At 38.4% G+C, this 72,089-nt stretch overlaps 1 protein-coding gene across 1 annotated transcript; it reads left to right on the top strand.

Moving 5' to 3' along the window:
* The first annotated feature begins 30,756 nt into the window (after positions 1-30,756).
* LOC124135210 lies at positions 30,757-68,433 on the top strand. The gene is made up of 3 exons (XM_046500465.2): positions 30,757-30,902; positions 57,461-62,295; positions 62,752-68,433. The coding sequence occupies exons 1-3, from the start codon at positions 30,891-30,893 to the stop codon at positions 65,681-65,683; spliced, it is 7,779 nt and encodes a 2,592-aa protein (XP_046356421.2). The 5' UTR covers positions 30,757-30,890; the 3' UTR covers positions 65,684-68,433.
* Positions 68,434-72,089: the final 3,656 nt, after the last annotated feature.

Genomic DNA, 72,089 nt, shown 5'->3' with positions numbered 1-72,089 from the left:
TTGTGATGTAATATTGCACAAATACGTTCGGCCTCCAGTCTGCCCTTGACATGTGAGCCCTAACTGCGTGTTATCATTCAAGCAATCATAGCTAGCTGAAATAAGCTTCACACAAGAAGCCCCTGCCAAAAATACCTTACTGTAACCATCCACAAATTCCAACTTCGTTGTAATCATAGCTACATATAATCATTCGAGTAGCTACTTGTTATCTACCAAGTAACCATACACGTAGTTACCCATCCAAGCAGCAGGACCTGTTATTATGCTACTGACCTTACCTTCCTTTAACCCTGGCATTGTCCTGGCCCTGATATCTTAAGTTACTTTGCCTAGGAATCAAGTTTGGTGGGGATATGTTAACGTCACGAAATGAAGTTGTAAATGCATAGTTTGAAACGTGTCTGATAATGTTTGAAACATATTAAGAAAAACGAAATCATTTTGAGTACGCTTTGTTTTCAGCATACATTCTTTTGCATTTGCACGCTATACAATAGAGGAGTGTCGATGACGATATGACACATACGAGGTTGGAAGATAAACCGTACATTCGTCCTTGATGAAATAGCACCAGCAAGGCTAGAAGATGTACTTTTCCTTTGACGTTGATGACCTTGATGACGTTCCACAAGCCAGGCTGGAAATATCTTTACATTTGTCCTTGGTGAAATAGCACCAGCAAGACTAGAAGGTGTACTTATCTTTTGACGTTGATGACGTTACACCAGCCAGGCTGGAAATATCTCTACATTTGTCCTTGGTGAAATAGCACCAGCAAGACTAGAAGGTGTACTTATCTTTTGACGTTGATGACGTTACACCAGCTAGGCTGGAGATATATCTACATTTGTCCTTGGTGAAATAGCACCAGCAAAACTAGAAGATGTAAGTTTCTTTTGACCTTGATGACCTTGATGACGTTACACTAGCCAGGCTGGAAGATGTACTTTTCTTTGGACGTTGATGACGTTACACCAGCCAGGCTTGAGATATCTCTACAGGTAGATATACTGTACTGTGTTGACGTGACACCAGTTATAGTGGGGCAGTTATAGTGCACACTTGCTTGTCCTTCAACACACATGGTTGATGGCTAATATCACGCAGTTTAGAACAGCATACGTCTGACCTTCACCTGATAGGAATATCAGGACATATATACCTGAGTTTTGGAACGAACCCAAAGGCCAAATGATATGACTATCAGTCATGATAAGACATCTGGCATCACATGTACGTTAAACGCAAAGTCCATATCTCTCCTTTCTGACATGTTAGTTGAATGAATGATAACTCATAAGTTTCTTATAATGTACGACTTCGAACACATTTGAGTTCATAAATAAAAATATTAATGAAAAAAGGCCAGTCTATGAACCGTCGCAATACCGGAGTATATATTGAGTGAATCAAGAATCATTTTCGACGAGAATATGTGATTAGAATCCGTTATCAGAAGATCCTGGTGCTTCAGGAGTTGCAACAGCTGATGCCTCCTCGGCCGACCGTGCCCTGCAATAAATGTAAAGTGTTAAAAACACCAGGTAGGATTGTTAGCCATGGTCCTATCCTGTGTTTAATGTGAAGTATTGGGTACAGGGCACCTGATCAGCCAAACAATTCCCACCTAATTATGACTAAACAAAACAACAAACCCTTCCATAATCACAAAAAAATCTCTGCTAAAAACAGAGTTGATTGTACGATTCCGACTATATCATGAGCATGGGTTTATGAATCACTATCAAATAGTGATGATACCAGGTGTTCCCGAAAAGGTGAGCTTATCCTGCTCCTACGGTGGCACCAGTCACAAGAAGAATTAACAGGAAAGTCGCATCTGTTGCAGTACATGGCGTTTATTTAACACAGTTGCCATTTCATATCGCAAAACTAAATAAATTATTATAACATACATGAAATTATTCCCCAAACTATGAATTCATTTCAGATTAAAATATTTAGTTAGATCAATTTGAGTGTGCTTGGACTGTGGATGAATCTCACAATATAATCGGTAAGGCTTAAAAGTTTGCTAAAGGTTCTAACCGGATGTTTTCAAAGGATGGATTGAAAAATCTTTGTGTTCACACAGAAGTGACCCTCGTACTTGTAAACAGTTTCTGTCCTGTCACGTATGTGTCCATCTGTATGCAAATTGTTTTGAGAGTAAACAGAAAAAATCCTCGAAGTTGACTATTTGTTTGTTGCTTGCACATGTATATACCCAAGACACTTGTTTTGCGAACTCCTGGTGTCTTTAGCCATCGAGGGTCTTTACCATTGTCTTTTGTTTGGTAAGATAATTACTGACAAGTATTTATGAATATTTTCTTTACCATTGTTGCTGTTACCACAATCAAGCAAAGATGTATTAGTTGGTCGCGTCAAGAGATGAGGTTAGGTGAAATGGGGTTTAACGTCGCGTTCAAGATTTTTGCACTTACATAGTGACGTGCATGCACGTGTGTGTGTGTGGCTGCTTGTTCTAGTCCGGACTGATGCCGATTTATAGTGCAACCCCACAATCCCGCAGTTTGACATGAATACCTCACCCAGACACATTATACTGACTTCGAGCCGACCAGTCCTTGTTTTAGCCCCTTAACAGGGGTAACAGCAAGTACCATCTATTAACGTCTTTTGGTATGATGCGGGCGGGGATCGAACCCCGGACCTTCCGCTTTCCTCTCTACCACTAGACCACGGACTCGCGTCAAGAGGCATGTTCAGGGAGGGCTAAAGCGGTGTCAGCTGTTCTTAACAGTTTCAACAAGGAAGCGTTAACGCAAATCTAACCTGCTTACGTGAATGTCTGAAAACATTGAAACAAGAACTGTCGTTATTTTCCCTATCTATCCATGGAATATGCTGCTGATGAAACAATTTCCAGAATCTATTATTGCATGAACATTATGGAATCGTACAAAAAATCCCATGGCAGACTAACATGTTCTCGCAAAGTATTTCTAATAAATAGGTTCACTAACGGGTATGTGGACATGTGTACTTTGTAGTTTTCCCACATGCAAAATACTGTGCATTTTTTAGGAGCACCCTTTGTCTTGTATGTTGAAATAACGCTGTAAGAGTGGTTATTATACATGACGTATAAATGCTAAAATAATAATGTTTGATTCACAGGAATGCGGAAATGACAGCTATTGCTTTCATAAGAATGCCAAGTACACAACTGCCATTTTCCTCGTGTGAATAAAATATGTACAAAAGAATTTGAAACTGCAAATAGATGCCAACGTAAAAACGCCACTTTGTCAATAAACGATGCTAGCCAAACCTTAGTTTTGAAAAATACAATGCATGCGTAACACAGAGTACAAACTACGGGAGGGGGAGGGTTGGGTGATGGGGAGAACGGTGGGGGCACGGTTGACGCAATCGTTTAAGGCTCTCAGGTTCGAATCCCGGTTCTCCCTGATGTATAGGTTTTTGATAAACGTCTAACAATCGTATCATCTCTGGATGTTCTCCCACATCTACCTTAACTCTTATTTTACTGATGCACTGTTAAAGACGGCGTTAAACTTACTCCATCACTGACTTCCTGTAAGGGTAAAGATTCTATCCGATGGCGTTAGTAGAGGATCAAGCAAAGTCAGGTCGACTCGGAGTTAGTATCTATTGTTTGAGGGGTATGCATGTTTAACAGCGGCATGGTATCCCAGTTAGCTGGCACTTTAAAACCGGCATAAGTCCGGGCTAGTACAAGCAGCCACAAACACACGTATTGCACGTCGCTATGTAAGTGCAATAATCTTGAACGCGCCGTACAAAAACACCTCATCATCAACGTGAAAATATCTGTGGCATAACCGTCCAAATTGTCTGTATTACGAGAAGTCAATGACATCGGATGCCTTGATATGCGAAAACCGGCGCTTAAAGAACACGTTTCCTCAGCATGTAGTGTCAGACCTTTTGTCAGATATTAATATTAAATGTGAAATGGAAATTTAATATTTGAAGATACCACAGTTACATAAATCACAAGACCCGTGAAGATCCGGGTTAGAATAGGTCTTCAGCAACCCAGGCCTGCCGTAAAAGGCGACTATGCTTGTCGTAAGAGGCGACTAACGGGATCGGGAGGTCAGGTTCGCTGACTTGGTTGATGCATGTCATCAATCCCAATTGCGTGGATCGATGCTCATGATGTCAATCACTGGATTGTCTGGTCTGGTCCAGACTCGATCACATACAGACTGCCGTCATATAGCCGGAATATTGCTGAGTGCGGCGTTAAACAACAAACAAACAAAACATAAATCACAAAACGTCAACGTAAAAAAATAATCAGTCTCGATTGTCTGTCGAAACATATGGCGTAAATGGCAAAATAGGGATGAAAACTATATGAATGGATCATTGAAAATCAGTGATGACACAAAGAGTAAACATCCCTGCTCTACCGGTAGCCCCGCCATGTACAGAAAAAGTAAGTGTGTGTTTATTGCCTAACGCCTCACGGCAATACTCCCGCCAAACGACGTGACACCTCTTAGAGCGTATATTCAGTAATAACTGCACAAAAGCGTTTGAAAGATGAATCACTCTTGATAAGGGAACTCTATTTCAATACTCACATTATGTGGATCCATATCCGTGTTAACTACATCAAATTTACGAACAAAGCCTTAGATATGCAGTTCTCAACATCTTCCATCAGCAGCGATAATTGAAATGAATATATTTGTGAACCATTTGATGTTTCCTTATGTATTTTAAACATTAAATTCCCAGCTGCAAATCAATCAATCCCCACAAATATAGTCATGCAAGAAATGAATATACATGTAACTTAGACCCTTCAGCTGTAACTTAGACCCTTAAGATGTAACTTAGATCCGTAAGATGTAACTTAGATCATTACGATGCTGCTAAGACATTCAGCTGTCACTTGCACCCTTCAGATGCAACTTAGACCCGTAAGATGTAACTGAGACCCGTAAGATGTAACTTAGACCCTTCATATGTAACTTAGATCCTTAAGATATAACTTAGACCCTTGAGATATAACGTAGCCCCTAACAATGTAACTTAACTCCTTAAGATGCAGCTAAGACATTCAGCTGTCACTTGCACCCTTCAGATGTAACTTAGACCCTAAGAATGGAATTTAGACCTTTGAGATGTAGCTTACACCCTTAAACGCAACCATAACGCCCCTATAATGGAATATTGCCTCATATAAATTTGAACAGGCAAACGCCTCTAAAAAAAGACATGACATCATATGTTTGTCATCCGTTCGCCTGAATTTAGCGACATGTTTACCCTCACAATGGCAAAGAATGATAATATATGAGCTATAGATGGCTATAACCCTCTTCCTGTCATGTCGACTGTTAGCCTGACGTGAGTGGGCACAGTGCCAGGGCCTCGACCGGCGTGCTAGAGCCACATTTGGCTGTACATATAGGATTCCTCATCCGCTCACAGGCACGCCATACAGGGCTGCTCCACACTGACGCTAGGCCCCGCACAGATATTTACTCGATCAGATATCTTAAAATAGTCCCACGTTACGGCTAGGGTTGTGATGGGGAGCACGATCGGGTATGATGAACGAGACTTTGAAGTCGTTGCTCAGATAATCATGATTATAGGCTAGGCGAGAGTTCAATATGCAGCCAAAATGTATAAATATTCAACCCCGAGCCTGTATATTGTTAATATTGTCTCCTATGTATATATGAATTGTATACAAGGCTGACACGCTATCTTGGCAATACTGAAGCATTGGAATGATCTCGATATTGATTGTGTGCAAGGCTGACATTTAAGAAAGTCCCCAGTTACAGAAAGCCAATATGGTGTAGAAGGGGCCTCCTCAATGCTGCGAGCAATATGGTTCTCACAAGAAACCAATACAAACGAAAAAGTGGCGGTTTGGGCGTATCGTGCATCTTCAGCAAGGACCACGCGTGAAGAATTTGATTGGCAAACAGTCCTGTGTTGACCTGTACTGTGTCGGTCTCAGCCAAGTCGCTACATCCAAATAAGGTCATCTCATATATATCCAGAGGTCATGTTATAATACAGTAATGTGTGTATGAATGTCGAGAAGGTTGATGACGTCAATACCATTATATATACATATTCATGCATTAATATTTATACAACAGTTGATGACCAGTCTGGCAAGACAATAGCTGTAATTGGCTGAAGCATTGTTCACGGAGATTTACACAACGGCAGTCACAGTGTTTGACTGTGTAGGTCATTAATGGTGTTGGTGTCATTTAGGCATAGTCTACACCTAGTAATGGTCCGCAGTCATGACGTTATGGTGTAATAATTAACATATATATCAGTAACGTACATTGTATACATTCATGAGCAACTGTTATCATGACGTCATTGTATAATAATAAACATAACATTCATTGTATACATTCATAGTATATCATATATATTTATACTGTCTATGTAGGAACTACAGTTATAATGAATTATAGATTATGATACATTTCTGCCCATGAACAAAATAAATAATGATGTCACAATTTATCTTATAGACACGACGTGGCATAACAGTCTACGTTTGTCTATATGCTATATTTCATGCTACACAGTGACGTCATAGTATATGCTTGTATCAATGTATGTAAAACATATTATACTCGCAATCAACATGTTTTGTGACGTTGCAGTATACGTTCATGTATATGCTGTATTTACTGTATATGCTGTAATAACCGTGTGAAGTCCGCTTCTGGTGTTCCCCGCCGTGTTATTGCTGGAAATTGCTACAAGCGGCGTAAAACCATACTCACACACTATAAACAACCGATACACCTACTTAGTATTAGTTACTTGCACACAGAACACACCCCGTGGGTATTGCAGATAATAGATCCCCACAAGCCTATTCAAGGAGCTAAGAGGCGATATCATGGGTCGGTTGATTGCAGTCATAGTATTCCGACGACTGGATCGTTGCTCATAATATCTATTTTCTGGTCCAAATTCGAATGTTTACAGGACGCCTTCACGCTGCGTGAATTAACAAACAAACAAACAAACACAGATTACGCTGACATTGTAAATAAAGGGGCTGACCAGTTGATATAGAGCCGAAATTGTTTTTGCATCAATGTTATTTTGTGGCAGACGGTTTCTTTATTTTCAAAAGTCTGAAGCATTTTCAGGGACAATTCTTTTTTTTCGATAAACGCTGTGGTCAAATGACTCTCCCTAAAATGCTACAGGAACATGCACTGAGTGTCTGGACGAATTTATACACAAATTGCCTGTTCAAAGAAGGCACTTAACGATGCTTTGACACCTTCTAAAGTGAATAATCGTGACCTATTATGTAGGTCTAAGGTATTAAGTATTTGAAAAAAGCTCTCGAACACAAGTGTTGACTGAATAGTGACACCGATTGTACACAATGACTGCTCCCCCTGGTGTCATCGTTTGAGTATTGAATGGCTGCATCCTTCCCTGTTGCGGTATATTATTACAATAAATATTTTGAATCAAACCTTAAAAATGTATCCCTGGCGTTCCAGTGAGAAGATATAATATATGAAGTAAATTCAAAACGGTAACGTCAGAGAACACATGTCGAACATCTGCCGAAATAAGGCGCACGAGCGGCCCAGTCGTCTGAGGCGCCGCGATTCGCTGGGCAGAGTTGCGTCCCTTGGGCACGCAAGAAACCTATGATTGTGGATTCGAATCCCGGTTCGCCCCGATTATGTTTCTAGGTTTGTCAGCACCATACTCGTGCTCGTGGGTTTCGCCGAAGTGGTAAACGTCTGAGACCTGCATCACTTCGGACTTTCCTCCCACGCCGTGATAAAACTGGAATACTGTTAAAAGCGGCGTTAAACCCAACTCACTCACTCACTCACTCTGCCGAAATAGATTCGATATGGAGTAAAGGGGGAACTGGTGCCGATAATTATGAGACTGGATGACTGAAAATCAGTGATGACACCAGTTGTCCTTTAGCACACACTACAAAACATTCATTACAATATTTGACATTAAGTAAGGAGGTGTATAAATGTTAATTGGATCTGTCCAAAGGGTCTGCGTTCATATAGATAGGATAATCAGATCCTGATATCATACTTGTTAATGGCGTGAATTAGTCTTTTCCTTATGCAAACACTGAGTGATTAATCTTCATTTTTATGTACAGAGCTTTGAAGTCGCAGATACCTTCTGCATCACACCGAGATGCTTGTAGACGTAAAGAAAACACATTAAATATACGAGTTCTACTAGATTATATGAATACCAATGCATTAGACAAGTAAATAAGTATATATGCCTACCTTAGAATAGATCCAAAACACTCTATTCTTGCAGTAAGAGGTGACTGAATTGGATCGACTGGTCAGGTTGGTTGACTGCGTTGATTGGGTGTCATCGTGCCCCGACGGTGCGGATGTTCTTCATGATGTCGTCCTCTTGTTTGTCTGGCCCATTTAGGAGTGCTTATCGGTCATCGTGATATAGCTGGACAATTGGTGACAATTGGACACAAAGAAAAAAATATAATTTAGAATTGTATGTAACAATATATTACCAATTTGGAACTTTGGAACATTGAAACATAACGCCACATCAACGCTACATCTCCTGTTGAAATGTGTGTGTTTATTAACATTTCTTTATTCTGAAACCCGGCGTCTTCTCGCGGGAGTTGCTGTTATGATCAGAGAACAAAACATTCCTCTGCGTTGTGAAGATCGCCATCGGGTGACCTTTGACCTTTGATACTTTCCTTGCAGTCATCTTTCAACTGATCCCAGCCTATTGCCCGCTCCAGTGTTTCCAAGAATAGCACAGCCGACAGCCCAAGGATGCTCTGCCTATTTAGCCTATACACTCGCCACACTTTGTAGTCTTCCTCATGTAAGTTGGGACAAACATAATTCCTGGACGTTGACGGTCAACCAATCTTTTCAGAGAGCGAACAATAGTAATCTTGATCTTCTTTCCCGACCGGTGGTACGGGACATGCTGATCGTTACACCCGGTGGTTCCTGAGTGTAGATTTCTTGAGTAGAAATACCACACGTTCTTGCCATTTGACTCTCTTCTCATTTGAGTGTTATTTGTCTCCCTCAAACATATAAAAAATAGGTAATAGGTTGTCTTTTCATTTGTGAAAGAAAACACTCCGTGATATATTTATGTTTTAATGTTTGACGTTTGATGTTAATACCCTGCCAGAACACCTGATTTTTTAATAGGACGATAGATTATAACTGGTGGATATTGCAACACAGCCATCCATTTGTGAGTGTCCTTTAACTTGTTTTGAGTAGTATATGACCAACCGTGAGAGTAGGTTCACAGTACCCCTGATTGTAAATAGGGCGGCTAAATCTCTCTTTTAGCATCTGTGGTGTCATTTAGCAGAGCCATTGTCACGGTTGCTCCAGGCCACCTTTCATACAGGGCAGATATTCATATAGAATCTTCTTCCTGGGTATTCCGGGTCCCAAGTGGATATTCATGTGGTCTCATTCGTCACCACTCGCCCCTTTCCGTAACCTGAGAGTCGTCCCCCATCAATGAATGTTGATGCGAAAATACATCAAACCAATCAGAATGCGCGTATGACTTCAGGTCAAAGAGTCCCTCAGTAATAGCTTTTTTATTTTGGATTTGTCTTGGATCTAAAATATACCCAAGATACAGGAAAATATCTTCAATCATACTGTATAATGCCGTAAGTCCCGATGTGTTTTCAATAGGATCTGGAATATATGGGATATATTGGAATACACATGTACATGAATCATTACGTAACGAGTTGAAAATTCTTCTAGCTATGCCCGTTTGCGTTTAAAAGGAACCCAGGCGCAAAAATGGCCACGAGAGGGGGACGAGTCGCTATTCGGCTTGTGCCTGACTAACACGAGTTGGTCACGAATGATGTCGTATGAGGCGACGACATTCATCGGGTGGTCAGGCTTCGTGACTTGGTTAATTGCGCGTCTTCGTGCCCTGGCGTCGTAGGATGCTGCTCATAATATCAATCACTTGTCCAGGTATCCACCATAAAGCTGAAGTATTGCCGAAAGCGGCATTAAACAACAAACAAATAAATGAATAAAGATAAATAAATAAAAAAGCACAAAGTCGTTCTAGTTGATCGGGGTACACTTTACAGGCTACCCATAACACTCTGTGTCTCAACATTAATGTAGTCTCCAAGGTTAAACCACATGATTTTATTTGTCAACGAACAAGTAGCTTTTACCTCCAGTAAACAAAACGACAATTCCATCCAGGTAAAATAGAGGTAAAGTATCAGTCAGGGTGAAACAAGAAATTTAGTAATAAATGCTGACTAATGTAAGTGACCTGTCGAGTCAAAACGGTGAGATGACATTATTGTTTAGATAATGTATGGGGTTGAAGAAAAAATTGATGCCAAAATAATTGCAACGAATGACATTTAAATATATCCAGTGCTGTTTGAGTTAAGGATATAACAAGACAAATCCTATTCCGAAAGCTTCTTTTGACAAGGTACTCGACAATATTTACTTAAATCTCTCCGACGCTCGTTGCAATCGGCTCGTCTCAGTCCAAAAGGGCCTCGAACAGCATTAGTAGGAATCCATATTGGAACTTTCGTGCATGTGACTATCACATGACATGACACAAACCGGTCATGAACATAATATAATTAATTAAATTGTTATCCGTTAGCTTTTATCTTCAAATGAAATAGTCTGCTGTATTTATGGTTAGCACAAAATTATCTTGAAACATAGTCTTTATAGTGTCAGGATATATGCTGGACGGGATTTGGCGTAACGCTGCCAACATGTATTAGCACTTCTGCCCGTGGCGTTATGTACTTATACAGAATAAGGCCTCGAGTGAAGAACTCTGTGTCGTCCTCACATGGGTATCATTCATGAAGCCATTTATTCATTATCCATGTCAATTCTCGCATTACGTTTAACAACGTTATACCATCACGCATTGGTGTATGAGAGCAATAACAAATCTCTTATGACAATCGTTAATATGATTGGATAACTATGCCTGCACGCAAGAACATTAACAACAATTTCTGCTGGATCAGTTTTTCAAATCTGAACTGCACATCATCCACGTATGGTACGTCAGTTGTAGTCATAAAAAACGTTCCACATAGCTCACCAGCCCTAAATAAATAATCTGGCGTTCATGGGGCCTAATGTTCAGATTATTTCATTTCAACTACAACAAAATCACCGCAATTTTCTTCTAAATCGTTAATACACATTTTGTAGAGATAGTACTACAAAACACACACAGTGGTTTTCACTCACAAAAGAACTTACGTATATGCACACACACACACACACACACACACACACACACACACACACACACACACACACACACACACACACACACACACACACACACACACACACACACACACACACACAAAATTATGCCTGTGCCCAAATGACAGTGTTCTGCTGCACAATAACTTAACTGTTGGGCTAAAATTGCCATATTCATTTATATAATAAGTGCTTTGTAAGTACTCACGTGTAGGCACATTTGGCCATACATTTCTGCAAAATGACTTCCCTGGTAGCAATACCTCCCTAGGCTTATGCTTTTTAATATTCTAGCCAGGGGACACCAAATAATGTTGGTTTTACACATTGCACCCCTGGGAGAATGGAACACGGACTTTCGGCAAGACGAGCCAACGCGTTAACCGCTAAGCCATCACATGTTTTGCCGCTGCCAGATTTATAATGATGTTTCTGTATATAATAGCATCATCTTAGCCCTATCGTTGCGTGACATCCACACACAATTAATACCAAAAATGAATAGGTATTTTCCGCATGGATTCGGATTTATTTGTGTAGAAAGAATGAGGTCCCGCAGAAATTTGGTGAAAAGAGCCTGGCAAGAAACACTGTTGTTGGGCTATACAAAAATTGCATGCCATCTCAATCTTACAGCAAGTGAACGGCGAAAACATGACACGACTGACGGAAGCCCAACGCAACAACGGCCGACTGCAAACAGGAAAATCATCTTCCGCTGTAGCCAGATTTTTCCACGAGCACCAATATCCATTACAAGACTTTTAAACCGTTATCAGACACACGGGACAACACGGGACCTTCCCAGATCCTGTCGACCACGTATTACTACTTGAGCACAGTACAGATACACACGTCTACATCATTTACGTGAAAGAACCACCACGGCCACCTCTACAACTACGGCAACACCATAATTGCGTAGGATATTAGCCCAGACAGTGAGGAACCGTTTACGTGTTGAAAGTATTCGCGCTAGACGACCAGTTCGAGGTGTCACTTTTCACTGACCTGCATCGTCGGCTGCGACGTCAATGTTGCCAAGGCCACAGTGTATGGCCACAACTGCGATCGAGATAAGTTTGGTTTAGTGACAAGTCACGTTTTATGCTACACGTCGTGTTTACAGGCGTCGCGGGGAACGTTACGCAAGAAACTGCATAGAAGAAGTGGACAGATTTGGTGGTGGTAGTGTGATGACGTGGACAGCCATCTCCTTCACCTGTAGAACAGACTTGGTGCAAGTTCTGAGGAATGTAACGGCACAACGTTACACGGATGAGAATCTTCGGCCACACGTCCTTCCTATTATACAACAAGCTAACGTCATTTTCCAACAAGACAGCGCCCGACCGCACAAGGCAAGATTGACAAAAGCATTTTTCAGGAATCACAACATCCAGGTCCTACCATGGCTTCAGGGTCTCCAGATGTCAACCCAATGGAACATTTCTGGGACGCACTGGATTAACAACTGGGAGAATGTCAGCAACAACCACAGAACCTCCGACACTTGGCGCAAGCAGTGCAATCAGAGTGAGTAAACATTCCCCAGGCCACAATTCGTGATCTGATTGCGTTCATGGGACGATGATACCAGTCAGTTTTGGACTCTAATGGTGGCCATACAAGATATTGGGAACAGATGCCCTTCACCTTGAAAATGTTCTGTTCCATGTGTGCCAGATTGAACTTGGGTCAATGGCAATGATGTGTGCCAATTTTGAACAATCAATTACCACCTGTTATTATATATGATGTATAAATTATACATCTAAAATCACTTTTGGGTTTCTTTTTTTTGCAGAGTATATAACACACAAACATTATTTCCAAAGAAAGAACTATTTGTCATTTGAAATTAATATCTAATTTCCCTCCACCTTCACCCTATTTTCCAAACAACACTGAAAGAAGGAATCAATATATCATGATGGCCTTTGCAGATAGTTTATTGATTGTACATCCCGATGACTCTCATGTGTGAATTTCTTCAATGACAATCGTGTTCGTAATGAGGAGTTTATTATTATTTAATAATGAACTATTCTTTAAAACGTAATGAAACAACATAATATTCCCATCAGGAAGACCTATTATTAGATAAAAAGCAGTTTGAATTTGTAATAACAATACACGTAGACCGTGAAGATCCGGGTTAGAATCGGTCTTCAGGAAACCATGCTTGTCGTAAGAGGCGACTAACGAGATGCATGTCATTGTATCCCAATTGCGTAGATCGATGCCCATGGTATCAATCCCTTGATTGTGTGGTCAAGACTCGATTATTTACAAACCACCGTCATATTTTGTGAATATTCCTGAGTGCGGCGTTAAACAATAAACAAACAAACAAACAAACAAACAATGCAATGCCGTGAATAAATCCCGTCGGTCAGTGGACAAATGACGGATGTCATCGAGATGTGTCGATATGATCAAGTTACCAGAATGCTTTACCATAGGAATAATCCATGAATATTTGGTTCTGTTTGAATAATTCACAATTAATACCTGGAATATTTGAGTCTATTTATGCAGCACACGTCAGGAATTTCCGGGAATATGAATAAAATATTATCACTGTTTCGGGGAAAATGTATACTTTTTCAAAAGTTTAAGGATGATCTATATTCACCGAAAATACATATATTTCCTGTATCATATTTAAGCTGTGAGATATTTCATAGCTATCTTATTCTATCAGTTGAAACATGCATAGCTTTCAAATGTTCCACATAATTGCATAAATGCTTTATTGTCTCCATACTTCGACTCCTTTCTTCTGCCATGGTTTTATTAGGGATCGGACGATGTCAAAGACGTGATATTACCTCAGTATTCCGAGAAACAGCTTATGATATCACAAAGGCACTCACTCACAGTAAGAGAAATTAAGTGAGCCTAAATATATCATCTATGCTTCTCATTCACTCGCTTACGGTCCGATCATTTAATGATTGTGTGTCTTGAAACAGTGACGAAAACATATTTTGTCTCCAGTCCTCCAAGAAACTATTAAATGGTCAGACCCTCACTCATTGATACAGAAGATCATCACAGCAACATCGCTGTACTACATCCCCAACCAAACACGCACATGGTTAATACCATTTCAGCATGCAGATAGTTATTTCTACACTGAATCGATATAAACAAACAAACAAACAAACAAACAAACTCGAGACTCAAACTCTATTGTTAACGTGAAAATGACATGTTGTGGTTATAATGATAACATGTTGATTGCAAATGAGTGTAATGAAACGTGAAATTACGCACGTTTGAGTACATGTCTCTGTTATCATCTCCCGTTTTTGTGCAAGCATTATCTACCGAAAAGATACCTTCAATGTTGATATGATACGTCTCGCTCTGCTGGTCGTTAAATATTCACCTAAATAACAGTCCTGAAATAGTCATAGGCGAACAATAGGATGGCAATAGGATACATCGAGACATTGTGTATCCTGTGTGATAGCAGGGACCGTATCGTCCCCATGACCAAATGCGTGATATTTCTTATGTGCGGACTAGACGCCTGTTAGCAGTTTTAGCACGTTTAATCAACAAATCGGCTGTATCTACAAACGCAAGCTGTATTAAGTATTTACAAGCGATAAAATCCAATTCCATAAGCTTAATACATCTCAACTGAAAGAAGAGTCAATTGTACGATTCCGACTTTATTTAAAGCATGTGTTCACCATCAAATAGTGATAATACCAGGTTTTCTCGAAAAGACGAGCCTATCCTTGTTGCATCCGTCACAAACACTAGCAAGGGAAAGTCAGTTGTTCACCTAACGTAAAAAGACACGAGAACATCTGGTTCAAGGCAAAATAGGGAATTGTATCGATTACGTCACTGAAGCGTCAAATGTCCACGTGTCTACCATAACACATTTTGAAAGCTTCAGCGAGGCATTAAATTTTGTCACCCTGATCAAACAACATTTCAACATGATTAATATTATTATTATTATCTATATTTATTTATTCCAACATTAATATGTATTTATTCCAACATTAGTATATATTAATTCCAACATTAATATTTATTCCATCATTAATTATTGAATACCTTAATTACACTTAAACGAAGTATCGATTTGGTATAAGGGGCAGACCTATTGATATTCTTTGATGGAGGGGGGAACATGTTGTTTTTAAAGTTTTCACATGACGTCCCCTCCCATAACGGAGAATAGTACTACTTAATATCTTGATCGACACATACGCACATGATAATACTAGGATTGGCTAAATAGTAGTGAGTCAGTCGTTGGTTTAAGAAGCTAAAATTCTCATGTAACATCGCACGTGTCTGATATATCTCATATCACAACTGGCTGAAGAGATGGACTTTGATCAGCTGGGTTTACAAGATTATGACAACTACAACCGGCAGTGTCATGTGATCACATTTACTACGTCAGCGTCACGAGCCGAGACACTTAGCTGATATCAGCGCTCAATCGTTCACACAGCAGACCTGGTTTCCATTTCCATGCTGAACAGGAAATTCACGGTCTCTTTGTGAAATAAACATTCTGTGTTTTCAATTTTTAGTTCTCGAACGCAGTTTCAATACATGTTAATTTCATTTGAAACCGAACGTGGAAGCCATATATGTATATTAGGTGAGAGGTTTCACGACCAACAGTACAAAGATTGTCTGTGCAGGGGCATGCGGTACAAATATTATACCTTGTCACATTATATCTAAATAAAAGTGAGAAAATCCTTTCCATGATCATGAGAAATCTCTGTTGAAATGAGAGTCCACTTACGCTTCCGGCTATCTCATGAGTTAATGAATCACTATCAAATAGTGATGATATCAGGTGTTCGGTTGGTTGGTTTGTTGTTTTACGCCGCACCTTATGGCAAGCATGGGTTGCTGAAGACCTATTCTACCCCGGATCTTGACGGGACGATTTCTTTTAAGGAATGGTATACACCCTTTATGTATTTTGCATAGAGAGTTGATAGCAGTTGAATATGTTTTCCTTTTGAACTTTTATATTTTTATTTATTTATTTGTTTAATGTTAGAATAAGAGATTTAACTTCCAGTCAATTTTCACTGACATCACCAACAGCTCCTCTTCTGGCATGTATGCAGTTATAAATGAGTCTTATGAAATGGAACCTTACATAGTTAATATTAAATAAAAACGAATAAGCAGTAGAATTCCTCAGTTGAGTATGAATACTGGTCGAGGGGAAGGTATACCCGTCATCTGAGAATATGTACGTGTAACATCTGTAGACACAATGTTGTTGAAGATGAACATCACTTTTTGTATATTTGTCCTGTGTATGCAGATTTACGTAATAAATATCGTAAGCATTTAACATTCCATGTTAACAGGGGTTGTTTAATATAAATTTAAAAATCTGGTAATTCGGGTATTCTTTGTATTTACAGTAACTATATCAAGGATGCATTAGGTATGCGTTCCTTGTACTTCTCTGTGCTACACACATGTAATATAATGAACATTTGCCACGCTCATATAAATATATTTTTTGTAAACAACACTTTTATACAAGAGATCAAGGCCTCAAACTGAATAAAGCTGATTGATTGATTGATTGATTGATTATATTTCGTTCAGGGTGGATGCATTTGAACGTGAATGTGTTAGGTTGAAAATATGAAAGTTCATGTCCGGTCTACCTTGGCAAAATAGGTGACTTTATGAATGAGGATCAGATATTGACGACATTAAGAAAAGGTCACAGTACAAGATAGATTGTAAAACGAAGCGGACCGTATACTGCAAATTGACTTGTTGAATGGAACTGAATACTATTCTTGATAAATATCCTTACTTTCACAATCCCCGACCGCCGTTATAAAGCTGGAATATTGCTGAGTGCGGCGTTAACAACAAACAAACAAAACACAATCCTAAACTTGGTTCCGGCATTCCGGCTAAAGACAGATCCAGGTGAAATCTCCAGGAATCAAATACCCAATAATACCCGCACATCTGACATATGATATCTGTTTCCTAAACAGCTCCAAATATAAAAATAAAAGCGACAGAACCCTTTCCACATTCATACGAAATCTCAGCTAAAAGCAGAGTCGGATATATCACGAGCATGTGTTTATGAATCACTATCCAAACAGTAATGATACCAGGTGTTCGCGAAAAGATGACCGTATTCTGTCCCATCGTTGACACCCGTCAGAAACATATGTTAAGGCGAGTCAGTTGTTCACGTGAAGCTATGTCAATGTTACTGAATGTTACACATTCTTGTGGCCTTTATAGCTTTTTATAGTCTCGTTTTCTGTCAAACATCTTGCAACGGTAATCAAGATATCAGGAAACGCAACAAGCAATTCAACGTTCATGAACTGATTCGCTACTTAATAGGGTCTTCCGGTCGCGTATCAAAGAGAAGTGCTTACAGTTATACATGATTTTTCTCAGTGATGCGACCAATTAATCACACAATGCGGACAAATTCCATGGTAATTCAAATGGTACTATAGAACTACCTATGCATACTCAGCCAATGATTGGTATACATGTATAGCGATTCCCCAAGTACCCTTCCATTGCTTCAGATAAATCGTTTAACTTCCTTGAGTGGCATTTAGAAGTTGGTGTGATGAAGTAAGACGAGTTCTATGGATGAACAACCTCTTTATTACAATTAGTGCCTGGTTGGCTTCGGTTTGGATGCTTCTGAGGGTGGAGTAGGTGTCAGCATGTAGGAGATTCTGGATATGATCTTGTTGTTTGGTGATACTGTGGAGAGTCAGGGTCTTGGTCTTGCGGTGATGTCGGATCCTCTCTTTGACGAGTAGTTGAGATGCTTTCTGTAGGATGTTGCGGGCTGCCACCGAGTTGACTTGGCTCCTTAGTCTGAGGCCATTCGGGATGAGCTGCTGGTCCCTGCATCTCATAAGGAAGGTAAGATGGTTGGAGGACTGGATGTACTTCTTGTCTAGGTTACTGAGTTTGTTGATAGCTGAGAGTGCCACGTCTCCAATTGTAATAAAGAAGTTGTTCATCCATAGAACTCGTCTTTCTTTAGATAAATCGTTGTCTACTATCTACAGAATAATGACAATCAGACATGATTTTGACGATACCCTTGGTGCTTGAAAGATTTGAAATAGAGTATTTTAGCTTGATCTTGTGGACAGGAAACATTACTCTGTTTATATAGCAAGATAAAAGGTATTTATTTATGTTTGTCAGACCTGTTGATTTATGATTTTTCGTTGTGTGATCACGATGTATCTGCTTGATAGTAATGATATTATAATATAAATGCATTGGAAGTACTGAAAAATATATCATTTACACAAAATAGCATGTAAGACCGGCCTGAGGCCGGATGTCTTAACAAGTTGTTTGTATTAAACGGTTAGAGAGAAACAAGTGTTTTCGCCTTTCACTAAGAATGTTGATAAATTTTTAGTGGATGTCTCAGCCTATATACCTTCCAGAACAAAATCGTCGCTGCTATTTGAACTTCTCATAAGACAGTTCAACACGCGTGTACAAAGTGATGGCTTCAGTGTTACAATCAATGGCACAAAACCTTCAATCTTCACTACAACACGATAAGAATTGACACAAAGAAATAAGTAGGTTTCCAAGTCAAGTGTTGCAGTAAAATCCATTCCTTGCTTGCTCGGCCCACTCCCACAACACTATTTAGTTTTTTAATTATTACTGATTTCACTCAAACAAATGGATCAAATTGAAGCAATGAAGAATACGTATGGGGATACAGTGTCAACTGAAAATTGCTGACTGAGTATTTTAAAAAAGGCAGTATGATATATTCCCAAGTCTCATAATTATATTTGTCAGTTATGTTACAGCATCTGCGCCAAGAAGCAGTGAGGGCATGTCGTCGTCAAGCATATCTTTTTACACACAAACATCAAGTTTATCATTAAAAGATGAGAAGACATTATTTTTGTCTAGATGATATTTTAGACAGTACATTGAAGATTGCTGATTATGCTAACCATTCGGCTTATATTAACATTAGCGTGGGCAGTAACATAGGCACAGACATCGTTGTTACAATCGTTATTAAAAATCCTTCCTAATAATTAATATCTACATTTGTTTAAATAATCGTTCATTGTCGACATTCCTAGATTAATATTTGAGTCTGTTCGGTGTCTTTTATCACACCCTTGTATGTGACGAGTGAAGTAACATTGCTGGCATTCGGTTCAAATACTTTAACATAAAATTCACAATTGACAGCCATAAAAGCTTGAAGATGGAATTCTTATTTTCCATATCTTCACGACATTGCAGGGCGGAAGTAAGAATAATTGCAAGTGATCGTAATGACTTACATTTTCTTTCACGTCATAACTTTTTCTTTAAGGACAAATTTCGGTATATGATAATTCCACCATATTTGACAGAGTCAGAATTATCAATAGTTGCATCACCAAACGGGTAGCTAACTTTATTTAGAGGCTAGGGGTAATTATATTAAGGTGCTTACGAAGAAGTCAAACCTACGGTCTGGAGGAATATACGTCTGAAACTGTGATGGACGTATTCATTCAATAATGAACATCAGAAGTGTAACGTACGTAGCCTGTATTTTATGATGGATGTTTGGAGAACATTTCGAAAAGTGACAAAAATGGTATCCTATGCAATTTTCTATTTGAACATGCACTATGTAGTGTTTTCGCTTGTGTTTAGGACAAGTGCCACTGAAGGGGAGGACAAGCTCACCTTTTCATGAACACCCGGTATCATCACTGCATGGTCGTGTTTCATAAACACATGCTTGTGATATAGTGAAAATCATACAATGAACTTTATTTTTAGCAGAGTTCTTAAGCTTGCTTTTTTCGCGACCATCTGGTGTCACATTACTGATTTCCAGTTATCCATTCATACAATTTTCACTACTGGTTTGCCTTTTGGGCCCAGTGTAATCGGTTTCGGCAGATGGTCGAGACTGATTGTTCTCTTGCGTTGACGTTTTAAATTTATGATTATGAAAATGAGTTTTGGTCGCTTTGATTTATGTCCTGTGGTCGATATATACTGTCGGACATCTGCCTTCAGCCGAATGAACAGCCATATATTAACTCAATGCCTTGTTGTTCACATTCGTATTCTGTCACAAGAAAAGAACCGTGAATAAAACCTCGAAAATTCGTGTGGGTAAAGCATTGTGATCATCGTGGAAGCAGAGAACCTCATCCATTTTTTATGACGTTTCAGCGTGACGTCATTTCACTATAAATGATGTCAAATCCTCATGCTAAGACTTACCAATGATTATTATGTGAAATTATGTTTGCTATGAGTGTGGGACTGTGAAGTTGTTTAATCAGGGTTACAACATTCAAGGCCTCAGTCAAGCTTTCAAACAGTTTTATGGCAGACATGTGGAGGACATTTCCAATTTTGACGCATCAGTGACAAAAATGATGTCCGATGCAATTCCATATTTTGACTTGTGCCACATGTTCCTATATTTTTTTTCAGATGAACAATTGACTTGCCTTTGCATGTGTTTGTGACTTGTGCCACTGGTGGAGCAGGATACGCTCACCTTTTCGCGAACACCTGGTGTCATTACTTTTTGACAATGATTCAAAAGCACATGTTAATGATAAAGTGGGAATTGTACAATCGACTATGCTTGATGCAGAGGTTTCTATTGGATATAGAATTGTTTTGTCGCTAAAGTTATTTTTAAAAAATTGTTTAAGAAACTATTTTGATTCAGGATTCACAAGAAAGGGTTACTGATATCAGGACATGCATAATTTAAACTTGTGTCATAAACTAAACTCAATGGTTCGACACCTCATTTCACAAATTTGGTGTGAGTTTTACGCCGCTTTTAGCAATATTCCAGCAATATCACGGCGGGGGACACCAGAAATGGGCTTCACACATTGCTCATTACATTGTTTCTGCGGAAATCTCCTTCATAAGATTCTCCAAGAAACCAACCCCAATGAAGGATGCTGATGTCACAATGAGTGAGTGAGTGAGTTTGGTTCTACGCCGCTTTTAGCAATATTCCAGCAATATCACGGCGGGGAACACCAGAAATGGGCTTCACACATTGTACCCATGTCGGGAATCGAACCCGGGTCTTCGGCGTGACGAGCCAACGCTTTTACCACTAGGCTACCCGACCGCCCCCAAATTTGATGTGTGGAACAGGGGACATGGTCGGTCCGTTAGGGCAGCTGATAACTGTTATATTTATATGTATCACAAAGTTTGAGCAAACACGAAATACAATGTGAGTTTCATATGTTCCCCTAGATTATTTCATAGTCAAATCCTTATTGCTCTTAACCCGTCGTACACTGACATTATTCATTGGCTTGCTTTGAACTAGATGAATATCAGTAGGACGCCATCACGTTCTAGTCATTTTGACCGATATTTGTCATCAACTGATTCTTGAGGACATTAAACCCGGAACACCAAATAACTTTCCTTCATATTCGAATTTCTGAAAGGAACAGACAAAGTCGCAGAAATTATCACTCCTGAATCCGTGTAAAGCTGCAACAGTAACACGGGTTTTGTGATATAAGTGTTCATATCCTGTCCTAACGGTAGTAGCCATCGTTTGAGAAGGTCAAGGTCATACTCTGCTTGCTATTGGCGCTCGTCTCTATTTTACGATCTATGCCTATTTTGTCTATGTTCAATGGCTACCTTACGTACGAATTTCAAACAGTGAATCTGTAGTTTGACATGTCTGTTACTATATTTTGAACAATTTCCTGGTAAATGAATTTTACTAAACAGGAAAAACAGTTCAAACGAAACAGAAATATGCTAATCTATTTCCTTATAGCGACAAAACTAGGCCTAGTGAAACGCATGCCTTGTTGACAGAACTTTGTATGACTTTATACATAATCACCGGGGCGTGGTGCATTTAGTTATGACAGGTTAAAATTGAAGAGCTAGCTATGTGCAAATAAGTATGTATGTAAACAGTTTGCGTTTAGTCCACGAAACCACATCACCAGTTAATTATAGTGTAAATAAATAGTTAAATGTAGAATCTCTGTACAGAATACGTAATTCAAAATTAACATATCGTTGTAGGTTTTAACAAAATCAGTAAATGCGCGCTATCGTGTGACTGGGTTTTCTTGTCCATCATTTTAATTGTCTGGTTTGTTTACAAGGAGCACGGCAGGAGTACTGTTGGTCGGCTCCAGCAACAAACACTAACTTTAGTGTGCAAATTGTGTCAGCGGCGAGTACACCGGTAGGGCAGGACATGCTTACCCAATGCGCCAATATCTGGTGTCATCACATTTCCAGTGATCCCTTCATATAATGATCACCGCTATTTGGGATTTTAGGTTCAATGGAATCTATAATTGATATGTTGTTCATAAATGTTTGAGGCGGTATGAGGCCAATTTCTGGCATCCCCCACCGTGATATTGCTGGAATTTTGCAAAAGGTGACGTAAAACCATACTACCTCACTCATGTTTAGTTGTCACGAAGAAGAGCGGGTGCGCACCCATTCGCCTCCACTTCCTCTGGATCTGCGTATGCTCTTGGGTTACATATTACATACCTAATCATATTAATCAACTTATAATTACACATTGAGCATTTTGTTGTAAATCTTGGTTAGTATCTAGATTGATGTAGTGAATCCTGCCTGGGTATTGTGCAGGATGCTGTGGAAGTATAAGTCCATATCATCCCCAGTAAGTAGGCCAAGCTTCCGTTGCTGCTGGCTTACAGCCTGTGCTTTAATTACAATGTTTCATGCGATTGCTACGCTGCAACATGTTTGAAAAATTGCTGTGATATATAACTTTGTATATTGGTCACATGTAATTTGTCCTGTTGCTATGAGGCTGAAACATTGTTGATGTGACCTTGCATTTAAACTAACTCACTGAAGGATGGCCACTGTCCACAAGCCCATTTTTTTTATGGCACCTGGGAATTGTAGCGTATAAACACCTCTGTGAAAAGAAATAGATACAGTACTCCCTTGTTATAATGCCCCTGGTTATAATCTGTCACTCTGTTTATAATGCTTTTTTTTCTCTCTCAAAACGGATTCCGCAGCGCAAAATTCCCTCGAAATAATGCCAATGCCAACGTTTTTCAGAGGAAACGTTCCAATTCCCTTGCCAAAATGCCAATTTCTTTTTAATTTTGACAAAAAAAATGGCGATGTGGTTAATTTCTTTGAAGATAAATCCTTCTAAATCAACACACAGCTGATTCTCACTCAGGAAAGTTAATACCTGAGCAATTGTCACATGTTAAGATTCATTTCCTGCCACTACAACAAGACACTACAGCCCATGATACCGTCATCACCCAATCATTAAAGTCCCCAAACCGTAAACCTGATATTGACAATAAACTGCCCCCAATGAAGATGATGTAATGACACTGCACCATCAGCGTCTAGGTGCAAACACGACATCATGGAGGCGATGAGGAGTCTTGAGGCCCAAGCCGGTCCACAAACAAGGGCTTTGGAGAAGCGCCCATACTTGATTGCCACACTGACACAATTATCAGCTGGCTCTTGCCAGACTTGTGTCAAAGACTTTTTACAAAATAAATAAAATGGTCAACATTGACAATGTATATAATGCAGTAATATTTGAAAAAATTGCTTGGATTAAATCGGTGTGTCATGGTTCTAACTTAGTCTCCTGTACATTATGTCATGATCAATTAGGTTTGATTTCCACCTTCCTGGTTATAATGCGAACCTGGCTATGCCAAATTTTCTGCTGGGCATAAAGTGTCATTATAACGAGGGAGGAGTGTATGTATAGACTTTGTACTGAACATATAATGTTTCAAATGCATTCCTGCTGCTACAAACCAATTGAAAAGTACACGTAAACTGAATTAATGAAATACCCAATATAAACTTATCATCTATGGGAAGAACTGTATCCTAGAACCGTGGACTTGTTGGTATGTACAGAAACAATCTAGACTATGAAACCACAATATACCCTTCACCATCCATGTAGTTAATACTAATTTATACTATTAACCATTATTCTCACCACTGTTGCATAAACACTAATTTCATCAATGGTATATTCCAAAAGCCACTAATTAAAAAAACCAAAACCCAATAAATGAATAAATAAACACTAGTGGTCATTGGTGCTTGGCTCCTTGTGTTGTCTCCTATGTTTCGCAATGTGTACGTTCGTGAACCCTCAGTGCACCTGACAGGAGATTACTTGATATGTTGTGTTGCTACTGCTGCAGTTTTCCTTGTGGGGCAGCAGCTTTATTTGCCTTCGTATTAATACTACGGAAGTAGCATTGTGATAACGCTGTTTACATGAGCATTTCACATTTTTAAATCAGTAACAAGAAAGAGGGAGAAACTAAATGGACTTTCAATCCCCAAACAAAGAGTTGGGCACCTCCACTCCAGTTGTTTGTCTTAAGGCTGTGGCGGAATAGTGCATGGTCTTTCTCATGTACGACTGTCGTATATATCTGACGTTATGCCCTTGTTGACCTCTAAAACAGAATACTTGATATGCTGTGTTGCCACTGCTACGGTTTTCCTTGTGGAGCAGCAGCTTTATTTGCCTTCGTATTATTACTACAAGAGTAGCATTGTGATAACGCTGTTTACATGAGCATTTCACATTTTTAAATCAGTAACAAGAAAGAGGGAGCGACTGAATGAACTTTCAATCCCCGAACAAAGAGTTAATGATAATAAAATCCACTTAGTCCAACATCTTCTATATAGTTTCAGGCCTAGTACTTTCACTGTCTCATGACAGCTCTTCTACCGTTCAATTTTGGTTTCATCAATCGGATAAACATTTGTGCTTTTTCCAGTCTTTGCTTCTTACTACTGGTATACAATTTATAAAACGGAAAAATAATAAATTTCCCGTTTCCGCAATCATCAATGTGTTTCCGTTTTATAAATTTTATACCAGTAATAAGCAGCAGAGGCTGGAAAAAGAACAAATGATGAACCCCAAATTGAACTCTAGAATGCATTGATACATTTGACATTTCAATCGTAAATGTTACACTGCTACTTGACAAATGCTGTAGATTTTAATTCAAATGTCTCCCTACAATTGTTAACTTACGTGGTGTCGTCGCTGGATTGTGTAAATGCATTATACATTCATATGTCATTGTCAGTTACACTGAAGAGCTGTCATGAGACAGTGAAAGCACTATGTCTGAAACTAGTGACGTGGACTTTATTACTTTATTATATATTACACACACAAACACACACACACACACACACACACACACACACACACACACACACACACACACACACACACACACATATATAAGAAATATAAGAAATTACATGTTTTAAATTCCTCTTGCTCTCTGTTTCAAAATGTTAATTTTATGCCAGTTCCCCTCCTTCTGTAAACAATTCCATTAAACATCTACAGTACTGCAAATGCCCATGCAGTATGGCTATTTCCCATTCACACTGCCATACTACTGTAGTGGAGGACATATCATGCAAGATGGCCGAAATGTAGCAACAATATTTACGATCGTGTTTACAGCCATGGCCTTGCACGGCAAAGATTACGTTTACCACTAAATCAATAACTAGACTTTCAATCCCCAAACGTAAAAATAAAATTTGTTTTCCCAACTTCAGAATGTTTTGACAAGACCCTCAAGTGGGGTGATGATGAGAGATGATTTATGTTTGAAACCAGAATCTTACCATCTTTACGGTTCCCTTCAAGGACATGAAGCAGTACAACTGGCACTAGGATACCACTCATTGATAACATTACGAATGATTTAAAGTGAGCGATTTAGTATGGTTTTACGCCGCTTTTAGCAATTTTTTACCAATATCATATTTGGGGACATCAGAAATTGGCTTCACATATTGTACCCATGTGGGAAACCGAACCCGGTATTCGGCGTGACGAGCGAACGCTTTGAATGATTTAAAGAGGGTAATTAGCCAGTAAAGTGAGTGAGTGAGTTGTGTTTAACGCCGCTTTTAACATTATTCCAGTTATATCGCGGCGTGTCAGCTTAATGTGGGAGGAAAGCCCGAAGTGATGCAGGTCTAAGACGTTTACCACTTCGGTGAAACCCACGAGCACGGGTATGGTGCTGACAAACCTAGAAACATAATTGGGGCGAACCGGGATTCGAACCCACAATCATATTAGCCAGTAAAGACAGTCATGACATTTCTCTGTGCATGTTTCAATTCTCTTAAAACAGCGTCTGTAAAACAACTGAGAAAATCCCAATAAACCATAATTTACCTATTTTACATTTTGCATTCCAGTAAATATGTCATCGTTACTGTAACAAGATTTCTATTAAATTCTCATTGACCTTCAAAAGGCGTTTGCGTTTCTTCAAAATTCGAAATCAAGGCTGACGTCAGACTGTCTGCCCCTCTTTGATTTTCACCACACTATACTTTGATTCTGATGGGTATCAACTATTTTGATCAATGTAATGTGTTTGCAGATGTTAAAAAAACGTCATAAATGCATTTTACATCAAAATAACATCACCATAGAAAATACACCCATACATGTTTTGGTACATGATGAATGTATGACGCAGGTTGGTTGGTTGGCTGGTTTGTTGTTTTACGCCGCACTCAGCAATGTTCCAGCTATATGACGGTGGTCTGTAGATAATCGAGTCTGGACCAGACAATCCAGTGATTGATATCACGAGCATCGTTCTACGCAACTGGGATCGATGACATGCATCAACCAAGTCAGCGAGCCTGACCACCCGATCCAGTTAGTCGCCTCTTACGACAAGCATAGTCACCTTTTACGGCAAGCATGGGTTGCAGAAGAGCTATTCTACCCCGGATCTTCACGGGTCAAATGACGCAGGCGTTGGGTGTTTATTAAACAATTCAGTGGCAAGATTTATATTACATATATCCATGTTAAGTCCAAACCGCCAAAGCCATAGAATTATTATCAGTCTGAGATACCTGCTTAAATAGATATGTCGTTAAAATAGATAAAAATGTTACATTTTATATAATTATACACAGGTGACTTGAATTCAAAAGACTAATGATGAGCAAATTTCGAATTTCATCGTTCACATATTTTAGCTGAAAATGGTTCGTTCACCGGCATCATTGTATTAACCTCCTTTCTTACAAGAGTCCATACACACGTTTAAGTTGACCTAACTGTCAAATTAAGTCTTTGTAAAACCATTCATTTATTCACAAACAAATCGGTTATTGTGTACATTTTTTATTTATGTCTTGCTTTGAATCCACTACAGCGTTGATGAGAATCACTTTGGAAGCACTGCTCTTCATAGCTAAACAATACTTAGTTTCTGTAAATAAGAAATGACTCGTATAACCTTCAAATAATGTTTATCAACTAATCCACAGCCACATCCACGAAAGACAACTGTGAGCTACAGTACCTCTCTGGCGTCACTAAAGCATACGGTTAACAGTAGTTAACACAACGTTAATAGTATACGTTCTATTGCATGTTGAAATCAGTATACTGGGGAAACAACACTAATAACATATTGCCCAAGGTAAAATGTTGCATATTGTTCAAACAAACCCACAAGTCCCACAAACGTGAACAAAATACCCAGCAGTAAAAATGTGTTTCGATGTAAAAGGAAACATTGACTCGATCTTGTTATTACTCTAAATGGAGTATAGATTCCATTAATCCGGGATTTTTCCTCGGGAATCGGTCCAGTGAGAGGTAAAAAGAAAGCTTTCTCAAAGAAAAATGTTTTTTTCTTTATACATGTTCACATGCATTGTTTCTTTTGTTGGAAAGATGTCCGCCTTTGCATATATTACGTTCAACGTATACCGCAAGGAAATAGTCTGTTCACCGAGGAAGTGGAAACTATAAATTTCTCTTTATAAAAGTGTTACCACATTACGGATACGCACTCATTTCAAAGGAAAAGGTTAAAATCAAGCACACAAAGTGTGGTGTAGAAAAGTGGGCGTGTTTTTCACACGACCATGTGTTTCTCCCTGTTTCGAATCGCATCAATGAATTTGAGTAAATTTATTCCCGTCTAAACATAAAAGAGATAGAGAGAGAGAGAGAGACGCTGTGATTACGAAAACCCGTCAATCGATGACGTTTAAAGTTTGCAGTTTGTTTTCTGCTAAAGTGTTGGTATATTTTCTGAAGCATGACCGGCGGCCAACAACGGTGTAAGATATACGACTCAAAACATCCTATTGCCATTGGCGGGTTTTGAGCTCTGTCAGACATCAACTAGGCACTCCTTCACGTTCACGGGTGAGTATTAAGACAGCAAACACAGTAAGTATTTTATAATCCTGCTTAGTGTTGATCCAGGAAGCTAAGTTTTATTTTTCACTTCTCCTGGGTTTTCTGAATGCGGAATTGTTACAGGGTCCTTCCAAAGGAGACCATTCATTAACGTGACCCAAGTTTTACTTATACCATTAAGTGCGGATTTTGTATGATTGGTGCGGTTTAAATGTTAGTTGCTACAATAAATGGGCTAGTCACAGTTACGTCATCGTCAGATGCCGTTAAGGGACCGACCATTGGACATTTCTGTACCAAAAGTCCCAGTCACTTCCCCCCGGAATATTACATTTCGGATTCTAAAAGATCCGTGAAGATCCGGGGTAGAATAGGTCTTCAGCAACCCATGCTTGCCGTAAAAGGCGACTATGTTTGTCGTAAAAGGCGACTAACTGGGTCGGGTGGTCAGGCTCGCTGACTTGGTTGATGCATGTCATGATATTAATCACTGGACTGTCTGGTCCAGACTCAATTATTTACAGACCACTGTCATATAGCTGGAATATTGCTGAGTGCGGCGTAAAACAACAAACCAACCAATTCTAAAAGGGTTACGGTCGCCGGTTTCCTTCGCGAAGTGTTTTGAAGACCTATTATGTTATCAGTTCTGGCATGGGTTATATCGAGTGTGAACAGCAGGTCATCATCTGTTAGGTTCCTGCTTCTGCGATAATGACATGATATAACAACATTGGCACCTGCCATGCCAACCATCAACTCTATGGACAAAATAAATAGCGTATATTTGTTAGCTATTAATATTGTGATCTTGATGGTCTGTCATCAGGTTTCCCTAGCCTCTCAAAGCCATCCAACGACCATAATGCCAATGAAGTTACCTTCGGGTCGTTTATTCTGAGACCACAATGTAAGGATTGTTCGTTCACTGTAGGGTCCAGGGCCCACTTGCACAAAGCGATCTTAGCGCTAAGATGATCGTAACCCCCATACTTTAACATAGGCTTACAACAGTCGTAGCGCTAAGATCGCTTTATGGAAGTGGGCCCAGGTCGATTATGATCTGTTTTGAATGATATTATTGGCGGGCAGTAGATCTAATTTACATGCTGTGAAAAGCAAAGCTGTTGAAGCTGATACCGGAAATAGTTTCATGATCGTAAGTTAGTTGTGTTAATAGGAAAGACATCATGTTGCACGTGTCACAGTAGAATAGATTTCCTTCACAGTTACAGAACATGTTCTTGAAAATACTTCCTTGAAGCAATGCGTCTATGTGACAACCACCGAAATGCAACTGCAAGACGGCTTTGAAACACGGTATTTCTTTCATAATATATGAAGTAATTCATCATTTATGTATCAACAAATGCTAAAGTAAGGTTTGAGGGTCATGCAGTTCCTCTCTCGGGAATAAAAGTAACGCTATCACTAGTATAACATGTCTCATGCAAAATTATTTATACATTTGAAACTTATGGAAGGTGACACAACGCGCGTGTCCCGATCTCTCTATCGCCATTTTGAATTCTTTAATGCGTAATTTGCATATAGGCTTGTCTAAACATTCACAAACTCTGTAACACGCAACACGGGATTCTGAAATCCTAACGGCATAACTATTGAATTGCATGGAATGCATACAAAATCAACAGAGACCGATTGGGCAGAACGCCAACCGCTGGACGCGCTTTCACCAATCTACTAAAATTAAATATGACTAGCGAGGCGTAGCGCCTATATACACATTGAGAACATTCAAATGTTCACAGCCGTATGGAAGTAACCTTTCACAACACGCTAGTAAGAAGATCTGACCTACATCCGGGCTTTTCCCTTAAAGCACCGCCATCCCCTTGTCATTAGCTGAGTGGCCGCACGTACCCCTGCTAAAAATAAATATTCCACTAGCCTAAACCCAATTCATCGATTTAGCAAACAGTCGGTGAAAGGTGCGTTGTTACAGCGAGGTCACAACGCTTTCTTCAGTCACTTGGGGTAACACAAAAAGCAAGTAGATAAGATATAATATTGACATGTAATTTGCAATTTAGGCCACGCCCACAGATGTGCGGGTGCCAGAACGTATCTTTTCTTCGATATGTGACGTCACTTCCTACAGCGGAACTGTCAATATTACCGCCATGGCAGTGAGCGGAGTCGAAGCAGACGAGAACTTTGACATATTTTCATGCACTTTTGTATTGATGGACGAAGTAAACTGATAAAGCTACATAATGAGGGGATCGGTAAGTTCATTTGTGTGACTCCATGAATGTATTTCGAGACTTTAGCGAGCCAGTTAGCTGCGATCACTGGCTATCGCGAAACAATGCTCGGACCGAGTCCCACTGAATGTATACTCGGGGCGGTCGTTTTGCGGCAGACTTGTTTCAACGCTTGACGACCGGTGTACGATTCTGTTGAAACTACTTGGGGTTTGGCGAGCTGTTGTAATCTGTCGTGGGATAAGGGGCGCCCGGTTTTCGAGGCTGCCTCCGCTGTGTGTTCTCTGTATATGAATGCTATTTGCATGTTTGTGGTTCACAAAGCGTATGTGTAGGGTTGTGTATCATCGCTCGGTCACGTGGATCGGTACTCGTTCTCAGAGGTAATAAAACCGCTTATTCACCACATCTATTTATGTGATTCAGTGTAAGTTATCACGATGTTATTGTTGATTGACTTTGTTTATCCAGGTAGATCTAATTAACCTACTTCCTGTATATTACCTGTGTAATGAATTATTGAGTATTCTATATTTAAGTCACATTAATTCCAACTAAAATTATTTTTTCACAACCTGGATGAATGTATTTTTCCAACTTTTTTATTATTTTGATGGAGGTGCACAAAAACAATTGTCTTGCATAATTATGTTACAAATATCATGATATTAGCTATTAATAAGTTATTTGTTTTGATTAAAAAGTGCACAAATGAGAAGGTTGTTATTTTATGCATATCAAAGCAAAATTTATTGATCAAACATATTTAAAACATGTGAAAAGTTATTTTTCTGAAATTCGTTGACTTGTCGGCTCTTATTGTATTTGTGCATAGTATTGTGGGAATGTTGATATTGTGTGACAGTGCCCATTTTGTTGATATCTGAGTATTTGCAATGTTGACATGAGATGCATTGATTTTATATGTGATGTTTTTGTCAAGTAATATATAAAAGTTAATCATTTTAATTTGGGTATATGCTAACAAGTGTTTCAAAATGTTTAGGGAATCGGTTATTTTTTTGTTATGAATAAGATGAAGAATTTAAGAAAATGCTTTTGCATGGTGCCTGCGTTTTAATGTAGATTTCTTTGTTGTTTAACTCCACACACAGCAATTTTCCAGCTATATGACGGTGGTCTGTAAATAATGGAGTCTTGCCCAGACAATCCAGTGATTGACATCATGAGCATGGATCCATGCAATTGGGATACGATGACATGAATCAGCCAAGTCAGTGAGCCGACAACCAGATCCTGTTAGTCACGATTTATGGCAAGCATGAGTTGCTGAAGACCTATTCTAACCCAGATCTTCATTTGTGTTTTAATGTAGGTACCCATGAAGATCTGGGCTAGAATAGGTCTTTAGCAACCCATGCTTACGTATAAAGGTGACTATGCTTGTTGTAAGAGGTGACTAAATGGACTTATTTCAGGCACTTGATACACTTAATTTGGCATCGATTCACATTTAAGCCCATATCAATTGTCCACATTGATCTCTCATACATATCAATAAGCAAGTACAAACTATTCTTTTAATTCCTCATAACATTCTTGGTCTTCTTTCGGGTAAGAAACTGTACAGAAAACAAGACTTACCAGTTTTTCCTTGCTGCCTGTTGTCATAATACAGTATGTAAACTTTGTTTCTTATTCTTTTCTCATACAGAAAAGTTGACTAGACTCACTGACATGTTGATGGATATTAGTCAGTTGTCCTTCTTTCCTTTATGAGCGAGCCTACGGACTCTATTCTCAGTCTAATGGTTGGGTTTTCCATACAAAATGTTGTAGGCAGTATTGAGATACTTACCGTATCGTGGCGTCTGTGTCGGGATATGTTTCATGTCGAGTGATACCTGTATAGTGACATATCTACACCCAAGGCCTGGGTTTGATTCCCCACATTGTTGCAATGTGTAAAGCCCATTTCTGGTATCCCCTGCTGAGATTTGTTGCTTTGATCATGCTAAGAGTGGGGTCAAACCCACTCACTCACTCAGAGACTTTCATAATTCAGTCAAGATGTTTATGAATTTTAGGTTTTAAGTCCTACTGCCAGAGTTAGGAACAATAAGTTTGAATGAGCCCATGCGGATTCAAGGTCTGAATACCTTACAGTGCCCAAGTACTCTTGGTTTGTTTGTTCATTTCTTGTTTATAGCCGCACTCGGAAATATTCCAGCAAAATGACGGTAGTCAGGAAATCATCGAGTCTTGACCAGACAATCCAGTGATCATGGGGATTACAAGTCTTGGTTGGTTGGGTTGGGGATGCACTCTTGGTTTGTTTGTTGTTTTGTGCCGCACTCAGCAATATTCCAGCTGTGTGACTGTGGTCTGTAAATAATCGAGTCTGGACCAGACAATCCAATATCATGAGCATCGATCTACACAATTGGGATACAGTGACATACATGATCTCATGGTACTTGTCTTAACTGTGAATTAGGTGTTTTTTCTGTTTAATCAGACTGAATGTGTGTCATCATGACCATGCAGTTTTGATTGATGGTTATATATGCAGTCAGAAACTGGTTGCCTGGCCCATATTGTGTGTCCACAGTAACTTACTCCCTGGTCTGAAAAAGTGAGTTGGGGCTTTAGCAATATTACAGCTATACCTTGGCATGGGGACACCATAAATGGGCTTTACACATTGCACCCATGTCGGGAATTGAACCTAGGCCTTCGGTGTGACGTGCTAATGCTTTAACAACAAGGTGAACCCACAGCCCCAGTCTGAAAACGACACTTGCCATGTGACGGCACTGTGCCTACAATGGATCTGTTTAGTTGACAAATCATGAAATTTTGAACAGATGTTGATACATAAAGGCCAAATTTTATTCAAATTTTTGTGTTTATGTGTTCCCACACATGAAAAGACTTTCTGCCCTCCTGCTTGTCTACAGATGTCTCATCAATCCCAACATGTTCCAGAAAATGAACCGATCTCAAAACCGTGACTGATTGTCATCCATTTCTATCAAATTATGTAGAAGAATGTCCTTCCCAACGACAAAAGTTGACAGAATCATGAAAATTGTCTAACGCCATTTGTTTCTAGCTTAATCACTGTCTGTATAAACCATTGGAAAGGTCATGTGAAAATATGTCAAAATACAACTTCAGGCTTGGTGCACAATTTGAATGATCCCGGGATGGAAATTAATGCTTGCCTGTAGACCTGAGGCTAGTAGAAATTACTCAGGGCTAATAAATTATTCTTCTACTAGTCTCTCGGACCTGAAAGTTTGTTTGCACATGCTGTAAGTATCTATTGTCTTCTCTATTAGCGGTGTTATGACCGCTACAGGGTTAGAAACTAACAGTTTTAGTCCACTAGTCCTTATAATAACAACATATAGCAAAACCCTTAAAATGGGCCAATTTCTACTGGTCCTTAGGATACCTTAACTATTGGGCAGTTAAGTAAGGACTATAGGACTAGTGCCAATTTCTAACGCTGCGCTAATTCTCTTGAACTAGCTAAAATGAAGATTTTGTGTCAATGTAATTCATGTTGTCAACCTCTGGCCTGTATTATTTTAATGCTGCCCTGCCATTGTTCAATGTTGACGAGATGTACAAGCATTCTCTTCTGTCATCCTCTTTTGTTACATCTTTCACTCGATTCAAATGTCAAAGTTACTGTCAGTGCATCACTGCTATTCACATATGAATGTAAATAATTCAAGAAGTACTGAGAAGTGAGGGAGACTTGATACATGGAGGAAGTTTGGCATGAGGAATGAAATGTCAAATGTCGGTGATATGGTTGAGTATTAGAATTGAAGAGAAATGAAGGGGTATCGTTTGTTTTTGCATCAAATACAAATGCCTCTTTGACAGAGACTTAATGAAAATAAGATATTGCAACAGTCTGTGACTTACTTCAGCCGCCATGGCCACTAGCCCAAAACCTGAGTAGTAAAATTCTGTTCCGTCTAGTAACATCAACTAATAAAATTCAATGATGCAAAGAAGTTCGGGCTAGTATACTCAAAGGTCTTTGGAACAGGCTGTTGCTAATAATATAAATATTGTCCAGTTTTTAAGTCATCTGTCTCAATGGTTTTGCAGTGTTGAATCATGTTGGATTGTCTGGCCATACTTGATTATGTTTAGACTCCTAGGATATATCTGGAATATTGATCATCGCTGTGACGTAAGATACACAATTTGTTTTGTAGATAATTAAACAGGTTAAATATTCGTAACCCATCATCTGAGTCATCAGTCCTTAAACTACAGGACCACATGGTTGGACTCGATCTCATGTAAATGAGATCTTTTACTTTGATAAGATATACAAGCCTGCAAGCATGGGGAACACGAGCAAGGACCGTCTAGTGGATAGAGCGACTGCTCAGAACGGAGTGTCGGTGGTTAAATCCCTGTCTGCGTCATACCAAACAATGTTAAAAGATGGTACTTGTTGTTTGCCTGGCATTAAAGGGATTGGGTGTCCCTTGTTAAACTTTGGCATGGTATCTCAGCGGGTTTGCACTATAAAACCGGCATTAGTGTGGACAAGTGCATGCACACACACACACAGTGACACACATGCAACCCATTCTTGCCTTAAAAGGCGACTATGCTTGTCGTAAGTGGCGACTAACGGGACGGGGGGGTCAGGCTTGCTGACTTGGTTGATGCATGTCATCATATCCCAATTGTGTGGGTCAATGTTCATGATATCAATCACTGAACTGTCTGGACCAGACTTGATTATTTCCAGACCGCCATCATATAGCTGGAATATTGCTGAGTGTGGCGTAAACAACAAGCAAACACTGTGGTACATATGGTAGGGACTTAATACTTTATATGACTTCCATATTTCCTGGCTTGTGCGTAGCAGGTTTTCAGCAACCCGTTCTTGCCGTAAAAAGCAACTATGCTTGTCGTAAGAGGCGACTATCAGTTGGTCAGGTTCGCTGACTTGGTTGATGCATGTCATTGTATCCCAATTGTGTGGATTGATGCTCATGATATCAATCACTGAATTGTCAGGACCATACTCGATTATTTACAGACCTCTGTCATATAGCTGAGTGTGGCGTTAAACAAAACAAAGATATTTAAAAGTGAAAATCACTTATGACCAGGCATCAGAACATGAATTAAAAAGTATATATTATGGTATGTTTTTTGTTTCCGGTAAGCTATGAAGTGTGTGACTTTTTAGTGATGATCTACTTTCTGTCTCTTATATGAAGGTGTGTACACTGTTGACACATTTGCAACTAGTTTTTGCAAGTAGTTAAATAATATATAAAGAATCTTTGAAAGTTTAGTGAGCTTATGGGAGATGATAAGTATTTGCTCACTGTTTCCATCAAATAAATCATGGTATTGTTTTGGTACGCTTGTTTCTTACCTCCCCGATGACACAGGTTAGAATAGGTCTTCAGCAACCCATGCTTGCCGTAAAAGGCGACTGTTTGTCGTAAGAGGCAACTAACGGGATCGGGTGGTCAGGCCCACTGACTTGGTTGTTGCATGTCATTGTATCCCAATTACGTGGACCGATGCTCATGATGTCAATCACTGAATTGTCTGGTCCAGGCTTGACTATTTACAGACCGCCATCATATAGCTGGAATATTGCTAAGTGCGGCGCTAAACAACAGACAACAGACAGACCTTCCCGACATTGTTATGTCTGTCAGTTTGTGATAATTAGACTTGGATGTATTTGGAAGGATATTGGATTAATCATAGTAATCATGTATTAGCAATTTCCTGTATATATCAATAATGACTAATCCCCCATGACTTATCATCCAATTGACAAATGAAATAATGATTGTCTCCTTGTCTCCAAATTTACAAAATGAATATTGACTGATTAGAAAAAAACTGAGAAGGGTGTGGTTTCTTCATTTAGATACCAACACACATTAGGCGAATACTGCAAAGGTTTTAAGATATTTGGGTATGAGCATGATGAGTGGAACATTTCTTTTTGAATGATATTTTTAATATAGAAAGAATGATTTCAAAACATGTTAGAATATGCTTGATAAAAAATCTGCCAAAGTGGTCAAAAGTGTTCAGTTCAACATTTACAATCTCAATTGTGGTCCCGGGCACCAACTGGTCACACTACTCAGTGTAGCAACCAACAAGTTTTCTTAATAATTCACTTACTATGTGCTATGTCGTTCTAATTGTAACTGAAACAATTTTTTACATGTATCGCTATTGTAAGCTTTTGTGACATGTGGCACACTTTGGGCAGCACATGAGCAAAAGTAAATCAGAAGTCACCTGACACATCATTTTACATTTTTTAAGCAGAATTATTTTTTTAAAAGGTCATGTTTATCTATTGCACACCATTTCTGGTGTCCCCCGCCGTGATATTGCTGGAATATTGCTAAAAGCGGCGAAAACCATACTCACTCGCTGTTTTAAAAATATTCAATAAGCTAGACCCAACGAAGTACAAATATGTTGAATAGTACTGAAAACCTAAAGAAATCAATACCCAGCGTGAATAACATGTGACTCTTGTGAGTCAATACTCAGTGGCTAAAACACAACCATTTTTTCTTTAGTATAGTGCACACTTTTTAAAATAACTACAGATGTGTCGAGTAGACTGCACATTATGCATGCCATAATGAATTTTAACGCAAAGACATTACCGTAAGTGCATAACAAGGAAATACCATGTCAAAAAATCTGTCCTGAAATACACAAATTAATCATGTAATTCCATTGTCCTGGTTATAACAAGTGTTCATTGTATATCTGAACTTGCGTTGCAACCTATTTTATTAATTTAATTCAAATATCACTCAATATTATTTACATTTCGGCAAGATCGTGTTGGAAGTGATTGGTAGATCGCAAAAGTCACTGTTTTTTTCAGACAATTTGAAACACACTTTAGTTGACAGAGAATAGATACATATATCATAAATATGATACTTTGACTCGTCAAGGTAATATTTATTGTAGTTTGACTATTATGTGTCAGCATAAAGTTTTTGTGAGTGTGGGAGCCTGGACTGTGACTGGTTAAATTGTTCTATAGGTAAAAAGTTATCTGGCAGTAGCGATCAGCTGTACCAAAGTGGTAGACTTATGGTTTTTATTATTATTTTGAATCTGCAGAATAACACAACCCGTGAAGATCCGGGGTAGTATAGGTCTTCAGCAACCCATGCTTGACGTAAATGACAACTAAGCTTGTTGTAAGAGTCGACTAACGGGATCGGGTGGTCAGGCACATGGAAAATGACAACATGCATCAACCAAGCAAACCTGACCATCCGACCCCATTAGTCATCTCTCACAAAAAAGCAGATAGACACATATATATATATACTACTCAAAAGAAGTTAAGGATCACCTGATTCTTTCATAATACTATAGTTAATCTCTCATGTCATGACAGATTAACTTTACCATTATGAAAGAATCGGTTGATCCTTAACTTCTTTTGAGTAGTATATATAGCCGCCTCTTAAAGGAAGCATGAATTGCTGAAGACTTATTCCCTACCTGGATGTTCACGGATCTAAGTGCATTGTAACACTTAACACTATATACCATATTTTCTTGAGAATAGTGCGCACCCAAGTATAATGCGCACCCCCCTCTAGCGGATTCATTATTTTGGAAAATTCTTTTTGAATATTATTTGCAGAAAAAAATGACACAGTACCCCTTCAGGTGATAAGAAACTTGGTCAGTACAAATTTGAAATCACCAGACATGTTGATTTACTGTTTAAATTGTATTTGTTTTGTTTTGCTGGGCATTGTTTACATGCTGGGATAAAGATAACCTTGTGTATTTTCTCGTAAACTAAGGGGGCACGGGTGGCCCGGATGGTGCAGAGTTGCATCCCTTTGGCACGCCAGAAACTTATGATTGTGGGTTCGAATCCCGGTTCGCCCCGATTATGTTTCTGGGTTTGTCAATACCATACCCGTGCTTGTGGGTTTCACTGAAGCGGTAAATGTCTAAGACCTGCATCACTTGGGCTTTCCTCCCATTTTAAGCTGACACGCAGTGATATGACTGGAATACTGTTAATAGCGGCGTTAAGCACAACTCACTCACTCACTCACTCACTCTCGTAAACTAAGACAGAAACAGCAATCAGCTGTACACACGTTTTCTTGGAATCTACCGGTGATTCGGTTAAAACTTACCCAATGATATAACTTGAAAAGATTTTGATGCAAGGATCGGCAAAAATTGTATCTGAAACTATGTTTTTATCAGGAACAATATATTCCAATATCATGTTACTTTTGTTGCAGCTTTTGCTAAGTATATTTAAAATAATAATGACCCTAAGCGTAGCACTTTGGTAAGGCTGATCGCTATTGCCGATAATTTTTTTCACATGGAACAATTTGACCAGTCACTGTTGAAGCTCCAGCGCACGTGAGAACTACATGTTGACATAGAATTGTCAAACTACAACAAATATGACTTTTAAAGAATCAAAGTATCGCATTTATGATGTATGTATCCATTCTTTTTCAACTAAAGTTCATTTCAAGGTGTCAATAGCAGTAATCTGAGCGTGGTTGCTGTTAATAAGGGTGAGTTGTGCGATCTTCCAATTGCTTCACACACAATTTTTCGGAAATTAATTAAAACAATAATTAGAAGGAATTTTGAATAACATAAATGAAATAAGTTACACACATAAGTCCAGATATACAATGAACACTTTTTATAACCAGACAGTGTAATTACAAGATTACATTGTGTACTCCAGTACGGATTTGTTGACATGATATTTCCAGTTTTACGTGCTCATGGATGGGGAAAAAGCATCAAAACTCTAGAAAATACAGTAATTCTGATGTGGGGACCTAGTAGACTTGTGGATTTCAATTTCTTTCTTGATTCTGTACTGAAGTCATATGCCACTGAAAGATATGTTAGGATTCATTTTGTCAAGAAACTGAAAATATATTGTGTTACAGTAACTTATGCACCAATATGGCCCAATATGGATATGATCTTCTTTACTAATAAACTGTTTGTTTTGCCATTTTCACCACAATTACATCATGCATGTTGATATTTTGAATACTAAATACAGAGGAAACCTTTCAAAATGAACTGGCACGCTGACTATCACATAATGAAACAGCTCCAGATATACCTCATTTAATTAGTCCTTCCAGTCAGTGACGTTATGACATGTACCGGTAAGCATGGTAAATGTATTCTGTTAAGATTTACAACTGGAACGAAGTGAAGTGAGTGATTGTCTATGTTGACAACTTGAGCTCGGAAAATGTATCACATGTTTGTTAGATGACAAATTCACTTTTAGTGATGGTATGTAAGGCACTCCTTGATACAGTAAAATAGCATCTAAGTAAAACCTTCTAATAATGATGTGTTTGGATATGCAGGCTCCAAAGATTTTTGGCACCGACTGAGACTGTCTGGACAAATTAATATATTATCAGGGTTAGAAACTTAACAGTTTTTGTCCACTAGTCCTTATAATAATAACATATAGCAAAACCCTTAAAATAGGCCAATTTCTACTAGTCCTTGGGATACCTTTACTATTGGGCAGTTTGGTAAGGACTATAGGACTAGTGCCAATTTCTAACGCTGATAATCATATATGACTAGATTAATCAGACCTTTTGGCAATTGGTTGATGGATATAAAAGCCTCAAACATGTGACAATATCTGCTGAAAATTAACCGGACATTTTTCTGACATAAAAAATGCTAATTTTTATTATGGTATTGGTACAAGCAAACCATTTGAGGATTCGAACATGGTCTGAAATTGGTTTAGAACACCCTGGGACACTCCAGCACACGCCAATATGTGCTTGTCGTGAATAAGCAGATTGTACGCTACACGTAGTGTTGTTCCCAACATCATCCAGAAAGCAAGGTGTCCAGACTAGCAGGGTATTCTTGTTTAAAGATTGTATACCAGTTTGAAATACTGGATCAGGAATCAGAACATAAACTTGTGACATCAATCACAGGTTACCCAAGCCAAGACCACCCAAACCATATTGTCACCACTAACATTGGTTGCTGGGGACCTATTCTAACTCGGATTTTAATACATTACTTAGCCTCTGAAATAAGTCTTCTTGAGAATTTAAGTGGCTTGGCAAACAAGTTGTAAGAGTAAGGCGTATTTCATTTGTCCCTGTTTTTCAGGGGTGTTCAAATACCTAAATTTCCAACTTGTCCAAGGGCAAGTAAACTTAAAAATTCTGATTGGCCAGCCTGATTTTCAACTTACCCTGCTAAATCAGAGAAAAGAAGGAAACTTTATTTTTTATGACAATGCTTCATTAACTGAAGCAACATCTAATGGGAGATGTGCAGAATAGAAAAATGACGAGTCAGGTACTTCATCTCCAGTTGTCAAACACATGCATTTTCTAGGTTTCAAAGTTCATACTACCGATTTTCATACTTGCAGGAGGGCAACTAAATAAATTATTTTTTTCCACTTGCCCGGCTGGACAAGTCGGGCATACAAATTGAGGTGAGGTGAGGTGAAATGGGGTTTAACATCGCGTCCGTGCATGCGTGCGTGCTTGCTTGCTTGTACTAGTCCAGACTGATGCTGATTTATAGTGCTAGCCCACTGACGCAGTTTAACATGAATACCCTACTCAGACACAGTATACTGACTCCGAGCCGACAAGTCCTTGTTTTCAGCCCCTTAACGCCTAGCGGCAGACAGGGTAACAACAAGTACCATCTTTTGAAGTGTTTTGTATGACGTGGCCTGGAATCGAACCCCAAACCTTCCACACTCCGGGCAGATGCTCTACCACTAGACCACAAGGCGGTCCATACAAATTGAACAAATCTGCTGTTTTTCTTATAAAGAAGGGTAATTGTTGGATGGTTAGTTTAAAAAATTATCTGCTAGAGCGTGCAGTCCTAACAAATATCTACTATCCAAATATTATTTAAAGTCATTTAATCATTTGGTGCATCGTAGTTTTTCAATCAGTTCAGGAATAATTAATAGCAGCATTCTGTGCCCAAATCACATGAGTCTACATCCAAAGTCCCATGCCTTTCTGTTGGTGTAATTTTCTGTAGTTTTTCAAGTTAATATATGTACTATCAGATTACTTGACCATGAGACATGTTTTGAGACCAAGAGAAATGTTTCTGAACCATATAGACTTGGTATTTTTTGTGCTGAAAGATTCGTAGAACAGAGGTTATGATTGTGTTGTATTATGTATGACAGTATCTTAAGTTCTATAAATGCTAAATAGTTGTTCGTAAGTAATGAACATCATGAACGTTTGACTCGCTGTTTGGCTTACTGACATTCAGAAGCATGAATGACCCTCAACAAATTGTGCTTGAATTGCACTATCCTGAAGTTTGATTTGGGATGAAAATGAAAAGTGTCTAAAACCCCTTTCCATCCATACATATGTGGGTGCAGTGTTTAGAATTCGCGCCTGCCCGACAGTCAGAGATGGTCTATTTTGCTGACGGTTGGTCAGTTTTGAAAATTGCACGCGTGATGGTCTGGGGTTAAAGTTACTAAGTTGACAATCTACAAGTTTATTGTTATTTTCTGAGAACTAACATTAAACAGTACTATTCTTAAGTTTACCCTTTTGTTCGTTAGCCTAGAAAATTGTGGACTGGCAACATTTTATCTGGTCTGGTCACTTTGCAATGTTGCCCCGTCCGGTTGTCTTACTGAAATTTTGGGAAATTTTGTATACTGGTGTGTTGGCCAATCATTGCAACATCATATTTGATAAGAGCCAATCAAATGGACTGTTCCGTGAAGTACTGCAATCGGCACATCTTTGAAGCCCCCCACAGCAATATCTATTTCCCTGCACTCTCATTAGGAGGTTAATGAATGGGTCACACATTGTGATAGAGCTTGTTGGGTGGTCGGGTAGCCTAGTAGTTAAAGCGTTCGCTCATCACGCTGAAGACCCGGGTTTGATTCCCGACATGGGTACATTGTGTGAAGCTTATTTCTGATGTCCCCCGCCTTGATATTGCTGGAATATTGCTAAAAGCGGCGTAAAACCATACTCACTCACTCACTCACTCACTGATAGAGCTTGTTTCATAACATTTCATATGCACACTTCTCACTTCTGATTTAAATATAGCTTTAAGTGTATTATGTTGATAAATATTTATGGCAAACATGCATGTGATGCTGGCGATTTGAGATTTGCCCTATTCCCAAACATATGTGCTATTTTTTGCATCATAATTGAAATATATGTGGCAATGCCGTGTTGCCACACTTTAGAAGAAGCACTATGTATGGTCACACAAATCAAATATCCGCAATACTAAAAGAAATCTCAGAGTAACATGTCGTGCTAGTTCCTTATGCTAGGCCGACCCCTCCTTTGCCACTGTTGACACTTCTCAGACTGAATTCTTCTAGCACCACTCACTTGTGAGGACAGTTCAGCAAGTTTTGACGTTTACTTCTTTTTGAGATTTCACCTTCTTCCATTTGAATGGGGACTCGGGTAAGACTAGTTCGCCAGCTCTCTATAACTTGTCATGATTTGGGTCGGGTTGTCAGGCTTGATGACTTGGTTAAGTGCATGTCATAATACCCCGACATTGGGGTTGTTGCTCATGATATCAACCATTCATTTATCTGGCCTAGACTCAATTATTTACAGGATGCTGTGATATGGTTTAAAGATATAACTCCTCAAGACTTTAAAAATGTTTCGATTCCCCACATTGGTACAATGTGTGAAGCCCATTTCTGGTGTACCCACCGCTGTGATAGTGCTGGAATGTTGCTAAAAGCGACGTAAACCATACTCATACTCATACCCATCTCACTCATTTAAAAAAAGTTGTTTTCATGCTTTTTGAGAACTGTCAATATGACATTTGAATGTATACTTCATGTTCATGCTGATAAGTAAAGTGGCCCATGTGAGCAAAGTCAATGTTTTAAACTTTTGAAATTAAACATTATCTGAAATAGCATTTTAAACAGAATTGTTTAAACTGATGTTCATTCTGTGTTTTTTTAAGATGATATTAGACTGGATCTAAGGGAGTAAAAATGAATTAGATACCCAAAGTAAACTTTCAAAATACCCAAAGTTAATGAAAACATTGTAACTACTCAATTTCTTAAAGAATGATATGGAGCCCTGTATCAGTGGTATCAAACATGCTTACTTTTGCATCGAAATCCTTGAACCAACCTACTTTTGACTCACTGCTTGAAATGAACACTGACAATAAGAAATATATGCAGTCTCATCATCATATGCTTTCAGTAAAGCAGTTTTGTAGAAACTTATGAGCTGATACTGTAAGTTGTTTTACATTCTTGTGGAATTGTGGATGCTTTAACATGTTTAAAGTTTTGACTGCAACAGCTATATCCTCTTCAGCCATTTAAGAAATTTGGTGAAATTTCATGAGAAACTCTTCCATTAGTATTTTCTGATACATCAATCTCTTAAATCAATTACCGTATTCGATGTAATAAGCGCCCAGGGCGCTCTCAAAATTAGGGGGCTCTTATTAGAATATTATTTTGGTGAGAAAAAAAAAGAGTCGAAAGATAAATTTCGTGGTTTATACAGACAGCCTGAAATGTTTATATATGACAGATACATATTTTCGGAATTTAATTGCCCATAATTAAGGGTGCATATAACAAACGAGTTCGTATTATACACGAATAAATAAGTGTTGTGTACACTGATCTATCGGAAGGGGTGTTAATTGGTATTGTTCACTAGCCAATATATTAGCAAATATCGCCGTTGGCGCTTATTAGAGCGGGGCGCTTATTACGTCGAATACGGTAAGTTGTGTCTGTCAGAGAAGCATGACACTGATTGCTGCGGATTTCTTGATTGATAATTGGTTTCAATGAGCTCTCGTGAATCATGTCAATAGGAAGAAGAAAATCTTACAATAAAAACATTCTTTCTGAAGATACTTTATTTGAATAGCAATAAATAAAATTGAAAAAAACCTCTGCAAATCTGTTTATTTGCAATATATTTACTTGGAATGGTTCTGAAGGGTTTTACTGGACACTTAACACTGCATCCTATAATTTTATTAATTTAGAATAGACATATATGTACTGTCACTGCTGTGTATCCTGTGTGATGCAATAAAAGCATGTTTATATGAATCATTACAATTTGTTCAGTAAGCATACACATTAAATTAACGTAATAACTCCATTCATAAATATATTGCCTCTTCATTCCAGTTTCTTCACTCTGTCACTTAGTTTTGTTTCAACCCAAGACGCCTGTTTAGGGAAAGGTTTCAGATCATGCTTAGTGGTGGTACATAAATAACTCTTGGAAGTCAAGTGTAGAGTATCAAAATTCTCCAGCCTGTAGGTCACAGTGATTACCCTTGGACCCTATTTTTATGACCCTCCAGAAATGATGTCTTCAGAGTTCCCTAAACGCACAAATAGATGTGCCCAGGTGATTCTCTTGAAACATCTTGAACCTTTTTCCTGGTACTTTGAAAGTTTTTTCTTTCATTAACAAGTTTGTTGTGCATGACGTATAAGATTGGTTGGTTGGTTTGTTGCTTAACGCCGCACTCAGCAATATTCCAGCTATATGACGGCGGTCTGTAAATAATCGAGTCTGGACCAGACAATCCAGTGATTAATATCATGAGCATCGATCCACGCAATTGGGATCGATGACATGCATCAAACCAAGTCAGCGAGCCTGACCACCCGATCCCGTTAGTCGCCATTTATGACAAGCATAGTCACCTTTTACGGCAAGCATGGGTTGCTGAAGACCTATTCTACCCCGGACTCTTCACGGGTCGACGTATAAGAGAGTTTGTGATTAATTAACAACTTTGTGGTCTGTATCAACACCATCACATATGTAACTGTATGAATCACCTTGGGTGAACCTGATTTTCAGTACCACCAATTTCAGCGGTAGAAACTAACATTTTTAGTCCACTAGTCCTTATAATGATAACATTTAGCAAAACCCTCCAAAATAGCAAATTTCTACTAGTCCTTATGATACCTTAACTATTGGGTTGTTTGGTAAGGACTACTGGACTTGTGCCAATTGCTAACGCTGACCATTCCTGCAAATTCTTTTGTTTAGTTTTATTTGAAAAAGTACAAATTTTTACTCTAAAGTGTCAATAAGCAATCTCACCAAGGTAGCCAGATCTTTGTCTGACAGTCTTGCACCAATTTCTAGCATTTCTGTTTCAACTAATGCTTTTACAAGGCAGGAAATATAATTCTGGATGAATTGAATTTTGATATTGAAAAAAAAAGGAATCTTCAAAGTGACCCCTTGCAGTATTCAAACTTAAATCAATTGAATCAGTTCACTTTTATTTTTGTTGAATGTTTTTGAGTAGAGGAAACTCTTTTTGATAATATCTTAGTCTGGCAACATGTGGCATGGTTCATTTTTTTCCAAATTTTTTGTTGATGTATTATTCTGTGATGCAGCTGTTAGGACATGTTTTACTAAATGTAAAAATATGGATAGGTGAAGTTTCAGAATGTGTTGGCGTGTACATGCATGGACTCCAGAATAAAACGACTATACCCGGTGTACCAAATGAGGTAGTCCTAATGAGGATTAGATAGTCAACGAGCTTCAACAAAATTTTATGATTCAGTTGATGAATTCCCATGACAGATTTTGAGCACTAGCCCACACTCTTTTTTCCTGGTTGAGGTTTGTTGGCTGTCTGCCTGTTTAGCCCATCCAGTTCGCAAAACAACTTTGTGTGTTGCCACCTGAAAGAGCCAATACAACAGCCATGATATATAGACAATGTCATTAAAATAAGGTCTTAGTTCTCGCTACCTCTAAACAAAGATCTGAGGACATCCCATTAGGGGTCACATCAGAACAGCCTTTCATCTGACATATCAGAGCGTCGCTTACAAGATCATGAAAATGACAGTCTGAATGTGATGTCTAATTATGCAACCTCGAAAACTTTAATACAGTGTATTTCGACGATAGTTACGGGCTTAATGACTGAATCCATACAATCTAGACCATCCATCAGCCATTCCAGAATGTTCTTTTGTCCAGATTTCAAATTTTTTATGGAGAATTTGTCAAAATATGTTTTGAAGCGTAGTCGCCAATTTGAAATTAGTGCCGTGAAGCACGAGAAAGCTGCCTTCTTATTGGCAAATGTTGACTTCTTGTCAGTCATCCATTGGTCGGTCAAAGTTTGTGCAAGGTCGGTCTGGCGTGACCCATAATGGGATGTCCTCAGATCTTTGTTTAGCGGTAGTAAGAACTAAGCTCTGATTTTAATGAAATTGATATATAGACGAATAAGATGTATGCCCGGGTAAAAATTTGCATAAAGCTGATTCCAGGAAATTGATAATGGACATGTACCGGGTTAGTTAGTTTTTTGTGTCTTGTTATTATATAGAATGTTTAAGCACCCTTCTTTAGGTTTATATCTTTCTTAGTATTGTTCACCGGAATTGCTTGTGTGTTTCATCAACTAAATAAGCAACCCACCTTGCATTTATATATATGTTGAAAACAATAATTATCATGGATGGGATGTAGAGGTACATATATATACCTTCGTGCAAATTGGAAAATATTTTGGATATTTTTATAATTCCATGGTGCCAAGTAATAAGTTGCTGATGGTCCATAACAATCTGAACCACTTCATGTCCTTAAACATTTTCAGAAGCCTTAGGGCTATTATTGACATTGCCCTAGTGTTAAAAGTTAAAGATTTAGTGGTCCCTAGATTATTTTGATGAAGGTGAGATTGAAACATTACTACTTATAAGTGATTACTGAGGCATTTTATATTAGTATATTTGTTTTTAGCAGACTGTTCAAGTCATGAGTGTACATTATCTGTCAATGGATGTGATTCACATGAACATGATGAAGCTTGACTGTTTGGCAGGACTATTTAGAACATGCATTGACTCTTTTTTGCCTGTGTAACTATAAGGCACTTATTCAAAATAATGTGAGGTGGGATGTTTGGTAGTGGGGAAGAAGGGGATAAAATTAAATAATTCATTATTATGTCCTAATGACTGTTTAGTGTTGTCCAGTCTATATTATTAGGTTTAACCTATTACAAATTGCAAATAATTTTGTTTTGGTGAAAATACAAAGCTATAAACTCTATAACTACCATATCAAAACTGCAAAAGATGGATATTCGTGAAGTTTTGAATGCAAAAGTCCTTTTTGTGTGCTTATAGATTGTGTTGCTAGCGTTCTCTGCCATAGATACAAAGGGAGGCAACTGACCAAGGTAAAGGCGGCGTGGCACCTTTTGTAAAGAGATGTCAGTCTGACCATTATCCCGATTTAAGCATTGGTAAATGTGATTTTGCTGATGCCGTTTGTGCTGATGTTGCCTATATTTTGCATTGCTTAGTATTTAAAAGTACCTATTATCATTATTATCTCGGCTCAATGTATGTAGTGCACACGAAGTACTTACATAATTCAACGAGTGATGTCACTGCAAAAAGTATCTCATGAACTGCACATCGGAATATGTAACATGATGTAAAGAAAAAGTTATGTGATTGTTTTAGAAGAACAGCAAACCAGTCACTATGAATGTTTGAAATTAGGCAAGAAAGGCAAGTGCGTTGTGACATAAATCATAAAATTTAGAGATTGGGGAGGTCCCAAGATATAAATAATATTGCAGCAAATTTCAAGGATCCCAGGACCCCTTTGAATTCATTACAATAATTGGAACAAAACTTTTCTAGTCTAAATATATATATATATAACACTTTGTGAAAAAACAACAACTTCGTTTTCATGACTCTGGTGCATCAATCAAATGATTAATTGCATTTCAAAAGAAGGTTTTGCTTGATGGGAAGATTTTCAGATTTGGCGTAGTTTGGATGATAAATTTTTATGCAAAAAATAAGTTCAGAATACACAGTTATCATCATGGTCCTGCTAATGGTGATTATTAATTATAATAAAAAAATTTTTTTGGCATGATGTTGCGTCAGTATTGTCCCAGGTATTATGTCTATTTGGGGCCGGCATCTGTGTGTGCACTGCCCACCTGTGTTAACAAGTTCAACTAAACAGTTTATTTGCTGTTGGACAAACATGGAGAATTATGTGACGTCCATCTTGCATACTCTTCTTTCCTAAATGTTAGTCATGCTACACCAGTACGTAAAAGTCATTGACTTCATTATTGACAAAATATAACCTCTGAGGATGTAATGATCGTCTTTTGATTACCTCCTGTTAAAGAATTACAATTGAATGAAGTTCATGAATATGTAAACCAACCTAAAAAGTATTGATCATGAAAGATATGCATTTCATATGACATTGTCACTCTGTTTCACATATTTTTAAAGAGAATTGCTTGGATAGAAATTAACTAAGAAATTCTACTAGCCCGAATTGTGATAACATATGTCAATACCCCACAAAATGTTTGAAATTCTACTTGCGCGAATTGTGATAACATATGTCAATACCCCACAAAATGTTTAAAATTCTACTTGCCCTTAGGAAACCTAACAAACAAGTCGGCTAGTGCCAGTTTCTATCCCTGGAATCATATGCATTAAGATCTGTTTGAGTAAAATAGAACCAAATGGTACATGCTAGGATATTTGATAGATTTGACAATGTTGAATAGCCTATATACAACAGGGTTAGACACAGCCACTAGTGAAAATCCAGAGGGACTAGCTTTCTATCCAACCCAAAATATTTTGCATGAACCACCATTCAAAAATCAGCTCTCGACTAGTTGGATATGACCAGTGAGCATGAGGTGGGACACCTGAGGTAACTGGCTGTAACATGTCGTTTGGCTTCTTTGTCTGTAGGTTTTACTTATGGACAATATAAACTAAGATCACCGGATGAAAAGGGAGAAGGCGGTAATAAGTGGTGCACTTGTGCCCAATCCCTTTTTCTTTTCGGACATTAAAATATGTTTAATAATAATCACTAGATTGAAAGAAGTTTTACTTGACTTGGGCTTCAATGTACTGGTGTCACCACGAAGATAGCTGAAAAATTGCTGATGCGATGTTAAGAAAATATCACTCACTCACTGAAGCTAGTGGTGTGAAGACTGTGAACATGGTTGAAGGTATTCTGATTTCTATTATTCCCCACAATACAACATTATTGCCATGATTTGACATAACCAAAAGCCCAAAGCCTGAGTCTAGAAATATTCATTTGGCTCTGGTATACTCTGTTAATCATATGCCACTACAGAAAATCTGATTATGATGTGAAAAGTCAAGTTCAGGCTGGTAGAGTAAAAAGCTTTTGCCACAGATTGCATTGCTCTCTTGAGGAACAATAAGGTCTTAGTTTGTATTTTCTTTGGCCATGTGAACTATTTTTTTTGCAACAGTTCCAGCCAGTTTACGTCATTGATAACCAGATCACCTAAAAGTAAATTTTCCAAACATGGATTGGCAAGAGGAGTGAATTATTCATTGCACTAGAACATGCTGAAAGACTTGGTAGTAACATTTATGCATTTCTATCCCCAGTGGTACTGTTCTGTGTACTTTCAATTTTGATGTGTGATAGTCATAATTAGATATCTGTTCCCTCAGGTAAGCCAATTCATGACTGCTGATTGATATGTTATAGGTTAGCCTAGGTCAAATGGGAAGACTGTATAGCAAACAGTTTCTAAGGTTTTGAAAATAGTAGGATGATGATGGTACCATTATAACGTGTTGCTAGGTTAACGTAGTTTATAATTTTTTATCACCCGCCACAAATCGGGGCAGGTGATAAAGGAACAGTTCGTCTGTCCGTCCTTCCTTCCTTCCATCTGTCTATCCGCTTATCAAAGGTGACAAATTTTTTCAAAAACTATTTAAGTTAGAGAAGTGAAATTTTACATGCTGATGTTAATGGTCATGATTTAAAAAGAGTTTGAAAATTTGTGTCTTTAATTAACTTTTTGCAGACGGTATGGCCTTTGCTCCTTGCTTTTCAACTTTCTGCATACTGCATGCAATCTGGACGTTTTCTCAGACACTACTGAAATTACCTGAATGAAATTTTGCATGCTTGCAGAAGAGATACTTGTCCAAACTGTGTTCGAAAATTGTTGCTGCAAATTATTTCGTTATGGTCCTTGCTCAATACTTTTCAACTAAGTGTATAGTGTCTGCAATGGGGTCAAGTTTTCTCAGAAAGTAATGAAGTTGCATGAATGAAAGTTTGCATGCTGATCTAAGAAATACTTGTCAAGACCGAGTTTGAAAATTGGTGCTGTCAGCAGTGGTCAGTGATTGTTTTACAGAGTTAAGGCCCTTGCTCCTTGCTTTTTAGCTAGTGCATAGTGTCTGCAATGAGGACAAGCTTTCTCAGAAATAACTGGAAGTTTGCATGCTTATCTAAGAGATACTTACTTCCCTTGCTACATGTTTTTAGATTATGAGCATACACAGTTATGGCCCTTAATCCATGTTATTTTACAAAGTGCATAGTGTCTGCAATGCAATTTTCTGATGACTGAATGCGACCCAAGTGCCTTTCTCTACTTTAGGTTTTATAGGACTCTTTTTTTTATCATGTTTATAGTTTATATTCACTACTACATGAACAAACAAATTTTGGCGGGGGATAGTGATAACGCTGTTTCCTTGTTTTTCTAATTACCCTATTTCTTGAGTATAGTGCGCACCCATGTATAATGCGCACCCCCCTCTAGCGGGTTCAATATTTTGGAAAAAAAGAAATTTGAATATTATGCGCAGAAAAAAATTACACCGTACCCCTTCAGCGAAGTCCGGCAAACGAACGGGTGATGAGAAACTTCGTCAGTACAAATTTGAAATTTTGAGATAAAAAATCACCAGACATGTTGATTTACCATTTGAATTGTATTTTTTGTTCAGCTAGGCATTGTTTTATATCCAGGGATTAAGATTACCTTGTGTATTTTCTCGTAAACTAAGCCGGACACAGCAATCAGCTGTACACACGTTTTCTTGGAATCTACCGGTGATTCGGTCAAGACACACCCAATGATATAACTTTACAGTATGTTAATGCAAGGATCGGCAAAAATTGTATCTGAAACTATTTTTTTATCAGGAATAATATATTCCAATATCTTGTTAATTTAGATGCAGCTTTTACTAAACATATTAAAAATAATAATAACCCTAAGCGAAGCAGCTGATCGCTATTGCCGGGTATTATTTTTTACAAGGAACCAGTCTGACCAGTCACCGTCAAGGCTCCCGTGCATGTGATCGCGTGATCGCTAGAATTACGTGTTGACATAGAATCGTCCAACAAAAACAAATATGACTTTTAACGAATCAAAGTATGGCATTTATGATATATGTATCCATTCTCTGTCAACTAAAGTTCGTTACAAGGCGTCAATAGCGGTAATCTGACCGTGGATGCTGTTAATAACGGTGAGTTGTGCGATCTTCCGATCGCTTCACACACGATTTTGCCGAAATTAATTAAAACAATACTAAAAGGAATTTTGAATAAACTTAATGAAATAGGTTACAAACATAAGTCCAGATATACAAAGAACACTTTTTATAGCCAGACAGTGTAATTACATGAATAATTTCGGTATGGTTTTGTTGACATGGTATTTCCGGTGTTACGTGCTCACGGTAATGTCTTTCCATGGGGGGAAAAAACATCAAAACTCATTAATCCGTGTATAATGCGCACCCCCTTCTACACAGCTGTGTTTTTTGGAAAAAAAGTGCTCACTATACTCAAGAAAATACGGTATTGAGCTATATGTGGTTTACAAATTTACAAGATTTTTTTGTAGTTGAGAGAAGGTTGTTGAGGGTTAAAAAATCGTTTGATTATAAATGTTAAAGTGTAAATGACAGGTTAAATGGCATGATTGAAGTATATACCCACTGCTTTAAGAGATCACATTTTATTTAGGAAAAATACCTTCTGATGATTTTGTTGATGTTAAAGCCATGATGTTGAGAAATGGACTTTGCACAAGTAGACACAATCATCCTTAAACCAATGCTTAGGGAACATAATTTTTGCACACTTAAATTAGTAAAGGCACACCCAAGTATCTATATCAGTGCCCTGTGCCACACTTGAAAGAAAAATACCTTTCTGTACCCTTGGTTGGAAAAAATGATCCTCTTTGGTTCTGGTGCTCACATATACCTGATTGTATTTTCTAAATTCCGCTTTCCCCAGGAAGAATTTAGGACAGACTAGATCACCAGTACCAGTAGGTTTTTGTCATAAGAACCAGCTAAAGTTGAGATTCATGAGCAGCAAAGAAAGTTGTGGAACACTTCTCCTTTGCATAAAAAGATTGACAATATTCTTTGTATCAATGTTGTATTGAAATAGGGTAGACTCCATCGTCACTGTTAGCTTTTCTGATTATTACATTTAACTCTTTTTAGAGAACAAAATGTGCATGTATTGAAGCAGTGACTGCAAAAATATTCTAAACAGTTAAGGTTGCTTGCTGGGAGAAACCCTATATCAATCTATCAAGAGACCCTTGACTATTTAGTTATATATTAATGGATTTAGTTTCTACAGCTGCCAAGTTGTAGTGGCATATTGAATAAACATATGAAATTCAAGAGTATTACTTTGATCTATCATGGAACTAGGTGAGTGTCATTTCACCACAAGCATGACGAGCTGTATAATAATTTAGAGAATTTGCCATTTATTTTCATCAAGATTGATGACAGATACCCTTTTCAAATTATCAATCCTCATATTTATTTTGTAAATGAATTTTTGCGTAAGCATGATAAAGCACATTCATAGGGTATGCATTTTTCATGTCCAATTTTATTCAACCTGTAGAAAAGTAAATTTATCACTGACTTTCGCTGTGCCATTACGATTTTAGCTGACATTTTGCACCATTGGTTTGCCATGCAAGTTCATGTAAGGAAATGTCACTGAAGGTCCAAGGTTTCTGCAGTTGTTAAAGCTGGTTCACATTAATAAAGGTGACAAAACCCTTAATCATAAGAAATCTCTGTGAAAGCACAGTCCATTGTTTGTTTCTGTTTATATCATAAGCACGTTTTTGTGAATCACTATCAAATAGGAATGATACCAGGTGTTTTTGAAAAGGTGAGACTATCCTGCCCCCTCAGTGGCACCTGTCACAAGCACATGCAAAGGCAGGTCAAATATTCACCTGAACAAAGCTGGAAATATGTGGTAGAAGACAGGTAGGGAATTGCATCGTATGTCAAGTTGAGACCTGTGAAGATCCTGGGTAGAATAGGTCTTCAGCATCCCATGCTTGCCGTAAGAGGTGACTAACGGGATAGGGTGGTCAGGCTTGCTGACTTGGTTGATGCATGTCATTGTATCCCACTTGTGTGGATTGATGCTCATGATGGCAATCACTGGATTATCTGGTCCAGATTGATTATATACAGCCCACCGTCATATAGCTGGAATATTGCTGAGTGTTGCGTTAAACAACAAACAAACAAACATCCAGTTGATCCTTGTCCATACATCATTTACAATACCAGTGTTCAACACTAGGCATGATTCAGGGGTCCATGAATTTCTCTTCTATGTTTTTTATTTAACTGAGGATCCTAGAAATATTTTTTTCTGACTTTCAAATATCCTCAATGTGGAAACACTTAAACAAAAGGTATTCATTTTGGCAGTATTTTAATGATTTTCTGGTTCATTGGTGATCATAACTCCCTCATTTTAAGATAGACTTGTGACTATCGAAACACTGACATCACTTTTTGACTATCAACATGCTATAAAGAATACCCAAGTCTAGACTGTTAATGATATGTCAGGAGCTTGAAAGTGAAAATATTACATGTCAGCATACCGAGTTAGACTGTCATGCCCCATTGGTGCCACCCAGGATGTGCACAGCTGTTGGATTACTTTCACCATATAGCTTTACACTTCTGCACTTCACATAATAGGCCCTGATAAAATACACCTGTCATTGCCATTAATCATATTTGTGTAGTGCGAGGCAAAGCTGGATATGTCTATGTGTGTGCCATATTTTGTGATGTGTTGTTAACAGAAATGGGCATCTTAGCTGCAGTTTGAGTCAGGCAGGTATAATCTTTGATATAGTATTTTTTAGTTGTGTATGACTAGGATTGTTGGTTAACAGTTGTTAAATTCTCAAAATTTTCCACAAATGTTAGTTTTCATAATGAAATATTTGAAAAATATCTTTGTCAATATGTTGAGTCATGTTTTGTATCAATTTAGGAAACTTTTAACAGCTTGTTTCAACTGACATCTGTTTCATGTCATTGTAAACTAGATTAAGTAAATTGATTGAGTAGAAAGATGAAAATGAGAAAGTAAGTTTTTGGTTGGTATATTTGTGTACATGGTGTAAATTGATTCATTTCACGAGTTATGTTGATTAAGAAAAACAGGAGTAGGCCCTAGGAAGCATGTCATGATAGAAAGCTTGTTCACTTGACAATTGATGGTTGAAAATCTTTGAACTGTACACATCATTGTAACTATATATACCCATCCAGCCTGTGACTTTGGTAGGCCACTAGTCCAAAGCCCAAGTCTTGTTAAATTCTGTTCGATCTAGTAAGCACAGCTAATAATAGTCTATATGACAACACGTAATTCTTGTGTACACTTAAATGTTTTTGGTATATTTATCACTTTGAATGTCAAGTATAGAGTTTTGAGTATTTTGAAATTTAGTTTTGTATTGGTGTGATATGTCAGTGGATTTTAGAGGAGAACTTCAGTTTAAAACTTTTGACGGGGTTCCCTAATGTCCTACGACCTAAGGCATGCTTGAGTTGATCTGATATCTAAGAATTGCTACAAATAGTAAAACATTTGATGATATTTCTTCTTCTGCTCTTCCTGTTGATGTGTTTTGATTCTGGATGGTGACTTGAACAAATGTTGATGAATATCCACCTGTTTATCTTCAGATGGTTGTCATTTATGGTTTAATTTGAACATAAAATCTGTTTAGAGGAGGTGTGTATTTGAAACAGGCTCATTTAAAGAAAACTTGTTGTTGAACAACGGTCAGGAGTCATGCCCATCAGGCAATTTTATGGATCAGTCACAATCTAGCGGGTCAAGTTAAAAAGTAAATACTTGGATTGCATATTTATTCCAGGGTTATGTAATGCCACCATAATCACAATACAGTACATGCCAATACCTTAATTTTTACTCGTGAGATGTGTTGTCCAGATATGCAGAGAGCATTGTTAATAAGTATAACTTCTGATCTTGAGGACATTAATATTCAGACAATATGTGTAACAGTCAGTGCAATCATTCTTTGAAGACTTATATTAACCCATCTGAAAAGGGAAATATGGTGAATGTAATGTGGGTAATTTCTTTTTGCCAGGGGCATTAGTGTCCGACAGTAATGTCTTGGTAACTTGTTCGGATTCTTTGGGAATTTCTTTGGAATATTCCTACTCCATGTTCATCCTGCTCATGTTCAAATCCATTGTACTTCAGTGATATATGTTTGCCAATGACTTAATTAGATTTCAACGAGAGTCATATTACTCTTCCTCGAAAGTTGTTTAATCTGGGTTACAAAATTCCAGGCATTCCTTTATTTACAGCACACCTGAAACATTTATCCTACTTTATCTAAGTTTCAAAATGATTTTATATATTTCAGTTATTGTGTATTTTAATTACCTTAAAATTCTGAGATACTAATTAAGGCAAAGAACTAAAGACACCAACTACTAACTCACTTCAAGGACATGTTGCCAAAAACAAAGTATTTATTATTTTGGCATCATGACAATAAATGAAAGATCATAAAAATAGTGTATTTACAGTTCCAGTACTTTATCATGTTTATGATAGGAGTTTTTTTATATACACATATATCATCATATAAAGCTGGTATTATGGTACCAAGTATGAGTGAGTGAGTGAGTTAAGTTTTAAGTCACATCGGCAATATTTCAGCCATACCGTGACTGTCAAAGGTTTAATATTATAAATACTTTGAAAACGTATAAAAAACCTGCCAACGATGGGCAGTAAAACTAGACTTATCACAGAGAAATATTTAAAACTAGTATGGAATCAGAAAATTGATATTACGATACATAACAATACATTATAAAAACAGGCTATGATATCCAACAACTGAAGGTAGATCACCATACTGGGGACCATGGGGACTTACAATACTTTTGCTACCTGCATGGACGTACCAAGTATGAACTGATTCCTTGTCTTGAATTCATGATGCCCAGCAAGGTGGCCAAGCTTTGGTTGCGGGTGGCTTATGGCATGTTATAAACAGTATTGTATTTTTACGCTGAAGTATGTTTGATAAATTGGCTTTTATGTATAAGTTTGATGTATTTATTTGATGGGCTTGCAGCTGTGAAAAATTCTTTTCTTCGCTATGTGGCTACAAAATGTTGATGCAACGTTAAATTTTAACTCACTCACACACTCTTATATGAATTTGTGTGCACAGTAAATTTTGTTCAATGGAAGGTGGGTAATATTTCTTTCTTTCTTTGGTTTCAGAGGGAGCTAAATAATATGAGGGATACCCCATCCTTCAAAATAAAGAAGGTTCTGGTTCTTTCAAAGTTGCGACATTCCAGTGTCTCTGGACGAAAAATTGGGGGTACCGGTTCTGCATCGACTTCATCCAAGACTACTAAGAAGGAGACAAGGACAAAGGTCAAGGATGACTCAAAGGACCAGACAGTTGGATTAAAACGTAAAGGAAGGCCTCCAAAGCCCAAAAAGCGGTTAAAAGATGAAGCTGACACTACTCAGGACAAAGATGGGGAGACTGGACATGGTAGTACAGTGAAAGATAGCTCACAATCAGGGAAAAAAGAAGCAAACCCAGATAGTGAACTCTCCAAATCAGTGAACACACAGCCTTCCAGCTCTGGTTCTAAGAGACAATTTGGAAAGAAAAGATCTCAGTTGATTGCCAAGCCTGAAAGGAAACTACGGAGCCAAATAGGTGAAATGCTTATGAGGCATGGGAAGAAGGTATCAAAGGCTCCAAAACCTAAAAGAAAGAGAACTTTAAGTGCTGATTTTGAACTCCTTGATGAAAAGTCTCTTAAGAGGCAACTGAAAGAAAATAATGACACTGCAAGTGGAGCAGAAACTGATCAAAATGATTCTGATGCTTCCATATTGCAAGATTCAGACAACGAAGTGGCGAACACAGGTAAGAGGAGGAAAAAGTTCAGTGTAACTTCAACCAGTTCAAAATCTCAGGCTAGAGAAACGTCTGTGTCCATGGATTCAAGTTGGGCTGATTGTCCATCCCCTCTCATAGGCTCTGGAAAGAAATTAGTTAAGAAATCAAAGGCTTCAGGAAATTCACGTGATTCCTCAGTTGATGAATCCGAAACAAGCATTGTCATCAAACGACAGGGAACTAAGCAGAGGACAATCAGAAAGCAAACAGACAATGCACTTCCTGACAGCTCAACATCTGTTTCTGTCGCATCTGGAGACCAGCAAGATGATGAAAAACCAAAGAAACGAGGAAGACCTCCAAAGAGGAAGCGATTAGTGTCACAAGATTCACAGGTAAGTGAATCTGGAGAAATTGAAGAGAATATCGAACGACAACCTCAACTAACTAAAGTTGATGCCAATGCAATTACTGAGATTAAAATGTCCAAAGAAACAGTAAAGAAGCAACGGATCGTGAGGAATGAAGAATGTCAAACTGATCCTTATACATTTTCTGGGCTTGACTTTGAGGAGGAAGATGACTCTGAAATTAGTTTCAAACCAACTGGCATGTCAGGTGATGTGAAACGGAAACCAGGCAGACCAAAAATTGGAGTATCCCGACAGCCTATTGTAAAATCTCTCAAAGTTAAAAATACACACAAGCTTCTTATATCTGATCAGAAACACAGGCCATTCAGTAGAGTAAGAGGAGGAAGAATATTAAAAGCTTCTCAGATGTATAAGACTACTCGCAAGAGAACCATTCAACAGTGTCAAGATAAACCATCAGTTTTGCTGGAAGCTAAGAAGGTGATTGATGAAGAATCAGCAGGACGGGAAACTGATCTTGTTGTACAAGTGGAAGAGAGAAAACCACCAGTTATCACACCTCTGAGGATTGTGGTTTCCGAACAAGAATCTGGAACAGGTTCTCCATTGTCACCTGAAATGCAGCATCCAGACCTAACGATAATAAAGGATTTGATCAGCCCTGCTCCCAGCAATGAAGACCTCGAACCACCTGTTTTAGAACTTGCTACTTTTGAGGCAGGGGTAATGGCAGAAGAACAGGATGTAGTGGGCGATTCAGTGACTTCTGATATTGATACTGTAATAGAAGAAGTTTGTCCTGAGGAAGGTGTTTTAGACAGTTTAGAATCCATGGATGGTGATGTTATGGTCTGTCAGGAAGAAGTAATACCATTTGTTGCCATTAATGAGGTGCCTGATACAGTACCAGTACCAGTAGTTGAAAGCAGTGACATGAACAATGAGGCTACACAGATGACACAGCGGAGCTCTGTCACACTGCCTAATGAAGAAACCAAAGATATCAAAACAGAGTCAAGTGAAACAGCAGAAGATGTTGAGGCAGTTCAGAGTGAGGGAGAAGTGTTGCCATATAAGGATAAAGCTGATGGTATTGAAAGTGAGATACATGAAACTTGTAAGGAAGCTGAACCTCAGAAGATCTCTGAAGCTCAGAAGGTGTCCGAACCTCAGAAGGTGTCTGAATGTGTAACTCAGCCCTGTCAACCAGATGTAGATAATGTGGACAAGATGGAAATTGACAACTCTGAACCTGTGCAGTTGGTATCCTCGAAAGAAGAAGAAAAATCAACAAATATAGAGGAGGTTTCAGATGAGACCATTAGGGCTTGTCTGCAGGCTGTTGTTGATGACATTGTTAACACCCAGAGTCAAGACTCTGAAAAATGTGATGAATCAGAAGTAATTAAATCAGACACTGACATTGGTTCTAATGACCAAATGGATGCAATTAGTGATGTTGAGTCAAAGGATAAGGAACACAAATGTGAACCAGGTGGCATAAAAATGAAGCTTAAAAGACATAAAGGTAAATTCAAAGTCACACGTCTCAGTGAAGAAGATGATAGCTTAATTGCAGATGTTGCTTTAGAGGATGGAATTCCTAATGTTGAATCAAACTTTAATGAAAAATGTGAAGAAGACTCTAAAGTTGATGTCATTGCACTTGTCATGGAGCATATCCTGGACACAGTTGAATGTAATCTTGATGGATCCAAGGTCACTGAGGACAAGGTATCAGACAAGCAGTTTGAAAAAGAAAATGATGTTTTCACTGAAACAAATGAAGTGGAAGATGCTAGCTTCAGCTCAAGCTCTGACATATCTCCAGTTGACTCTGAAAAGCGTGTGCCACCTCTCACCATTAGACTCAAGTCGGGTAAACCTGGTAGAAAACCAGTGAGGAAATTTGAATTGCGACCCAAGATCTCTAGATCCCCTATTGAGATAATTGCAATGAGACAGAAACGCATTGAGGAAGAATATGACAAAAATGAAGCCACAAGACTGGCCAGGAAAATTGAAAAGCAGATTGGCAAAAGGAAAAACCTGGCTAAATCTGCTTTTAAGGAAAGCAACATTGCAGAAGTTGGTATAACAAATGTACAGAAAGCAGGAAACTTTGAGGAGCTTATGGAACTATGCACACCATGCTCAGTGAAACTTGTAGACTTTGTTAAGCAGTTGAATTTAACAAATCAATCTGAAGATGAGAGCCAGAGCAATTCACAGCAATCAGATCTTGGTGTGACTGGAGGCATGGAATTGAGTGCAGATATATCCTCTCCACCTGCACCAGCTACAGTGAAAAAGAAGAGAATGATGAAAGGCCGAAAGAGTCAGTTCAAATCTGGAAGACCTAGGGGTAGACCACCTAAAAACAAAAATAAGGATGGTTTGACAGTTGCCCAACTTTTGAAATTGAAACAGGACGACACACCAACTCCAGAGCTACCTACAACAGAGAAAAATGTGGAGGAACTTGATGGAGAAGGCTTTGTTGGAAGCTTTGTTGAATTTTTGAAGTCTAAGAAGAAAGAAAAGCCGAAGTCTAAAGTTACAGATGCTTCCAAGACGTCCAAGAAGACAGATACTAAGGCAGATGAGAGCATAACAAAGGTGACTCCAGTTGCTGTACCTCCACCTGCCACTGTTGCTCCAGTAGTGAATGCCCATACTGTACCAGAAAGTGTTAGACTGAAGCATTTATCTGGTGATAGAAAATCAGGTGTGAAGTATGTTTGTAACAAGTGTGAATTTTCCTCTGCTGTTCAGAAGACAATGGAATTTCATGTGTACAGTCATATTCCTGGTCTGTCATTCAAATGTGGCCATTGTAATAAAATATTTGCCTCTATGGTTGGAGCTTCAGCACATTCAAAGAATGAACATCATGGGAAAGAGTCAAAGGTAATCAAAAGTAAAGACTTAATTGAAAGTGAATTATATCATGTGATAGAAGAAGCACCAAAGGTGCCAGTAGAAACGAATGTCCTGAAGCCTGTAGATCCAGGATCAGTGAGTGGCAGTACAGCATCGGGGCCGGTCATCATATCTTTCCTAGTGGACAGCAAGTCATTGAAATCTCCCAATGCAAAGCGTTTTATGTGTACCCACTGTGATTATTCTACAGATATCTTGGAGGATGTGCAGCAACATGCAAAGGACTTGCATTCAGTTGAAAATCTGTATGCATGTATCTTGTGTGCAGATGCTTATTTTAACTCTGAAGAAACAGTTATGAGTCACAACCAAACAACACATCCTTCAAGGCCTCAGTCTTACAGGAAATTACCAAACTTCTACGATGTGGAACAGATGAAGGTAGCAGAGAAATCACAGCTTGAGGATAGAGGTAATATTTTTGACAGAATGAACAATTTGTTCTCTACAACCAATGTTGGCGACGATTCTAACAGCGAAAACCCGCGGAAAGCTCATTATCAAAGAGCCAGGGACTTCCTGTATGTGCAAGAAGGGTGGAAAAACAAAACATCTGCAGAAGCAGACAGCACAACGACAGTTGAAAATGAAACTGTGTCAAATACAGTGGACAGTGATTCTGTGTGTAACCTTGGTGACAATCAACCAGTTACAGTCGAAAGTGAAACCAAAGGTGCTACTTCTGTTGAAAAGCAGGCTGCAGAAAAGCTCAACAAAGCTGCCAGTGATAAAACAGACAGCATGTGTGTTGAGACAGAGCAATCAAAGAAAGAGAGTGGCAACGAGAAAGCAAATATTCTTGAACCAAAGGCTTCTTCAACTAATAACAAGGCTGCAAGTGAAGGTGATGGGAAAAGCCTGTCAGATTCATCCTCAGTGTAAGCAGTTCTTAAATGATATTTCTTAATTTTTGCATATCTTCTGATGTTTACTGGTTTACATGTTTTAAAATCACCAAAGAAAGACCAAGGAAAATTATTATTTAATAATATCCTTTATGATTTGTATTGTGTAATTATTAAAGTATACGTAATCAAGCATCACATTAAGGCTGTAGTATTGCTGATGAGATGTAACATTTTATCTCACTTATTTTAAATTATGATTGAGAATTACGATTTGAAAAACAACATATTTTTTTGAAACCTCCATGCTTATTTTCTTTGTAAATGCTGTTTTGTAATCTGACCAATAACAAGAGTGTGTATGTGACACTTTACACATGGTAAAAGTCTATAATGCCCGTTTTTCAGTTATTTCAAACAAAATTATTTTGGCACTATTATATATTACGGATTTACATAGTGTTTGACTCGTATATGCTTCTGTTTCAGGAATGATGCTGTTCCATCAATGGAGAAAGAGAAAGCTACTTTGGATCAAGAAAATACAGGTGCAGAGAAAGGTGCCATGGTAACAGACATAAATGATGACACTGGCCATGATGACTCTGGAGTCTCAAGCTTAAAAATTGTTGATGTTGTCAGTTTACGTGATCAGAACCCTGAACCAGCTGTGGAGCCTCCAAGGAAAAGGATGCCAACCCGAAACACTAGTCAGACATCTCGTGGAGCCAATAACCTGCCTGAGGTTGATGTTGATGCTTTGGTTCTGAGAAATGAGCGAATAACTTGCACATACAAGTGTATGAAATGTAACATACATTCTCCCTATCTGTCTGCTATGGTAGAACATTTGAAAAATTATCACAGTGAAATTGCTCTGTTTACTTGCCCTTATTGTAAAGGCTTTAATTCACAAAAGCCGGAGTTCACCACTGAGGTAAATGTGCATGAACATGTAAAAAAAGTGCACCCTTCTAACTGTGCAAAGAATGAAGTGTCTCTCTCGGACACTGCAAAGACGTTTGTTCAAGTGCTTGCGATTCCATCTGGTGTGGAGTGTAACAAAGTAGGCAATACATTTGTTATTGAGAAAGACATATACATGTGTTTGAAGTGTCAGGCACATATGCCATCACTAGACTATACTTTTGGACATCTAGAGAGGGAACATCCTGATGCCTTTGTTCAAGTGTGTCCATTGTGTAAGACGTTCAAGGACAAGTCAGATGAGGTAGTGTTTGCCCACATCATGAAAGAGCACAACCAAGATCCAAATGACCATCCTTTGTCTGTGGCTATTGAAGACGATTTGTTTTTGAGAATACCATCTATTTCGAAAAGTGGTGCTTACAATGATAAAGTGAACACTAACAAAGGTGCTAAACTTGATACCAATAGAAAAATAGCTCCAAAACCTTCCATAGGAGTAGTGAATGATGAGTCTGAAGATGATGTTTTAGTTGTGGGAGAAAGTAGAAACCCTTCTAGACCATCTGCAATCAGGTCTACAGGGCAATCATCAAAGAGAGGTCGACCCCCACTGATATCACAAGGTGTTGGAGGAATTACTACTGCACCAAGACTCGCTCTAAGACCTCCAAGATTTTCAACACCAATTCAACCAGCACATTCACAGCCAAAAGGCATTATGGTAGCAAACACAAGGTTTTCAACTCCTGTTGGAACTAGCACAAGGTTCTCACCCCCTAAAGCAAAAAGCTCTACAAAGTCAAGTCCTGAACAAGCTCAGGAACTGATGATGGACTGTGAAAGTGTTGATGACCCTGTGAACGCCAATGCAAATATTGTGGAAGAAGATGGTGACGTTGTAGTCCCAGCAGTGCCAACAACTGCAATCAGTAGCCCTGCTAGTCTTATTGACTCCTCAAATGTCATTTCCCACTCGGCAGCTGTTGCAGTGGCCTCATCAGTTGTGTCAGTGGATACAACAGTGCGTGTCTCAACAGCAACTACTGCATCTGTCACCCAAACCACCACTGCCCCAGTCACAGCAAATAAACAGATAGTGGTAAACACAGCACCTCCACCTCCACCTCCACTCAAGAGATTTGGTGTACCTATTCTTCCCAAGACGACTGCATCTCAGCAAGCAGAGGGACACATTGCAAAGACACATATTTCTTCTACGCCAACACAACAAACAACATCCATATCTTTAGCAGACAGACCATTGGTGGCAGAAAAGATCAAAGAACTACAAATATGCAGACCTAAGTCTTCACTTTTCTCTATGACGGATAAGCTCCATAGGCTTCACATGAGAGCTGCAGAAAGAGAAAGAGAAAAGGAAAAAGCTGCACAACTGGAAAGGAATAGTCCCCTGAATGCTCAAAGTAGTCCACTTAATCCAAGAAGTAGTCCTCAGTTCTCTCGGGAGGCTTTGCTTAGTTCCAGAAGTAGTCCTATAACTAGCAGAAGTAGTCCTATGTTAAATACTAGCCAACCATCGTTATTTGCTTCAAGACCAGTTCTAAAGGTTCCAAGCTACTCGAGTATGCCAAGGCCTCAACCACCTCCAAGACCTAGTTCTGCTGCTCCAATGATTTCATCTGTGAATGCTAATATCCAGCACAGTCAGTCACAAGCAGCACAAGCCCATCGAAAGTCCCTGTTATTCAGGAATTGTCCTCTTGATTTGTCGAGAACTCCCTCTCCTGCTCCAACACAAATGTCGTCAACCCCTCCACAGTCAAAGACAGTATCTGATGATCTGCCTCCAGATGCTTTCAAAATATTCAACCTAAAACCAGATTCAAGACGACAGAAACCATGTCCACAATCAACTTCCAATACTTCTGTAAGGCCACCAGTTAAACAAGTCCTTGGAAACACCATCCCAAACATTGTTGGCACCCTGGCTGCTCCGGGAACTCTCTTGCAGCAGGTACAGGCCCTGCCTTATACCCAGCTTGCACAAATGCAGATGGCTGGTGTTCCACTGAACCCTTTGCAGTTGCAAGGTTTGTGCATTCCAGGAATAAACACTGGTAGCTCTTTTGTGCTTGCACACCTACCACAGCATCAAGGTACTAGACTTAGTGTTCCACCTCAACAGCTACCTCAGATGCATTCCCAGACTCCTGTGAACACATCATCTCTATCTGTCCCTGTTTCTCAACCCCCAAGACCATCAAGTGCAAAGACTGTAGCTCAGGCTTTAGCAGAGAGGTCACATGGAAGCAGGCATGCTGTCCCCATTGCCAGCCACCCAAGACCTAAACAGAGCATTCCAGCTCGGTCAGTTTTGTCAATGAAAAAAACTGGTCATTCAAGGATTTCACAGCAAGGTTTCTGTTGCCCTTACTGTCCACAGTTTAGACCGTTACAAGATTTTGAGGTTACCCCTCATATTGAGCGATGCCACCCAGGAAAAGATGTCATGTTTGTCAAAGTGCCATAGAAGGATAACCTTTGCATCCATCTATTAACAAGTGCTAATGTACTGCAGACAGGTTTGGACACACTTTGTGCAGTGAATGTATTCCCTGCCAATATGCATCTTTGAGATACGGTATACATTATGTGGATGACATTCCTGTATTGGTAATTGCTTGCCACTTCGATGCCATTACCCAACTGAAGTAATGCCAAGATTTTTACATGTTTTCATTTATTTATTGCCTGTTAGGATCAGGCCTTATAAATAGTTTCTCCGCATCAGTATTCATGTTCACATTCGTTACAATATGATGCATATTTTATCACATGCTGCATGCTTAATTTCATATCATAAATGGAATGTTCTCTTGTCCTTAATTCAAGTGATAAGTGATGTCTCAGATGGTTGACAAGCAAACCCAATAAGGTTTATGATTTTAATGTTCAGTATTTATGAAACACCTGTACAGGATTGATATTTTCAGTGATTTGCTTGAATGGGTGGTCTGAATGTGTCTTGATGTCATGTTTTTTTTTTATCTCTTTGTGTGTTGGAGTAGCTTAAGGTACCTCAAGTTAAATATTTTGCTCAAATCAAACCTAAAGTTTGATTGAACTTCTGTTGAGCAGCATTTCTGCTGTGTTACATTTTCAACACCTCTGGAAGCATGAGGCCTATTATCATCATTTCAAATGATCTGATTTTCTGACCTTGTGTATTTTTAGAAATTGTATGTGAGCTACAGAGCCTTATGGCTCCATCCTTTTATTTTGTTGCTATATTTTAGTACAATGCCAACATGTTCAACTTCACATTATTAATGCTGGAGAATTTATATCTTTTGAAGAAAGGTGATAGTATACAATACATTTGCAATGTATTTAGCCTCCCAAGGGAGTATTGATTGGTGCTTGTTGGACTTTGCTGTATGTATCATGTTCCAATTTGACTAATAAACAAAGGAAAAACTATTTGGAAGGCCAAAACTTGTCAACTGTATATTTCCTGATATTCTTTTCAGAACAAGTTTAACTTTAAATACAAAACACAGAGAAAGGAACAATATATTTACATTATCTTGAAGTTGTTTTGTTTGCTTTGTTGATTCTTCAAGGACTAAAGTTAAAGTAAAGTTTGAATAGTGATCATGTAGCTACAAATTCTTAATGTTCTTTATTTTATGACTAATCAACTAAGGGGATTAAAATGATTAAAACCTCTAATTGTATGCATGAAGTCTGACTTTCATTTCCTGTATGAACTTTAAAGGTTTTACCTTCTGCTGTATGTGACAAATTATTTTCACTTAATCCAATATGCATATCATTTGTGAAATATGTCATTGTGTATATCTGATGATCAGGAAGTTTCCACTTGCTAATGATGTTGGAGGGAGGTTCTCTCAGAGGGGCAAAAAAGATATTCACACCTATTAAGTCATTCTATATACAACGGGCTTTGATCCTAAGTCCCTTTAAAAATGTGATCTTATGGCTAATACATTCATAACACCCATACATTTAACATAGATTCAAATAACTTGCCTATTTGGCTAATACCATACGATCTAGCCCCTCACACTTCTCCGATATCCAGTGAAGAATGAACAATCAAATGATTTGAGATCATGTCTTGTATGTCTGTGACAATTGTTTTGATATATTTAATTTCATGACAGTCAACTTTGTCATATAATGGGACAAAAGGTGCTAAAGTTTTGCACACTCAAGGGTCTTGCAATGCTTTGACAGTGAATGTATGGTGGGTGATTCCTTAGTCAATAGTCCAATCTGGACTAGACATTGTTGTACATTGTTGAGTCAGGCATAAGACCAGGGCCTGTAAAAAACACAGCTATGTATGTATCATGATCAGTACTGCTACGCCATATGTAGACATAGCTTTTTATTGATTATGTGCTGTAAATTAATCTTAACAAGATGTGTTGGCTATGACCAGTAAGGTCATTTGCCCGAAGATACCATACCTTAATAGGCTTTAGAGTTGCACCTCACTGCCACTGGGTACTCCACATAGTCCTTGTTCATGTTGCCCTTTAGTTTAACAGCACTGAAGTACAGTAATCATACTGCCCACTTTATTTTTGTGAAGTGATTTTAGTATTTATACATATATATGTAAAACGAATATTGAATGTGGGGTTGTTGTATATACCAGTTATGTGTTATAACTAATTGATATTGGATTATCATGAATAGCTTTTTGTTATCACATGGTATGACACCTGATTATGACAACCTGTATGTAAATCTGTGTCTCAAACTTAAGTTATAAAACAGGGATGCATAATACCATGTTATAACAAATAGCATGGAGACATTGGTATAATGGAGTGTATTCTGACACCTTGTTTAATCACAAACTGCTTTTGTCATATAGTAACAACACACGTTAAAATACACTCTTTAACTATTGGAGGCAATTTTGTCTTGCATGCTCCCTCAAGCATAACATGTAACAGTGGATGGGGAGCTATCACCATATCTGGCGGTGCATTAGATGCAGGCACATTCATTTATGTGTAACAGGCACCATCAGCATACTGATCTGTAACAAATGTAGAAAAAGCAGATTGTACCGAGCATCATTATTAAAACTTGAGGGTGTCGGAAGAATATGAGGTTAGAAAGTAATCATGTGTGAAGGAAATGTCACATTTCTTGATAAACGACTTAGTATGCAAGTTGGTTATGAACAATTGTTAGCTTTTGAATTTGCAAAATTATTTTGAATAAAATATTCTGACATTGCCCAATATTCTTTGAATTTATTTTGTGCAATCCCAGAATTGTCAAATCAAAAAGAACCTGTACAGTTGTACTGTAATTTGAAAGACTCTCAAAGCAAATAACATTACTGCAGTACACAGATACATCGAGATTTGAATCTTGTAAGGTCCAGAGGGTCTGTGAGGAAATGATTAAAATAATATGCTGGACATCAGCTGGAAGACCAATGAAAAAGTCATTTGCTCAGTTCAAGGATTGAACATGGTACATCAAAGAACGTTGTCTTGTTCTTGAATGAGCTGCAGTTGAATTCTCCATGACCTGCACATAGTCCGACTTGAACCTTATTTCCTGCACATGGAACATCATGGGCAAAATACAACCAAGACAACCGCCTTGGCAGAACACCCAGGGATCCTGTGCAGAGTTCTATCAAAAATGACAACAGTCCCAACAGCACTTACACGACGTTTAGGAAGAGAACACATAATGGTATGTTGTCTCTGGTTAAGGTAATGAGGAGATTTTAGCTGGCACACGTGAGCGAGGTGGTAACATCCTATACTGATTTTTTATCGCATTTCGAAGCATTAAAGGCTTAAACTGTAATATGTTGGTTTAAAGAGGGAAAACTACGTAAAACTTGAATAATATTTTCACAAAAATGAAGTTATATCCCCGTTTTGGTTTAAAATTAAAAAGTAAATGGTCCCAGAAAATGCCTGAAAAAAATGCATCAGGCTGGTGGAAAAAAGTAGTCTGCCTAAAAAGATACATTGTTGCAAGGCTCATAGTTTCAAGCACCATCACAAGACTGGAACCGTTATCAGACACACGGGACTACACCAGAGCACAGGACAGATTCATAAGTCTTCGTCACCTTCGTGAAAAAAACACCACGCCCACCTCTACAACTACGGCAATACGAGGATTGCGTAGGATATCAGCACAGAAAGTGGGGAACTGTTTACGCGCTGAAGGTATTCGAGCTGGACGACCAGTTCGAGGTGTCAATTTTTAGGACATGCGTCGTCGGCTGCGACGGCAGTGGTGTCAAAGGTCACAGATTATGGCCACAACTGTGATGGAGATAAGTTTGGTTTAGTGATGAGTCACGTTTTATGCTTCGCTGTGCTGATGGTAGTCGTCGTGTTTACAGGCGTCGCAGGGAACGTTATGCACGAAACAGCATACAGGAAGCGGACAGATCAACCAAATCCTACACTGGTGACCAGATTTGATTGAAGTTCTTGGGATTTCTTGGGAACAACGTTGCACGGATGAGATTCTTCAGCCATTATGCGAACGTCATTTTCCAACAAGACAACGTCCGACCTCACACGGTAAGACCGACGAAGGCTTTTTTTCAGGAATCCAGATTTCAACCCAGTCGAACATTTATGAGATGCACTGAATCAACGACTGCGAGTTTGTCAGCAACAACCACAGAACCTCCGATAGTTGGCACAAACACTGCAGCAGGGTTGGTAAACATTCCCCAGGCCACAATTCGTGATCTGATTGCTTCCATGGCAGAACGATACCTGTCAGGTTTGGACCAGATATTGAGAACAGTTGACCTTCACCTTGAAAATCTACCGTTTCATGTATGCCATATGGAACCTGGGTCAATGAAAATGATGTATGTTAATTTTGAACAATCAGTTACCTTCTGTTGATTATTTATATGATATATAAAATACACATGTAAAATCTTTTGCGTTTCTTTGTTTTGCAGAGTACATGCGACATGTGCAGTCAGCGTATCCCAATTGCTGAGATCGATGCTTATTATGTCAAATACTGGATTGTCTGGTCCAGACACGATTATTTACAGACCGCCGTCATGTAGCTGAAATATTGTATAGTGAGGCGTTAAACAACAAACACAGAAAGTTTCGGGAGGATCACATTCATTTAGGACCGACATTTATCGTGAATTTTGTGAACATTTATCCATAACACATTTCAAATTTTTCATCAGTCAAAACTTTGATTGGCTATCGTTAGAACAACAGGTTTAATAAATATATTTTATTAAACAACGCATTTAGATAATATATTTATTTTTTCCGTTTTCGACCATCGACGATTTGGAGCAACGTAAGTCGTGAAAAAAGAGTCTTACTGTGTTATGCAAATAGACATAATTGTCATTAATAATCACTAAAAAATGCATTCAGAATCGGGCAATGATTTTGTTCAGGCATAGAATTATCAGCATGAAGCTGTAAAATTTACATATTAATCAGCATGGCAATCGACAGAGAGACTATTAATTCATACAATGTTGCCTCAGAGGTATCAACGTGACTGCATTAATTATAATTTGTCATGTTTAAACTTGATATTTCACACATGTCATCCGATCGGATTAGTTTACTTATGAGTGAAAGTCAATAATACGATTGCATCGACTATATGGTTTTGAATTTGATCAATGTTCTATACAGAACAAAACGGGTCAAGGCGGACCAGAGAAGCTCGATGTGTTTTTATGAGGGGAAAAATAAAGAATTTCACAATTTCCTTTCACTTTCAAACTTGTATACAGCTCCTATAAAGGAAATGGCATTTCAAGAACACAAACAATACTAGGCAGGAAGTTTATTTGAAATTAGAATTGGTTTGGCATTTAATCAAATTTGAAAAACAGAACAAAGCCTTTTGGGTCTATCTTCAGTCAAGCTAAATGTCAGAGCAATTTTAGTCATCAGATGGATGTGGGAAATTATCTGTCTTTAGCTTGTGTAAGCGAATAGCTTCACATTTAAAGCTTGCAAACTTTACTCTCTGGCCTAACGAAATGATGATTATATTCTAATTTATGTTTGTGAAAACTCCAATAAAGCAAAGGTGCTTATGCTTTCCTAATTAAACATTGTTCAGGTTTGGTATCATAAATAAGGCGTCGATGATGGGAACTTTTGATGATGAGAATATCCAGTCTCGATTATCAGCGGAAACATATTCCATTCGGCACAAAAAAATAAACACTCTGATAAGAACGTAATAACTTTACAAAATAAATTGTCAATGCAAATAATAACCAGTCTAGATCATCCGTCGAAACACGCCCTTTGCGTTAAGGGTAAAAAAGCTGAGAAAGGAGTCCTGAAAATCAGTGATGACACTAGATGTTCGCGAAAAGGGTAAGTATTGTCCTGCCTTTCCAGCAGCACCCACCATTCAGACAATTTGCATGAAAAAACAAGCGCTCTTTTGTGGCCTGATTCCATATAGTAGTGCAGATTTCTTTTGCATACAGGTACATTTCCACTTCTTGGTGTAATGTAAATCAGTTCTAATAAAACGGGCATGCACATTCCACTATTAAACGTTATCCTCTCTAACACATTTGTGTATATAGTTTTCTAGCCCTTAAGGATGATAATTCAAGTTACAGTAAAACGCAATACATTACTATTATGATGACATCTATCAGGTAAATTACGGAATACAAGTGATTTATCCACCAGAATCATAACAATGCACACAAAAAACGACATCAGTCTAGCTCATCAGATTACAGTTCAAGAAACTGAACAGTTCTGTTTGAACGTTTATGACAAAATATCTTAATTATAATTTTGCAGTCATCAGCAAAGTCATCTATGCAACCATACACTGCACCGATCATTTGCAGATATTACAGGAATATGACAGTATTATGGCGA

Source organism: Haliotis rufescens, unplaced genomic scaffold (assembly GCF_023055435.1).
Source record: "Haliotis rufescens isolate VD_foot unplaced genomic scaffold, xgHalRufe1.0.p SCAF_15, whole genome shotgun sequence".
Taxonomy (NCBI): Eukaryota; Metazoa; Mollusca; class Gastropoda; order Lepetellida; family Haliotidae; genus Haliotis; species Haliotis rufescens.
This window is presented reverse-complemented; position numbering and strand designations above follow the sequence as displayed.

What these genes read in the sequence shown, in the direction of transcription:
- LOC124135210 (XM_046500465.2), top strand. An exon ending in CTGTCAGATTCATCCTCAGT is followed by an intron (nt 62,296 to 62,751) that starts GTAAGCAGTTCT and finishes CTTCTGTTTCAG; the next exon opens with GAATGATGCTGTTCCATCAA.